The following is a 72,089-nucleotide window of genomic DNA, read 5'->3' on the forward strand; positions in this document are numbered from 1 at the left end:
ACCATCAAATGTCCTCTGATGATGAGGACGACTATGAGTCTTTGCCCACCCGCGATGATCACTCACCATCTATCAACAGAGATCACTCCCCTCCTCATCTAGAGCCATCACACCTGAGAAGATAGAGGTCTCCATCTATTCCTCCTTGTTCAACTCCATCTTCATCAGCCCCAAGAAAAGAGACTCCTCCTCCTCCTCCTCCTCCATCTTCATCAGCACCGGGAAAACATAATTCTCGTCATCATTCTCCTCCTCCACCTTAGCCCAAAACAAGATCAAGGACATCCTCGCAGTCACAGAAAAGGTCCTTGGATTTGGTCGCTAATGCTCCCAAAGTGGACCAATAGAAAAGAAAAAGGGCGTTCAGTGGCGGTGTTACCATCTTGATGAAAGAAAAATTTACAGCACACATCTCGAAGGAAGATTGTGTTAGTTTCTTCAATCTATGTGCCTCACTGCCTCCGTTTTTGTTGAAGTTCGAATTCAAAAGGCAAACACAGAATAAATACGCTACAACAAGAGACAAAGAAATACACAATAAAGATTTAAGGAACATTATGAAGTTAGTCAAAGACAACCCTGATTTAACCATGGAAGAGGCCGTGAACATCTATTATGATGTACAAGGGACGGGAACACCGGCAATGAAGTATGAAAGGGGCAATCTTTTGGTTCCCGATCATGAGTATAAAAATCTGACAACATATATACGCCAGTTACTTGAATATTACATGGCTCAAGCAACAGAGACGGACGACTTTGGTTTTGAGGTTATTATCCGTTCGCCACATGTTTTTCAATATCCTAAAGAAGAGAATTTTGATGTCAAGTGGGAGTGATTGTTCCAGCTATACCAGAAATGCTCTCTCGATGTTTAAATGTTGATGCTGTGGACTATGTAAGTACCCTACACGCACGATATTATAATTAACTACTCTCTCGAGACACAAATTGTTAACTTTTGAGCACTTCCCATGATTTTATGTAGCTGTATAGCAAAATTTTGCGTTCTAAAAAGCAAATAGGATTACATAGGCTTCTTGGACCCCATGCGAGTCAATGAGAGGACATGTTTAGGCCTCTATGGATGTGACGTGGAAGACCTAAAACAGAGATTGATTGCTGTTTTCGATGAATTCAGGATGAAGAAGAAAAGCCACATACTTCTAGCCTACAACTGCGAGTATGTGTTCTCGGCTTTTAATTTTATGCTTCTTGTTTTGTTAAGATTACTTGATAATTAGGATTCTGTGATTGCAGCAATCATTTCATCTTCATTTGTGTTAATCTTGCTAAAAATCTGCTCGAGGTGTGGGACTCGAAGAAAAAATCATTTCATCATCTCGATGCACTGGTGGCAGTGCTGAATTAGTAAGCGATCCTAATAACTATTAATTTCTAATCACACATACTGCTTTCTAATGTTTCTCCTTTTAATGTTGCTCAGTTTCCGAAGAAGACATATCGGTGGGACGCCGATCCCATTCAAGGTTGTCGAAATAGAGGGGAAGTACCTATCACAGCCAGCGGGAAACAATGAATGCGAGTTTTATGTAATGTGGGCAATGCTTCGCTACATCGGCGGGAAATCTGAAGAAGCCGATAAGTTAGTGTGTATAATCCTCATTTCATTTATGTCTGTTAATAATTCAACAAAATGATTTACTGTTCCTCTTTGGATATTATCTTTTTTGAACGACAGCGTAAGAAATATAAGCACGAAAGGCTGCTAGACATGGAGATCGTCGCACTACAATCGGAGTTGGCAAAATTCATCTTAGCCGAGGTATTGGAAAAAGATGGAGTATTTTCTATTGCACAATCTGTGAAGTACAAGGATCAGTATGGCCTAGAGCGGCTCGCCAGTTTATTGTAAGAAGTCTGAGAAGCATATGTGAAGTCCAAGAATATTTCTTTTTTTATTTTGAGGGATCGAGATGTGGATAAGAACATTTGAATTGTAATCATAACATTTGTAATGTTTAATATTGATGGACCTGTCGTCTACATAGCGTATATAAAGAGAAACCCGATTTCATAAAAATATAAATTAAAATAAATTATAAAACAATAAAATATGAACAGGCCATCACCGCCGGTTAGCAACAAACTAGCAGTGTTGTCGTAACCATCACTGCCGATTAGAAGCAAACCGACAGTGTTGTCTTGCTCAACACTGCCGGCTTGAACCATGAACCGACACTGATAGTTACAAGAACACTGCCGGTTTGATCCATGAACCGACACTGATATTTACTACAACACTGTAGGTTTGATCCATGAACCGACAGTATAGGCTTACTCAACACTACTGGCTTGAGCCAAGAACCGACACTCTTAAAGCAACCGTCACTGTCAGTTGGCACTACAAACCGGCAATGTTGTTCAACTAGACACTGTCAGGCGGAGCCAGAAACCAACAATGTTTCCTGTAGATCAGTGTCGGTTTTTAAGGACTGGTAGTGATGTCAACCCCCCATCACTACCGGTATGCCACTATCGGTTCAAAATCCGGTAGTGAAGTGGGTTTTTGAACCGACAGTGATGTCCAGATCTGGGGTAGTGCTACTCAACGTGCCAAAGAAAGGAATGAAATTTCCAAAGGTACAAATAACTCCAACTAATTCCTTGTTTTGAGCAATCTTAGTAATGAATACATAAAAAAGGTGACTGATAACCTTGATATTAGCATTGAGAATATTGATTATCAATTAGATGTCTTTAGAGATGAGGAGAGGGCGAGGGCTGCTTTAGCAGAGGCAAACTACAAGGAGTATTTAGCCTTTGTAAATAAGAAAACTGCGCCTCAAAGGGATGAGGACGTGCAGGACTATTCTTTGAGTGTGGTGGATAACTCAGCAAGGGGGATTGCTAATTTGTCCAACCCAGTGAGCTCTAAAGTTCCCTCTAAAAGGAGGGAAAGACCTAGGAAGAGTTCCAAATGAGGTTTCTTTACTGGAATGTGTGGTAGAACCGCTCGAAATAACACGTTTTTGGAGGCGCTCGTCTTCCTCTAGACACTAAGCACCCCGAAAGTTAGCTACATCGGACAGTTCCGTCGAGCACACCTAAAGGGAGAACTCAAAACAATCCACGTTTTACATCCAGAATCCAATAATGAGTACAAACTTACAATACTTAGTCTATTTCATACAACAAGAGTTCTTAGAAATTATTTATTATAATACCAGATTTCATAGTGCGATAATTAAACAGCGGAATAAAAATAAACATCTAGCGGAAATGATACAAGGATCCGTCTATGTCCACTAGAAGAATCCTCCACACAAGAGCTACTCCTCAAGCTACACCTGCAATAGGGGTAAAGTGAACCCTGAGTACACAATGTACTCGCAAGACTTACCTGACTAGTGGGATTAGTTTCCTAACACCAAGGAGTATGATGGGCAATATGGGTTTGTTGTTTTCTTTTTGTTTACGAAAAGCATTACTAATAGTTAATCATTACAGTCAAGTTTTATTAGCTGTCATGATTACTTCATTAGCTAACCATTCTAGGTAAGCACCTGTTCTACTTTCAGGCAAGGGTTGAACAATCAGAACTATTTCACCATCTTTTATCTTCTAGTTTTTACTACGGTGCTAGACCATAGCTAAGTCATATCGTCTCACAGAAACAGCGATTCATGAACCAATGTATCCCAGCCTGGTACCCTGAAACACACGCCCCATTTGTACCCCCAGGCACAAACAAGACCAACCCATTCCACTCCTATCACGGGGTCCAGATCCCCGTCCAAACTTGGACTCCAAGCCCCCACACTTGAGACCCGGTCTCAGTATGGTGCTTAGACCTCCACCTTTCCCCGTCGTCGGTCTAGAAAGAGCCAGAACCCATGACAAGAGCGTAACGAGCCTTCCCGCTCCCATAAGCAAGTATGTGCTCAGGATAATAAGTCTGTGACCTAACTACCATCCACAACAATGGACGGTCCTTAATCGACATGAACAGGGAAAATAGTGTAACCAAGCTAAGCCCCGTTGACCGTGGGACACAACCTGTTACACCCACAAAAACCATACCATATTCCTGCCATGTCTTCATTTTTCCTTTCATCATTTTATCATGAGAGTAATTATAATAATCATCTATTATGAGTAACGGCAGGTTACTCATGCTACCAAAAACCTAAGCATAGCAACTACTTGAACCTGTACTAGTAGGACTCATTGGACAGCTATATCTATGCATGTGGTTTTTATAAAATTCCTGTAACGTAAATGCACATCACATATATATATTCCGTGATTATAAAAAATAAGGGTTATGCACCGGGGCTTGCCTTGGGCATACGCGGTGTCAGCTGAGTCAGTCAGTGGTGGCTCCGGGACCTCCTCCTGTACAAGAATCTCCTCCTCGTACTCCTCGATGATCTCCTTAAACTCTTGATCGCCGATGGTCGTGATCTCCGCCAACTCGTTCTCTACATGCATGCGATGATGATGGTACACTTAGCATTTATGCAGCAACAACTCTTAAAATAAGAATACGCATACTAAGCTACTAAGCTAACTCTAATGACTAAGATACTAAGCTAACTATCATCTTTTCCAAGCAAAGTGTTGGGTTCAACTAACAAACACCTAGCTTTACAAACGGAGGATGTATCTTCATTTCTACTAATGATTTAATGTATATTGAAAAAAGAGCATTTAACTACCCTAATGCTTAGTCTATTCTAAAGCTATAAAAATTACAGTGAGCACATAATAATACAATGAAGCTACCATAAAAATTTCAGGACTAAAGCTATCACCAATTTACTACAAAAATTTCTACAATATTTAACCTAATAATATTAAGCACTCTGAAATGATTTAATAGCTCCTGGTATCAACATGTACATATATGAACTAAATACAGTAACTGATAGAGTATAATTTTAGGAACCTAACAAAATTTGTTTCACAATTTTTGGACACCTACATGATTTTATATGATTTACCAAAGATCAGCTCAAAAATTAAATTAGAAAACTATTTCTAATTCCTTATGAAAAAGAAAAACAAATTCTCTCGCGCGGCCCACACGCGTGACCCACGTGACACAGCGCGCGCGCAAGCGCGTGGCAGCCCACGGTGCGGCCCATGCGAGACGGCCTGCGCCGAGGAATCCCGCGCGCGTCGACGACTTTGTAAAAGAGACCTCACACTTCTCCTGAATTGCAACTAAGTCCTAATGCTATTTTCCCCTCTCTCAGAACTTCTCACTTAACCCCATGGCCTTTTCCTAATTCGCCCGCGCTCACCCCCGATGACTCAGTGCACGACGGCGTGGCGAGCGGCGGCACTGAGCACCTACGTCGGCCGCCTGGGACCTGCGTGGGCCCACCTAACGGGTCGATCACCAACTCTGACCTGAGCTACTACGCTAAGCGGCGATGAGGGGTGGCAGGACACGCTGGAGCGAGCTACAGCGATGCGCGACCATCCGCGGCGGTGGCGAAGCTGCCCCGGTGATCTAGAACACCTAAGAACCTAACTGGCTAGCGAGGGGGCATCAGTAGACTACCATGGACCTAGCCGAGGTGATAGTTGGGGTGGAGGATGATGGAGGAGGGCTAGGCACGTGCGGCCGAGCCGTGCGGCGGCATGGTCGCGTCAGCAACGACGGGGAGGCGGTAGCGGTTCTGCTTAGGCACGTAGGGTGAAGAGGGAGTCAAGGCGATGCTAGTGGTGCAGGTGACTTGGCTCGGGAGGGACGGTGGGAGGGCTGCCCACATCCGTGGCCGAACGCGGCCTTATCAACACGGCGGCGGAAGAAACTCCAAATTGGAGCTTGGCCATGCTCGCTTCAAAGCTAGATGGGGTCGGGCAGTGAGAGGACGTGATGCTAAAGAGGTGAATGCGCTGAATTGAATGGAGGTGATCGCTCGCAGGGTAATTGATGGCGTGACTCAGCGGTGGCAGCGGAGGGAGGAAAGAGAAAGAGAGAGAGATGGGGCGCGGTAGGTAGGCTCGGCTCGTCCTCGCCTTGGCAGGATGCGGTCGGCGAGATCGTGAAGGCCCACGCGCAGGCGCGCGTACTTCCGACCAGCGTGGCCCACGTGGCCCGCATTGTCTTAAATGACAAGGCGACGGCGAGCTCGTCCACGTGTGCGCGACAGAGGCGGCAACACACTGGGCCAGCCATAGCGTAGAGATGCATCGGATAGGCACGGACGAGATGACGATGCGACGATAGCGGCAGCGTCGTGACGTGAGGCGGATCGGTAGTGCGGCGAGGCAGCAGTGGGCGGACGCGACAGCGAGGTGATAGCGCCGGTAGTGGCTTCGTCGTGGCGTGGACGGGTGGCAGCAGCTCTGCGCGGCGTGGCCAGCGGAAGCCGAGACATAGCCAGGCTAGAGGCAGCCACGGCCGGCCACGCGCGGCAGCGCGCATGCACTACCAACGCGACAACGCCGAGTGCCCGAGCGTGGTGACCGCACCCACGCAGCCAACCAGCCCGAGACCGAGTCGTGCACGGATATTAAAGCGCCCATAAAAATTAAACGGTTGCTCCAGGATCTAAACCATCTTCACCATGCTCGAGATGGCATATGAGACTACCAAATCGATCTATAACACTACACTACCTCTTAACCCAATCTCTCAAAATAATTTGCTAAACATAGCAATGTCTAGCTGTTGACCAACTTGGAAATTTTCTAAGTTTTGAGTTGAACTTGATTTCAATTTGCAATTTCTAGGCTAGTAGAAATACTAGCTAATAATATTATTTTTTGACAGCAAGTATTTCACTGTCATCTACAAAGTTTGTACTTCAAACTTTATTTAAGTATCACACACATGTTCTATAGTATTTTTTATTTAAAAAAATAGTTTTAAACCCTACTTGATATTCATGAACTATCGAATCAACTTTCGTTTAACATTTTTATTAGTCATTTTAAGTTACAAGAAATTTATCTAAACATCCTATCACATGCATTAACACATAAACATGATGCTCTTGACATATTTTAGTAAATGATTTAAGGTGTAACACCGAGGATGTTACAGAATCTTAGGGGCTTGGGTAGAGGTAGTAGGAGAAGACATGTTAGGGATTTTATCGAAGAACACAACCTAGATGTGGTAGGTCTGCAGGAGAAAATCAAAGAAACTTTCTCTGATGCTGAATTATATGATCTGTCAGGGAATAGGGATTTCTCCTGGAAATGGTCATCAGCTAGGGGTAGATCTAGTGGTATTTTGATGGGTTTCAATCAGTCTACTCTAGAATTGGAGGACTTCCATATTTTGGAGTTTTGTTTGGTGGTGTCCTCAAGGGACATGAGGTCCAATTTTAGATGGGTCATGGTGACTGTCTATGGACCTGTGAACCATGATTTGTCAGGTGTTTTTTTGGATGAGGTAGGGACTGTTTGTCAGAATGCTGTGCTTCCTTTAATCATTGGTGGTGATTTCAACTTAATCAGGGAGATTTCAGACAAGAACTCTGATAATATTGACTTTAGACTGATAGAGCAGTTTAATTCCTTCATTGGGGATCATCAGCTAAGGGAGCTGAAAAGATCTGGCCAAAAATTCACTTGGACAAATAAGCAGGATAAGCCAATCTTGGTGAACTTAGACAGGGTTTTCTTTTCCATGGGTTGGGAAGAGAAATTCTCTTTATCTATGTCTTGGTGCCTAACTAGAGTAGGTTTTGACCACTCTCCTATTCTAGTTAATAATGGGGAAAGTCTCCCTGTTAGACCTAGATATTTTTTTCTTTGATCACCAATGGTTGTTGGTTGAGGAATTTAAAGGTTTGGTGGAGGATGTATGGAAGGAAGCTGAGGCAAGGTGCCCTGAAGCTTGCTACTCTTTAGATAGTTGGCATGGATGCCTAGTGATGCTGAGGACTAAGCTAAAAGGGTGGAACATAAAGAGGATGGGTGAGCAAAAAAAGAGAAAAATTTGCTCATGGATGAGCTTGCTTTAATTGGTAATCAGGCTGAGGATAGGGATTTATCTCAGGGGGAGTGGATCCATAGGTATTAGGTGGAGAGACAGTTAGAGGATGTCTATCTTAGAGAAGAGATTTATTGGAAACAGAGGATGGGCAAAAAATGGCTGGTTGCTGAGACTCAAACACGAAGTTTTTTCATCAATTCGCAAATGGTAGAAGAAGGAAAAGCACTACTATCCAGTTGGAGACTGATCAAGGTATTATCACTGACCAGCAAGACATTATGGCTCATGCTGTGTAATTCTATAAGAATTTGTTCGGACCAGTGGAGCCTATACATATATCTCTATCTGACAATTTTTGGGAGGCTAATAGTAAAGTCAAGGAAGAAGATAAAGAACATCTGATTAGGCAATTTTCAGGAGCAGAAATTAAACGAGCTATCTTTGAAACGAGAAAGGATGCTGCTCCTGGGCCTAATGGTTTTGGGGCTGCTTTTTTCCATAACTTCTGGGAGCTTATTAAAGATAGATATATTGGGATGTTCCAGGACTTTCACAAAGGAAATTTGGATATAAAAAGATTGAACTATGGGGTCATAACTTTAGTTCCCAAGGTTCAGGAGGCTAATACAATGAAGCAATACAGGCCCATTTGCTTGCTCAATGTTGAATATAAAGGCTTTACCAAGGTGCTAACAGAGAGACTAACTCCAGTGGCTAGGGAAGTCATTGGTGAGAATCAGTCTGGGTTTATCAAGGGGAGAAATATTCTTGAAGGGGTAGTGGTACTGCATGAGGTTCTCCACTCTTTGAATAGAGATAAAGGTTGGGGAATGATTTTTAAAATTGATTTTGAAAAAGCCTATGACCGGGTTAGATGGGATTTTTTTAGAGGAAGTGATGATAGGGAAAAACTTCCCCAAAAAATGGGTTGATTGGGTTATGCAAACAGTTAAGGGAGGGCAAGTTTGCATTAACATTAATTGGACAAGGGGTCCCTATTTCAAAACTATGAGAGGTTTAAGGCAGGGAGATCCTTTATCTCCTCTGCTCTTCAATCTAGTTGCTGATGCTCTAAGTGCCATGCTGGATAAGGCTGTGGAAAAGGACCTGATAGTATGGGTGCTTGACTCAGTTATTGAGAAAGGAATCCCCCATATACAGTATGCTGATGACACAGTTCTGATGACAGATGGCTCAGATAAGTCGATCATAAATCTTAAAATCTTATTATACTGCTTTGAGTGGTTATGTGGCTTGAAGATCAACTATCATAAGAGTGAGGTTCTGCTGTTTGGATACTCCCAGTCTGACAAAGAAAGAAAGGCCGATATGCTAAACTGCAAGCTAGGGGAACTTCAGTTAAGTATTTGGGAATCCTAGTTTCCAACAAGGTGTTGGGGATAGGGGCTTTCCAGGGTTTAGTCAATAGAATGTTCAGAAGGTTGGATCCCTGGAAGGGTAAATTTATGACATCAGGGGGCAAGCTGATTCTGACAAATTCTTGTCTTAGTAACCTGCCTATGTATGTTATGGGCTTCTACATGCTTCCTAAAGGGGTTCATGGGAAGATGGACTCAATCAGATCCAAATTTTTCTAGCAGGGGGCTGGAGAGGAGTTTAAATACCACATGGCTAAGTGGATTTCATTATGTAAACCCAAAATCCATGGGGGGTTGGGTATCATTAATACTTACCTTATGAATCAATGCTTAATCACTAAATGGATCTGGAAAATTGAAAAAGGTTCTAATGAGCTCTGGTTTAGATTGGTGAAGGCTAAGTACTTAAAGAGGAGCAATTTTTTTGGTTCTCCACAACAGGTGTCTCACAATTTTGGAGGAGCCTACATAAGGTGAAGCACCTATTCCATTGGGGAGCTGAGTATAGGGTGCATAGAGGAGTCTCTGTTAGATTTTGGCATGATTCTTGGTTTGGGGGAATGCCACTGAAAATTCAATATAGGCTGGTGTTTGAGATTTGTCAGAACCCTGAGGCAAAAGTCTCTGATTTTTGGAAAGAAGGGGCGTGGGACATTCCTCTGAGAAGAAATTTACATGGTGCAGTTTTAGATGAATGGTGCGATTTACAGGAAGCTCTACAGGATGTAGAGTTAGATGGGGGTGGGGATGATGAGGTAATTTGGGTTTTAGAAAAGTCTAGGAATTACTCAACAAAATCATTATATGATTGTCTGACCCAGGGTGGGGTTAGGGACCATCTTCACAAGATTCTTTAGAAATGTAAGATACCTTTAAAAAGTGAAAGTTTTCCTGTGGCAAGTTTTTCATAAGAAATTGCAAACTGCCTTGGCTTTGACAAGAAGACGGTGGCATGGGGGGCCGCTGTGTTGTGTATGCAACAAAGTAGAAACGATTGACCACATTCTTTTTGAGTGCATGTTTGCACAGTATGTATGGTGTTGCATCAGAGAGGCTCTTGGACTGAAGGGGTTTCCAGTGTCAGTTCAGGATCTGCTCTCTCGATGGTTGCCTGGGAGGTTGGGGTTGTCAAAAAGTTTGTGCATAACTTTGTTTGCAGGAATAGCTTGGGCGATGTGGAAGAACAGAAATAAAATGGCTATTGAGAAGCAGTTCCCTAACAACCCTGATGCTGTGATTCATATGATTGCTAATTTTGTGCAGATGTGGGCCGACTTGCTCAAGGAGAATGACAGAGCCAAGATGAGGGAGATGGCTCAATCGTTGTCTGATTGGATGAAGATGAAGGCGTGCTACACGGGTCCCTACACAGACATCGAAGTTCTGTAGTCGCTGTTTCAGTCTTGATTGGGTTGCTGTTAGGTTGCTATAGTTTGCTGTTATGCTTTTCTTGCAATTTAGCAGGTTTGCGTCTTCGGTTCTCCAGGGTTGGAGCTTTCTTTTCTAGTGCTGGTACTCCCAGTCTGTAAGAATCTGTAATTGGCTTTCTTAAAAGCCGAGTTAATCTCCGTTTAAAAAAAAACAAGTAAAAGGGGGTCGAGTTGTACAGGGAAATTAAGAAAAAAGGGGTCGAGTTGTGCAGGGAAATTGAAAGAATGAAGTGTTTTGTTTTTGTGTTTTTTTTCTTGAGTTGGCACTTGGCAGCAGCAGTCATGTGTCGTCTGCATCTAGTTTCCTTAACCTGGTGACCTTTGTACAACACCGGAATACCGGATGCATGAATGGATCAACCTCACCCTCAAAGGCAAAAGCCAGCACGGACTTAATTTCCCACTCATTCTCACCAGTCACCATGAAACGTCCTCTTCATCACACAAGACTCCAAACCAAAAGCCAGCACGGGAAACGAACAATGTGAAGGCTTTTTTTTTGCAGTGTCAAATGCATGGCAACAATAATGTGAAGGCCTCGAACCATACATGGATTGATTCTTTTCTTCGTTCTTCTTCATGCCACCCTGAGAGCACGCCCTTGTTGCTTTGACAGCTTGACTTATGCCGGATCGCCGCTTATCTCGGCCTGTTAGCTTGAATTTATCAGCCGACTTATCAGCTCGAATCTACAGTATTTTTCTATCACAACAAATCAGCTTCAGCCGGCTTATCAGCCAACTTTAATACCAGCCGAACAGGCCCTGGTAATTTAATTAAATTAAAGCCGTACATGAAAATCGCCAGACTAGACTAAAGTCCACCTAATAATCTAATAATTCGTGTACTTAGTACTTTGTGCAGGTAATCGCCACTCTTTAATCTATGCTGGTACTGGAGAAAAGGTTTAATTTTCATGAGGTGGAGGGGAAAAAAAACGAGCTTGTATTGGTCGCCGTCGTGCACGCTACACTGCTTCCTGAGTGCCTGTGGGGCAAAAGGATTCTCGCACAGGCAGGCAGCTGTCCAGTGGGGGGATTTTGCATCACTCAGCCATCCATCCCTTTGCTAAAATAGAGGGGGAAGCAGCGGGCGCAGCACATTTGCAAAGCCAGCCATCCAAGAAAGGAACACCCACAAAACCAAGAACATGGACTGAATCCACGGTCGATTATCAGGATTAACATGGAATGAATCAACTACGTACCGCATGTATTGCCCCATCGCGAGACTCCTTTTACTTTTTTTTGCTATATATATGCTCTGCAGCGCAACAGAACCATCAGGTAAATAATATTATTTCCAGATTAAAACATTTGATGGATGGCAGAGTATCTAAAATATGGCATACATCGATAACCACATATTATTTCCACATTACAACATTTAGGGGAAAACAAAGGATCCACGACCATACATCGATGACTAGAACATATAGGGAAACAAGAGAGTAGACTAGAACCCGTCACAACATGTATGGCAGGTGGCAGCTGCAGCTTCCTTTGCTGCCAAGAGAGTAGCCGAGGTTCAAAGGTAGGTACTCCCTGTCCCAATATAAAGGACATTTTAGACTTTTGGGGGAGTACCAAGGCCACCACCAAATGACCTGCATGCCCCTACAATTACAATCATTACATGTGCAGACAACACAGTGCAGCCACTTGCAAGGCATCGGCTTGTACAATTTTCATTAAACAAATGAACATTTCAGCTTACCGAACACGACGATGTCATCCCTGTGCTTCCAAATAATCCAATAGGAAAGCAGGATGGCGACACCCAAAGAAGTCCACCAAGCCCATATCGTACGGCACAAACACCTGACCCTGATTGTCACCCTGGGGCAACAAGCGATCCGTAACCTTTTCCATCACCTTCTCCTTGAGGTCGAGGACAAGGACGGCGTTGCTCCCACACACCAAGAGCAACGATCCCTTGCCGAAGTGATACCACCTCGTGCCATACTGGCACTGCCATAGCGGGCGATCGTGTGGCTCTGGCAACGCCGCTGGAATTCTGATGATAGTGCGGCGCCACAACGTAGGGGTGCCGTCATCACCTTACTCTCCATCGTCTTCTTGCTGCGCCCAGACAGTCACGTGCACGATGTAGATACAAGCGACGGAGAGCTTGTTGTCCATGCTGACGCAGAGGACCCGTTGTAACACCCTGGTGGTATGAGCTTGTTTAGCACCAAGATTTAGGTCTGAGAGAAATTAGTCAAACAAGTTTTCAAGTTTTAAAAATTTATAATGCACGTGAAACGATAAATAAATTTTATGTGACTCACTTTGGTGGTTGGGAAAAATCAAAATAAATGGTGTTAACTAGTGCTCTTGGAGCTCAAAACTCAAATTTGACGTTAAGATAAGCTCTTTTCGTTAAGTCGGCAAACACTTGAACTATTGTTTAAAATACCATTTTTGACGAATTATATTGAGCAAATAGTTAAATGGTGCTTAAATATTTTGCTCCTATGTGTTAGTATAAGGTATGGACTATTGCATGAAATACTTATTGGTAGCAGTTAACAAGGTTTAGACCTATTAAAAATTGCGACAAAAGAGTTAATGGCTACTTAGCCCAACTGAAATCCTTAACTTTTCTAAGTATGGGAAAAGTAGTAAGACAATGCTATTTTGATATTTAATTTCTAACAAAAATATTTAAATAATAGCTACATGTTTTGGTATTGTTGATTGCATCAAAGTGAGTACTTGAGCATGGCATAGGTCGAAGTTGTGTTGGATGTCACGTTGTCCGCTCTAAATTTGCCCAAACCTTCTTAGAACGCGCTGTGAACCATGATTTGGTGCTCGGTTTGCGAACCAGCGTTTAGCATGACGAACTCATGTTGGCACCTCTCTATCCCCTCTCTGGTTGCTCCTTGGTCATGACGATTGCTTCGCTAGCTAGTTGATAGTGTTGACCTTAGGTTCATAGAATTGGTCGAGCCTTCGTCGAATCAGTGAGCAGTTTTTGGCCCGTTTTAAAAAGCGTGCGTGGCATCGTTCCTAGTTTCTTGACCTGAGGCCGCGGTCACCACGCGCGCGTGTGCGCTGCCGGTGACAAGCTCGGGCCATGGCCGGGTGGCTGCTGCTGGTCAGTCCGTGGGCCATTGTCGCGTGTCGCTTGGTGCCGCGCAACGCCTTCGCCTCGCCGTGGCCGAGTCCCACGGGCCAGCCCTGGTGGTTGGTCGCCTGTGCGCTAGGCCAGGCTTGGCCGCCACCGCCCCGCACCGTGTGCACGTACTGCCAAGTCACCACACAGGACTGCACTCTGTCTTCCCTATCACCTTGCCTCTTCCTGTAGTGCGCGTTCACAGCCACTTACCTCACCTACCCTACTCCTGCTCGTGCCGTCTCCTGCCGCATCGCGACGCCGCGCTGCCGCGTACACATGGCCGCACAGGCACCCCAAAGGCTCCACCTGAGCATTAACCACGCGACCCTTGCCCTCGCTCGTGAGGTTGTGTCCTCGTGCTGCCATGTCGGGTCTTGGCCGGGTCACCTCCACCGGGGCCACTCCTTGCGACGTGGCGGTGGCAGTGCGCCGCTCTCCTCTCCCCTTCTTAATCACCGACTCAAGCCCTCTCAGTCCAATTTCTTGCACTGGTGGGTAGCTTAGCAAGTTAGCTAGGTGTCGCATTCTCATCGAGCCCAGCCTTGGTTTGTCAGTGGTAAATTTTGGTTTCTCCTCACCGTCGGTCATGTGCGCCGCCATGACCAGAGGGTTGGGGGTAAAGCCCATATGGGTTGGTAGCGGTTCAATTGCTCGTATCCTCGAACTCGCCTTGACTCCCTCTATCTGGTGCTCGCACTATTTTGGCCAGGGAACTCGTCGGCGATGTGGTGACGTGTCGGTGTCCGGCTCAGGGAGTCACCGCCGTGCCCGGGTGCACGTGGATAGACCATCTCAGCTTTTCCTTGCTTCAACCATCACTATAGCGTACACCACGGTGAGCTACTGATGTTTCTCCGCCATCTCTACCTTTCTGTGAGGGCATAGGCTCACCGGACGCTCGCGCCGCCGTATGGATCCACCATCGTCGAGGCTAGGGTTGAGTAGCACACCGTTGGACTTTTTGCTGCCTCTCACAATTGTGCGTTGGCTCGTGGGTCCAAGTAGGCCTGAGGGAGGCGCCGATATGGCCCTCGGTAGGCTGGTGTGGCCATGCTGTGCTGGCTAGAGCCGCGCCATCGCACGCGGTTATTCCAGGGACCTGCCCGTGGTGAGGACAAAAACAACTGAGGGCTTGGTCGCAAAGCCACTGCCGATAGGAACAATACACATGGTAGTCGTACTATTATCTCGAAGCTCGGGGGCTTCTCTGTAAAACCGTCATCGCGAGCGGGCTCCCCGACCTTGGGCCACGTTGGGCCGTTGCGACACACACGCGCCCACGCCCGCGCTGGGCTACTAGGCCGAATTAGCCGTCACTGGTTTTTTCCCTTTTTCTTAAGCAAGTCCTAATTTAGTTTCGAAGCAAACTTATAAATTCAATATAAATTTGTGTAGTTGGCAAAAAATTGTAAAACTAATTTTGTTAGGTTCCTAAAATTATGATCTATCTGCTGGTATATTTTATTCACATAGTTTTATAATATTTTCAGGAATTATCTAATTAATTTGAGATGCTTAATATTGTAAGATATAAACTTGTAGGAATTGTTGTGATAAATTGGTGATAGTGTTGGCTCTAAAACTTTCACAGTAAATTACTAACATTATTAGGTATTCACTGTAATGTTTGTAGCTCCATAATAATTAGTTTGTTAAGGTAGCTAAATGAGCCCTAGCTCGAAAATATATATTTAATCAATAAAATGCCGAAACACCTTGGGATTTTAAAACTAGAACATTTTTTTAGGAAACAATGCCTTATTCGATAACATGCATACGTAGCCTAGCACGTTAGTTATTAGAGCTATCTCGTTAGCTTGCGAGGCGTAATCGTATTTCTAAGAGTTTCAGTTGCCGTTGATTATTTACATCTCTGAGCTGCATCCACGTATATCATAATAGGAACAACGATGGATCGTGGAGATAATCAGAGTAGCGGAAAGGATCGTGCCTTGATGATCGTGTCACCATGATAGAATGCTAACTTTTGGTTATATCTTACTCAGGCAACCCCCGGTGCATAACCCCTATTATTCTGTACTTTACTTTATGCTTGTGCATTAAGATTTAAGGAGTTGAATAAAACTACTTGCATTTATATATCCTTATCCTATGAGTCCTACTAGTATACCAGGATCGTGTAGATTGCTCTGCTATAGGATCTGGTAGAAGTCAAGTGATTACCTGTCACTCGCGAGAGATAGGAAAGATATTATTGTTGTTATTATATTACTATCACATGGAATATATATGGAGGATAATTGGAGACCGGACATAATGGTACTTTGGATCTGGACTTGGTTAGCCATTCGAGCGAGGCTTGGATTGCATTTGTTTTGCCTATGTCGATTGAGGACCATTCGTTGCTGTGGATGGTAGTTAGGTCACAAACTTATTATCCTAAGCATATATTTGCTTATGGGAGCGGAAAGACTCGTTACGCTCTTGTCATGGGTTCTAGCTCTTTTCGGACTGACTGATTGGAGGTGGGGAAAGGTGAAGGTCTAAGCACCATACTGCGACCAGGTCTCAAGTGTGGAGGCTTGAAGTCCAAGTTTGGACAGGGACCTGGACCCCGCGATTGGAGTTGAATGGGTTGGTCTTGTTTGTGCCTGGGGTACAAACGGGGCGTGTATTTTGGGGTACCCAGCTAGGATATATTGGTTCACGAACCACCATTTCTGTGAGACGGTTGAAAGGATCAAGATGCCCAAGAGGGGGGGGGGTGAATTGGGCTAATTCAAAATTTTCTTGTAATAATTAAATCCTACGGTTAGCCCAATTAACCCCTTGTGCCTAGAAAAGTGTTTCTATTAATCTAACACACAAAGGACTTGCAACCTATGTTCCAAACTTACACTAGCATGGCAATTCTATGAATGTAAAAATAAGTATTGAATTGCTCAAAGTAAATGCTCAAAGTAAATAGAGAGAGAGAGGAACGCGGCGATGTTTTGCCGAGGTATCGGAGAGTCACCACTCCCCACTAGTCCTCGTTGGAGCACCCGCGTAAGGGTGTAGCTCCCCCTTGATCCGCACAAGGATCAAGTGCTCTCTACGGGTTGATTCTTCGACACTCTGTCGCGGTGAATCACCCACAACCGCCCACAACTTGAGTTAGGTCACCCACAAGCTCTGTCGGGTGATCACCAAGCTCCCAATCACCACCAAGCCATCTAGGTGATGACAATCACCAAGAGTAACAAGCACGAACTCTCACTTGACCACGCAAAGCCTAATGAGAACGGTGGATGCACACTTTGCTACTTTTGATTCACTAATGAGGCTACTCTCTTGGATTCTCAAATCTCAATCACCTCACTAGGACCTTGCTCTTCTTGGCACTCACAAACATGTTTCTCAGCTGTTGAAATGAGCAAAAGTGACTCCACACATGAGTGGAGCTTCCATTTATAACACTGGCTGAAAATGAACCGTTATGAGCTTCTACAGGGTGACCGGACGCTCTAGTCAAGTTGACCGGATGCTCCGGTCATTTCAACCCACACACCAGTGATTAAGTGTTGATCGGACGCTGGCAGCGTCTAATCATCACTGACCGGACATGTCCGATCGCATTAAACCCTCACTGGAACCTTACTGTACTCGACCGGACGCTGAACCCCTAGGGTCCGGTCAGTACTGACCAGACATGTCCGGTCGCAGATTTTCTCTTCTGGAACCTTACTAGAGTCGACCAGATGCTAGACCTCAGTGTCCAGTCACTTGACCACTCCAGCGTCCGGTCGTGTCAGACGCAATCTCCTTGGTCAAATGAACTGACCGGACCCTGCGGCTAGCGTCCGGTCACACCGGAGCCAGTGTCCGGTCAGCATTTGACCCTCCATTCACTTCCAACTCTCGATCATATGTGAATGAAGTTTGCTCTAAAGGATCTTAGGCATATTGAGGAGCTACCTAGTGCTAGTTTTAACAAGTGTGCACCACACCTAACTCACTAGACTCACCTAGGTCAAGCTACCCATCCATACCCCCCTTAATAGTACGGCTAAAGGAAAAACAAAGTCCTAAACTACTCTAAGTGTCTCTCCAACTCCAATTAACACTTAGAACTAGTCATCCTTAACCTTGTCGTCCATCCTTTGAAAACCGAAACGATTTCCAACGTAGGGGCATGATCACCTTGATTGCTCAATTGATCTCCATTACCATGACCTAACTTAATTGCTTCTGCAAAACACACGTTAGTCATAGTAATCTTATATTGTCATTAATCATCGAAACCCAACAAGGTGCCTAGATGTTTTCAATCTCCCCCTTTTTGGTGATTGATGACAATACTACCTCGAGTATGTGAAATAGTGAGGTTTTTGACATGCTTGGTTCATATAAGCTTTTGTCAATAAGAACAAAATAGTTAGGCAAGCTTATATGACCTAAGCCAACACAATGTACTCAAAGAATATGAAATAAGCATGAGTACAAGTAATAAAGCTCATTTGCATCGGAGTATAAACGCGAAAGCAAAGGCAAATGAGCATAACACAAGTGATATGACATATAAAGGAATTCAAAGTAGAGAGTACACATGTCATATATCACAATCACGTAGATATCACTATCACATAGATATAATAGTATGCATGAAAGTAAACACACAAATGCATAATAGTAATAGTGTATCACACAAATAAAACTCCAAATATATATAATAGACTAATAGCAAACTAGGCTCCCCCTAAAAGTCGCTCCCCCTAAGTCTACATACTCGAACCCTCTCCCCCTTTGGTGTCAAACACCAAAACCTAAGGGTCGGTCGGCGGGGCTGCAGCGGATGAGCCAGGCGCTGAGGTACGAGGAGCAAGCTAGAACTGGGCGCCATCATCATCTGACCCTGAGCTCTGTACCAACTGACCCTCTGTGGCTGGAAGCATTGCTGAAGCGGTCTGGGTCTGAGCTAGGGTAGGTACAACCTATGATGCTGCTGGTACATCTGTCGTAGGATCTAAAGATGCGACAGAAGAAGGAAGCCTCTGAGTAGTCACGATGATAGGAGCTGCTGTAGAAGGGCCAGCGGCATGCATATGTGGTGGTGTAGGCATCCCTGTCAACTCGCTAAAAGATGCTCCAAGACTCCTGGAGACTGATGTATCAGGCACAAATAGCGAGGGTGACTGATCCGGTGTGAAGCCCGTCTGTAATGGTGTGAAATGCGGGGCTACCACTGGCGAGAATAACCACTAGGACACATGTACAGTCGGTGAAGCAAACAGAGCTGGAGGCTATCCCTGACTTTGAAACCCACTGGGTTGTACTGCTAGAGTCATCATAGTGGTAGTAGACTGACCAATCTAGGGCGAAAGCTGTGGCTGTGGGGCCCCAATGGCTGTCACTACATGCTGCATGAATCCCAAAAGCTGTTGCTGCATGAGTAACTGCTGCTGATGCATCTACTGCTGCTGCTGCTAGAGGACCTGCTGCTGGCGCTATAACTCGTCCTAACGAGCCTGAAACTGTGCAAAGTTGGCAGCGGTCTCTTGAGCCTGTCTAGCCTGATCCTGCTGCATCCGCTCAAGGATAACAATCAAAGCAGGGTCCATCTGTAGTGCAGGTGGAGCTGGGCTGAAACTGCCAGCCTCTACATCATGTCTGCGTGGAGGCATATGAGGAATAGGTAGGTAGTCGTCATCCGAACTGTCACTAGACTCGCTCCTCTCCTCCTGAGCCTCAAGCTGCTCCTCCTCAGTAGCTGCTATGTTCCTAATAATCTCGTCCTACTGAGCTACAGACTCTGGTATATTTGGACGATGTCGAGGCTGACTGGGTGCCTGTGACGTGCTATGCCTGATCCTCTGTGCCATGTTATAGGTAGGAAACTCGGTGGTGGCACCTCTATACTCTGCAACCATCTCTAGTGACCTAACTTGCACAGCCTTGAGAATAAGGAATGTGATCCAATGTGCATATGGAAGCTGCCTATGACCCTTGAAGTCCTCAGCTATAGTATCCTCCATCTCTGATAGAAGGAGGTCCCAAATATCAAACACTGGCTGCTGCATCAGGGCGTTGAGGAGCCAAAGCTAGAGGCGAGTCAAACCCTCTCTGTATCCCATCCTAGGAAGTAGTGTCCTCCTTATGATAGCCTCTAGCACTCTAGCTGTAGGAGTAAGGTCGTTAGGGTTCCTCCTCGACCCCTCACCAAAGGGCTCCTTGAAGCAATGGCGCACAAGATCTATAGGGGGCACCATACCACCATGAGGGCGCCTGAGAGGCTCTTGCTGTCTATAACATACCTCATGTAACCTGACAGGCTGCTCCTGTAACCTCAGTATCTCCCTAGCCCTCTGACTCATCATCCTATAGTCTCTGCCTCTGAATGCAAAGTGTATAAAGTTATGATGCGGGTCAATGTAGAGCGATGCATAGAACTGCCGAACCCAAGATGGTACATACAATCCTGTCCGGCCAATCAGATCTGTCAGCCCCAGCAGATATGCAAGGTAGGGGCAAATGTGCTCTCCTGCTACTGTGACTATAGCCTCAATGCTGCATACTCGCTGAGATCTGTAAACTGCTCCACTATTCAGATATGCATTGTACAAATCTTCCTAGAGCGGTGTGTAGAATTCCTCAGATGCTCTCTCATCCCTCCTGGGTGGAAACCATACCTCGAACTCTACAAACCTTAGCTGCTAAACTTGCTTGGCCATGGTGGCCCTCAAGTCAAGGTGGGTCACTAGAGGTGGACCCTGTGGTCTAGGCAGTGGACGTGATCCTCTCCGCTATGTCGGTGGCCTCGGTGAGACTAGAACATGGGAATGACTAAAGCGGCGTAGCTGTGGCTAGGGTGCCTACTTGGTCTCCTTGGCCTCCTTGGCCTCCTTGGCCTGCTGGCCCTCCTCACCCTCCTAAGGCTGCTATGACGGCTATCCCTCCTGTGTCCTGATCTGGCTGAGGCTCTACTGGTGGGGGCTGCTGCTGTGACTCCTGCTGTGACTCCCCTTGAGGCTGAGGATCCACGATGGGAAGACATCATCCTGCCATCATGATAGTCCTAGGTGGACTACCATGAAGATGCTCAATATGCTGAAGTCTGCCCTGCGCCTCTGGTGACAGATGATCTGCAATGACAACTCCACTGTGGGCTCCTCCTCTCTCGGCACGCTCTATGGCCTCTGCAACTGCTGCTGCTCTCGCCGTCTCTACATCAGGGTACTTGTGCTTCTTTGATGCAGTCTTATTCATCGCCTTGCCTTTAGGTCCTGCAGGCTGGCAAGGCGGGGGCCTCCGATCCTCATCTCCTAGACCACCACCAACATTCTTGGTGCGAGCCATCTGATCTGACTAGAACCACTGCCGCTGATAAGATCAACTGTCCACTAACACTTTTGAGGCTTGGCCTCGATCTATACTCATGAGCTTGGCTCTGAGTTGACTGACAATTGCCACACGATCTCAACGGCACCGACTCACTGCACGATGGAATAGAAAGATATACAAATAAATACGATATGTCTAATAGATGCAAAATCATAGGAAGCAAGCAATTTAGGTACGAGATTGAAACATGGGCATGCTACCTGACGAACCGATGATCCGAGGAGAAAAGAAAAGCGATCCGCAGGAAACCACCGACTCGACTCGACAAAGATTGGCGACGCAAGTGGTGAATCGACGGCTGAGAGGATGAAGGACACGAGCTCAGCGATTGGGGCAAGTGCAATGGCAATGCTGCTGTGGTGGAGCTTGGCTTGGTGGAGGGCGGCGCTAGTGAGGCTTGTGGAGGCTAGGGTATGGCACGACATTGGGAGGCACTATCGACGCGGGAGCAGGCGGCGGCGTGCGCGTGGGCTGGCGGCGGCGTGCGCGCGGGCTGGCGGTTAGGGTAGGGGCGAGCATGACGGCGTTCGGCTTGGGGCACGGGCGTACGGTGATGACGGCGGATATGTTAGGTCAAGAGCACGCGACAATATATAGTGGCCCCCAGCGGATCAGAAAAAGGAATCGAAGAAAGAGTTCTAAAACCGCACAAGATCTACTGACTGGACGCTCTGGTGGTAGCGATCGGACACTACCACCCAGTGTCCGGTCGATTCTAGAGAGGTCCAATGCCTCTGGAATCATGATCGGACGCGTCCGGTGGACACCGACCGGACGTAGCCAGAGTTCGGTCAACTTAGCCTTCGTCTTCTTCACACACGACCGGACGCTGAGACGTCTTCTGACCGGACGCTGACAGACAGAGTTTGGTCACTCCTTCGCAGCGAGTTCACCTCCTGTGAACTGACCGGACGCTGGATAGCAGGGTCCGATGCAGCGTCCGGTCACTCATTTCCAGCAAATTTTCAATGTTTCTCCACACTGCCTGTTCCCAATCAAGTCCCAACTCGAACACCAATTGGGACTGATGTGAGTGACCTCTCTTAAACCCTCATATTTTTCAAAATATTTTGCCTTAGGCTATAATTCTTTTTAAGAAAATAGGCGATAAGAGGACAAATGGAACAAAACGACAAAACAACATTCATGCATATGCGATACTTGTAAGTAAATCTAGTTGCTTGTCAGGTTTGATCCAAGGTTAAGCTTCTTCACACGCTTTTCAACGGTTATCTTAACCATGTTAGACAAGCCCTATATATAAAGCATTAAACATGTTGTATATTACAATGAATGCAAGGGACAACACAAGCTCATCTTTTAGTGAAGTTACTAAAATCAAGTACATTGAGCTCATTCCGCAATCTACCAAATGTAGCCTCATCTAGCGGTTTAGTGAAGATATCCACTAATTGATCTTCGGTTCTTACACCTTCTAGTGATATATCATTTTTAGCAACATGATCTCTTAGAAAGTGATGGCGGATATCTATGTGCTTGGTGCGAGAGTGTTGAACCGGATTGTTTGCAAGTTTTACCGCACTTTCATTGTCGCACAAAAGAGGAACCTTTTCTAGAACTACACCATAGTCTAGCAAAGTTTGTTTCATGTATAATATTTGTGCACAACAAGCACCCGCGGCAATATATTCCGCTTCGGTGGTGGACAAAGCCACACTATTTTGTTTCTTGGAGGACCAAGACACAAGTGATCTACCAAGCAAATGGCACCATCTGGATGTGCTTTTTCTATCAACTTTGCAACCGGCATAATCCGAATCGGAATAGCCAACTAATTCAAATATAGCTCCTTTGGGATACCATAGGCCAATGCTTGGTGTGTGCTTAAGATACCTAAGGATTCTTTTTACGGCAATTAAATGTGTTTCCTTAGGATTAGCTTAAAATCTAGCACATATACACACACTAAACATGATGTCGAGCCTTGATGCGGTTAAATATAACAAGCTACCAATCATGGAACGGTAGAGAGTTTGATCAACCGGGTTACCTCCCTCATCTAGGTCGAGATGTCCATTTATAGGCATTGGTGTCTTGATTGGCTTACATTCATCCATCTTGAATCTCTTGAGAAGATCTTTTGTGTATTTTTCTTGAGAGATGAAGATGCCTTCTTTTATTTGCTTGACTTGAAAACTAAGAAAGAATGTAAGCTCACCAATCATTGACATCTCAAACTCCTTTGACATCAATTCACCAAATTCTTTGCATGAGTCTTCATTTGATGATCCAAACATGATATCATCAACATATACTTGACAAATGAAGATATGTCCATCAAGCTTCTTGGTGAATAGTGTGGTGTCGACCTTCTCAATGGTGAAGCCCTTCTCAATGAGGAAGTCCCGAAGGCGCTCATACCAAGCTCTTGGGGCTTGCTTAAGCCTATATAGTGCCTTGGACAACCTATAAACATGATTAGGATATCTAGGGTCTTTAAACCCAGGAGGTTGATCAACATAGACTAGTTCATTAATAAAGCCATTTAAAAAAACACTTTTCACATCCATTTGATATAGTTTCATTTCATGATGTGATGCATATGCAAGTAGGATACGGATGGCTTCTAATCTTGCAACCGGTGCAAAGGTCTCTTCAAAATCCAAACCTTCAACTTGGGAGAACCCCTTTGCAACTAGTCTTGCCTTGTTCCTCACAACAACACCTTGATCATCTTGCTTGTTGCGGAACACCCACTTTGTTCCAATGACTCTTGCACCTTTTGGTCACTCTTTAAGAGTCCAAACTTCATTGCGAGTGAAGTTGTTCAACTCTTCATGCATGGCATTGATCCAATCCAGATCTTTAAGAGCTTCTTCTACCTTGGTAGGCTCATAGCAAGAGATAAAAGAGTGATGAGCAATAAAAGAAGTAAGTTTTTGAGATCGAGTCATTACACCCTTTGATGGACTCCCTATGATGAGATCTTGTGGATGATCTTGTAGGAGAGGTGTATTTCTTCTATTGACCACTTGAGGAGGTGGTTGTGGAGCATCAACATCTTGTGCTTGTACCACCATTTGCTCTTGGGAGATATGAGTATCTTCATTTTCTACTCTCCCATCTTTTTCACCATCTTGTGGCACACTTGATGAAGAAGGTTGATCAATGACTTGTACATCATCTTCATCATCTTTTGGCTTGATGTCTCCCACCAGAATATTATTCATAGCCTCCCTCAATGGTTCATCACCTACATCATCAAGATTCTCATGTGCTCCTTGGGAGCCGTTAGATTCATCAAATTTCACATTATATGTTTCTTCAACCAAGCCGGTGGCATGATTAAATACTCTATATGCTTTGGATTTTGATGAGTAACCAACAAGAAAACCAATATCACAACATCTTTGGAACTTTCCTAGGTGTTGTCTCTTTTTGTAGATGTAGCATTTGCAACCAAACACCCTAAAGAAGGAGACATCCGGCTTCTTTCCATTGAGCAACTCATAAGGTGTCTTGCCAAGGAACTTTTGAAGGAATAGGCGGTTGGATGCATAGCATGCGGTGTTGATTGCTTCCACCCATAGAGCTTTGGGGGTGTTGTACTCATCAAGCATTGTTCTTGCAAGAGTGATCAATGTTCAGTTCTTCCTCTCAACTACACCATTTTGTTGAGGAGTATAAGTTGCGGAGACTTCATGTTTGATTCCAACTTCATCACAATAGGCTTCAATGTTTGTGTTGTCAAATTCTTTCCCATTGTCACTTCTAATCTTTTTGAGCTTCACTTCAAATTCATTTTGAGCTCTCTTGGCAAACTTTTTGAAGCAAGATGCAACTTCGAATTTGTCATGAAGAAAGAATACCCATGTATACCTTAAGTAGTTATCAACAATCACAAGACAATAAAGATTTCCTCCCAAACTCTTGTATGTTGTTGGTCCAAATAAATCCATGTAAAGGAGTTCTAGCACTCTTGTGGTTGACATGAAAGCTTTGGTTGAATGAATATTTGCAACTTGCTTGCTGGCTTGACATGCACTACAAAGCTTATCCTTTTCAAACTTCACATCCTTCAACCCTCTCACCAAATCATTCTTCATAAGCTTCTTGAGTGAGCTCATCCCAACATGAGCAAGTCTTCTATGCCATAGCCACCCTAGTGTTGTTTTGGTGAATAGATAAGTCTTCAAATTTGCATCTTCGGAGGTGAAGTCCACTAGATATAAGTTGTTGTATCTAAATCCATTGAATATCACTTGATTATCATCTATCTTGGATACAACCTCCTTCTCGGTGAACAAGCATTGGAAGCCAAGATCATACAATTGTCCAACGGATAGCAAGTTGAAGCTCAATGAAGCAACATATAGCACATTGGAGATGGAATGATCATTTGATATTGCCACTTTGCCCAATCCTTTAACCTTGCCCTTTGAGTTATCTCCAAATGTTATTCTCTCTTGTCCATCTACCTCTTCATCTAGTGAGGTGAACATACGAGGATCACCGGTCATATGTTGAGTGCAACCACTCTCAATAACCCAATGACTTTCACCGGTCTTGTAGTTCACCTACACACAAGCGATTCAAGCTTTAGGAACCCAAACTTGTTGAGGGCGCTTCACCTTCTCAACAAGTGACTTAGCCACCCAAATCTTCTTAGGCCTATTCTTGTTAGGGGGTCCTAAGAATATGACTTTCATCTTTCCACTAGAATCTTTTCTAAGCATGTTGTGAGCATTGAAGGTAAAGGGTCTAGCATGCTTGGGCAAGGGTTGTGGTAGTGGAGTTTGGCACTCATGAGCAAAGTGGCCTTCTTGTCCATACTCAAAACATCTGTTTGGCTTTGGCTTTGGCTTTGATTATTGTTGTTGAACTTGAGCCTTCTTCTTCTCTACACTCGCCACATATTCAATGCCACTTCTATCCATCTTCATGATGGTGTTCATGAGTAGCTCACTTTGGAGATGCTTGCCTCTTGCAAACTTGCTCAATCCCATCTTGAGATGCTCTTTCTCCATCTTGAGCTTCTTGTTCTCTTCCTTGTTTGAGCTTCTTGTTCTCTTCTTTGAGCTTCTCATTTTCAAGGATCAACTCTTCATCATGATCAAGAGTTTCAAGCCCAATGGTGTTGTGGCTTTTCATCTCTTCAAGATCATTCATGAGCTTTTCATTTGCATTCTTGAGCTTGACATATTCATCATAGTCATTGCACTCAACCACTTTCTTGCCTTTGCCACTAGATCCTTGCTCAATGCTCTCATCAATTAAATCATCACATAATGTAGCTATATCAATCTTAACAACATGGTTAGTAGCATCATGTGACTCATTTGGTAAAAATTCTTAAGCAATAACAAGAGTATCATAATTGATCTTTAGAGTTGTATATTCATCTTTTAGCTTGTTGTGGCTAGTGATGAGCTTATTGTGCACCCACTCAAGTTTATCATGTTTATCTTTAAGCTCTTTCTTAGAAGATTTGAGCTCCTTGAGTTTGGATGATATAGCATCATTTGTTTCTTTAAGCTCAACATTAGCATTTTCCAATGTATCGCATTTTGCTAAAAGTGAATCATTTTTAGCATCTAGCATTTCATTTTTAGCTCTACCCTTTCTAATGATCTTAGTGTATTGTTTTAGTATTTTAACAAGATCATCATAGGAAGGTGATTCATCATCACTAGCATGTTCATCATCACTACTATCATCGTCATTTGATACCTTGCGTTCACCCTTGGCCATAAGGCATAGGTGTGTAGAGGATGATAGCGATGGTGGTGGTGAAGATGATAAGTCAATAGCAATGGCGACCACCTTCTCATTGTCACTTTCATCATCGAATGATCTACTAGATGAATCAATGTCCGTGAGCCAATCACCGATGATGTAAGCCTTTCCACTCTTCTTCTTCTTCTTGTGGAAGTCCTTCTTGCCATCTCTTTTCTTGTATGGCTTGTTCTTTTTCTTCTCATCTTCATCTTCATTGCTTGAGTCATATTTTTTGCCCTTGTTCTTGTTCTTGAACTTGTCTTTCTTGGGCTTTGTGCATTGATGAGCTAGATGGCCAAGTTCTCCACAATTGTAGCAATCCATCTCGGAGATTGGCTTTCTTCTTGAGCTTGTGAAGAACTTCTTCTTCTTGCCATCGAACTTAATGCCACTCTTGTTGAGCTTCTTTAGCATCTTGGTGGTCTTCTTCACCATGAGAGCAAGGCTTTCATCATCAACTTCATCTTCACTTGAGCTTTCATACTCAAGTCTTGCCTTGCCCTTCTCTTGGCTAGCTTTGAATGCTAAGTCTTTGCCTTTCTTCTTGGTAGAGGATGGGCCATCTTATGGCGTGATATGCATGTATATTTCATGAGCATTGATCTTTCCCAAGATTTGTGTCGGTGTAGCGGCGGAAAGATCACCTTGATGTAGCACGGTCACAATATGCCCATATTTATCAATGGGGAGGACACTCAAGATCTTTCTCACAATGTCGGATGGTGACATTTGAGTAAGTCCAAGCCCATTGACTTCCTCTATAAGAACATTCAAACATGAATACATCTCATTAGCACTTTCTTTGGGAAGCATCTCAAATGAATTTAGCTTTTTAATTACAAGATGATAGCGTTCCTCACGCTCACTCTTAGTTCCCTCATGGAGCGCACAAACGTCCGACCATAGTGTATGGGCGTCTTTGTGGTTTCTTACGCGGTTAAACACATCTTTGCAAAGGCCTCTAAAGATGGTGTTTCGAGCCTTTGCATTCCACTTTTCATAATTAACCTCATCACTTTATAAGTTAGTAGCATCCCGAGGTTTTGGGAAGCCTTGTGAGGCGGCTCTAAGTATACCAACGTCTAGAGCTTCTAAGTACGCCTCCATGCAAATTTTCCAATATGAAAAGTCATCTCCCTTAAAGATAGGAGGAGGTCCATCCCCGTGAGACATCTTGCTCAAAGCGATTAAGCTTAAAAATGTGAGCACGAGGCTCTGATACCAATTGAAAGGATCAAGATGCCCAAGAGGGGGGGGGGTGAATTGGGCTAATTCAAAATTTTCTTGCAATAATTAAATCCTACGGTTAGCCCAATTAACCCCTTGTGCCTAGAAAAGTGTTTCTATTAATCTAACACATAAAGGACTTGCAACCTATGTTCTAAACTTACTCTAGCATGGAAATTCTATAAATGTAAAAATAAGTATTGAATTGCTCAAAGTAAATGCTCAAAGTAAATAGAGAGAGAGGAACGCGGTGATGTTTTGCCGAGGTATCGGAGAGTCGCCACTCCCCACTAGTCCTCGTTGGAGCACCCGCGCAAGGGTGTAGCTCCCCCTTGATCCACGCAAGGATCAAGTGCTCTCTACGGGTTGATTCTTCGACACTCCGTCGCGGTGAATCATCCACAACCGCTCACAACTTGAGTTGGGTCACCCACAAGCTCTGCCGGGTGATCACCAAGCTCCCAATCATTACCAAGCCGTCTAGGTGATGGCGATCACCAAGAGTAACAAGCATGAACTCTCACTTGACCACGCGAAGCCTAATAAGAACGGTGGATGCACACTTTGCTACTCTTGATTCACTAATGAGGCTACTCTCTTGGATTCTCAAATCTCAATCACCTCACTAGGACATTGCTCTTCTTGGCACTCACAAACATGTTTCTCAGCTGTTGGAATGAGAAAAAGTGACTCCACACACGAGTGGAGCTTCTATTTATAACACTAGCTAAAAAACGAACCGTTATGAGCTTCTGTGGGGTGACCGGACGCTCTGGTCAAGTTGACCGGACGCTTCGGCCAGTTCAACCCGCACACCAGTGATTAAGTGTTGACCAGATGCTGGCAGCGTCCGATCATCACTGACTGGATGCGTCTGGTCACATTAAACCCTTACTGGAACCTTACTGTACTCGACCAGACGCTGAACCCCCAGGGTCCGGTCAGTACTGACCGGATGCGTCCGGTCGTAGATTTTCTCTTCTGGAACCTTACTAGAGTCGACCAGACGCTGGACCCCAGTGTCCGGTCACTTGACCACTCTAGCGTCCGATCATGCCAGACGCAATCTCCTTGGTCAAATGAACTGACCGGACCCTGCGGCCAGTGTCCGGTCGCACCAGAGCCAGCGTCCGGTCGCACCGGAGCTAGTGTCTGATCAGCATTTGACCCTCCATTCACTTCCAACTCTTGATCATATGTGAATGAAGTTTGCTCCAAAGGATCTTAGGCATATTGAGGAGCTACCTAGTGCTAGTTTTAACAAGTGTGCACCACACCTAACTCACTAGACTCACCTAGGTCAAGCTACCCATCCATACCCTCCTTAATAGTACGGCCAAAGGAAAAACAAAGTCCTAAACTACTCTAAGTGTCTCTCCAACTCCAATCGACACTTAGAACTAGTCATCCTTAACCTTGTCGTCCATCCTTTGAAAACTGAAACGATTTCCATCGTAGGGGCATGACCACCTTGATTGCCCAATTGATCTCTATTACCATGACCTAACTTAATTGCTTCTACAAAACACATGTTAGTCATAGTAATCTTGTATTGTCATTAATCACCGAAACCCAACAAGGGGCCTAGATGCTTTCAGACGGTATTACTTGGCTATGGTGTAGCACCATAGTAAGAACTGGAATATGAAAGATGGTAAAATAGTTCTGATGGCTCACCACCTGCTTGAAGATAGCATAGGAGCTTACATAGAATGGATAGTTAATAAACTAATGATGACTGCTAATAAAATTTAATATAAGGACGCATGTTTAGTAATGCTTCTGCAGATGCAATAACCCATAAGCCAAATAAGCCTTGAATATCCTTGAAGTCTTTTATTTTTCTCCTATCGGGTAAGTCTTGCTGAGTACAATCGGGTACTTAGGGTTTCATTTCCCCCTATTGTAGGTGACCAAGGAATGGTAGACGGCTTTTGTGTGTGGAAACCTCATGGTGGGCTCAGTGAGGATTTCCTTACGTTGCTGACGTAGAGTTTAATCAAAATTTTTATAAAATGTTTTTGCAAAGGAAAAGACTTACAACCTGTTATCACGATTTAGTACACTCTCTTAGGTACTTAGTGTCTAATGGAAGATAAGTACTCCTGGAAGATGTTAGATTAGACGGTTCTGCCACACCAGTAAGCCTCCAGCATGGATTAGGAGTTTTGTCAGGGAGACGCGCATGGTGCCAACCTCCACGCTGAGTTTGTACAGGTCGTCGTCTTGGGCGTGACGCTTCCTAGACACGTAATCCATGCATAGCCAGTGCGCCACGCCTTGGTGAATGACGATGGATCTCTCACCCACCATGGAGACGCGATGTCTGTCCAGACATTTAGTAGGCGCGCTCCAGAAGCGTGTGCTAGCAGAGTATGAGTGGAGGTACACCGCATCACACTGGGACTGTTGGCTGACGACGAGCAGCTATGAGAACATGTTGCATCGCTGCTCTCCGTCGTTGCTGTCGGCTGCCTGATGATGGTGAACCTACTGTAGTAGACATTAATGGCACTATGGAAGTCCAGAGGCGGGAGCACGTGGTGTTCACCGGTGATAGGATTATAGAGGCCAACGAGCAATGGCCAGGTTGTGTCGTTGAAGCTGCAATGAGCACCGCAGAATGTGCGGGGGATGAGGCTCATCAGTACGATGTCGTGTCACGCTATGAGGGGCTCAACGTAGTTGAAGGTTCCATCAGCGGTAGCAAAAAAGAAGGAAGTGAGTGAGTGACCAATGGGGCCAAGCGGCGATCCCGATGTTGGGAAGAAGGTAGGCACGGAGACCGAGGTGTTCTCTCTTGTTCATAACTTGAACGTCCTCTTGCAGCCCTTGAATCTTGTCTCCTAGAAGAAGAAGCCAAGGAGGCACACGTTGTGGCCCTCAGCCTTACCCCGACAGAGCTCATGGAGGAAGGCTGGGTTGGTGAAGCGACATAGCCGCCATCGGCATGTCACGGCGAACATGAAGAGGTCTTTGGTGTTGTCCAGACGAGAGAAGATCTCAATGAGGGGATCCTTGGGTAAAGCCGCCATGGCATCCATGTTGAAAGAGTAAAAAAAAGCTCACAATAGTAATCATTCATCACGCTCATCATGCAATGCAAGAAACTCACAGCTAGGAACTGCCATTGCCCTAGCCAGTGGCTACCTCATCGTCGTGTTGCTCTCCCTTTCTCCCACTGCTAGCACTACTCCTAAAGGAGTTGCTCACCGCAAACTCCATATCCCCAACACGAAACCACTAATGAAAAAACATGAACACTAAGGAAGTGTCTGGATTCCTTGTGTGTCGATGGCGTCACCTCACTAGTCAAGGCTAACCATTTGGTAGATGCTCGCCTATATTGTTTTACCAACAAGCTCTCACCTAGGCGAGGAAATTCTTGCCCGTGTGGGCGAGATGGATTGGCTCTCCCAGATCAACATCATGCTACCACATAAACCTCCATCGTCACTGTATTGAGGTTTCTAGCATGAATCAAGCTCTACAGATGCCAGATTATGGCATGCCAACATCGAATAGACGCCCCCCCGTCATTGGATCAAAGCTCAACAACACCAAATTGATCTCTATTGCCGCCAGATCGAGACACAACGTGAGGTAAGATAAGTAATGGTAATAAAGGAAGCAAATGCCCCTTAGGAAGCTTACCTTCTTTGGCCGACAAGTTGAGGATAGCAATGGCGAAGGAAGAAACACGCTCTAAATCCAACCCTTCTTCTTCAACTCCGGCTGATGAGATCCAACCACTAGCATGCCTTAGATCTGAGATTGAGAGAGTAGAGAGAGAAGAGGGGACTGACTTACGTCCCCGCCGATGACTGCTGCAGCCGCTGGTTGAAGTTGTTGTATTGGATCTGGAATTGAGGGAGGGAGGGTGTTCACAAGGGAGATATGGTAGCGGCTAGGGTTCGCGAGAGGGTGATATATTCTTACCGTATTTATAAATGGCTCCTCTTGAGATTCCATTTTTCAAAACGGACCTATATAGAATTGCAAGGGAAAAGAACCTTGGTGCTTGCGAAAAGACTCTTCTGCCCTCTATCGGATATATGGGCCAGGGTACCTGCACCACCCGTATATACGATCACGTCCGGTTATCAGGCCAAAAGCCGTTAAGGAGGAAGCCCACGAAGGCTGAGGAGGTCGATCAATGTGGAGGCCAAGGCACGCCAAGGGCATCAAAGATAAGGCGTATATGGACGATAGCTCAGGATCAATTTGTTGCACATTCCGTGTAACAAACTAGGAAACCCATCCGTTAGCCGGTCGCCCTCATTGTAACCCTACCCCCTCTGCCTATATAAAGGAGGGTAGGGACCTCGCGATCGGGATCCAATCCATCTCATTCCAATCTAGTACGTAGCTAGGAGCAACAACCCCTATAACTAAACATACGAATACAAAGAAGAGCAGCAGCAACGACTAGACTAGGGTTTTACGTGCCATCGTGGCCTAAACCAGTATAAATTCTTGTGTCTCGTGTGCTACTATCTGATTTCTTACGTGATCACGTTGCTAGGCATTGCCAGAGCTAAATCATCCGACATCCTCTCTCCTATCCCTTCACTTAGAACACACCTGAGGTGACCTTGCACATACAAAGTGCATCAAAATAAGTCATCGCAAAGCACAACTAATATTGTTAGGCACTCGCTGTAAAGTGGAATAAGGTAGCGGATGAACAACACGGTCAAGGAATTCAAAATGATCAAAAGAAGGGGAAAAAACATGTTGTTCTACTAATCAGTTAGCTTCGACAATGACCGTGCTGCCGCTACGCGCTGGTCTTTTTTTAAAAAAAAAAAACTGTTGATAGCCAAACTCAAATCAAAGAAAAACATGAATGAAAGGATCAAATTTGAATCAAAAGGAACCAATTTAGACCAAATTAGGCAATGAAGGCTGAGAAAACTAGCCCAGGACACTTTCCAAATTGGCCCAGGTTGCTTTTAGCTGCTGCTGGGCCGAGGCTGTCAAAGCCTGTCCAGGCCGTGTTCCAAACCAGCCCAAACAATTTTTTAAACTGGCCTAGGCCGTTTTTGGCACATGAACTGAGAGGCCCAACTGTTGCTCAAAAAAAAAAAAACTGAGAGGCCCAAGTTTTTTTCTCTCACATCAAACCAGCCAGCAGTAATAATCCACGATCGTATACGATCGTTTCAGCTCCAGCCGAACAGGCTGCTGATTTTCAACTCAACCAAGCCATCAGTATTTGTCAGGTTGAACATTAGCATGTGGATCAGCTACTACATGTCCACCCCCGTGACTAGAAATAGTAAGAGGAAGCAAAGCTGGACGAAAAAGATTAATTTCTGAACGGAGCCTAGCGCCGGCATTTGTATGCATTCGAGAGAAAGGAAAGGTATTCTCATCGAACACCACGTCTCGAGAAATCTAAATTCGTCCTGAAGACACATCAACATTTGTATGAAGACTACTATGACCCCAGGAACACACGTTGTTTCGAGCGAAATTGAAGTTTTTGAGTATTATATGGATGAAGATGAGGCCTGCAAACACACCCAAAAACTCTCAACCGTGAGTAATCGGGTTTTTTATGAAACAAACGCTCTATAGGAGTAGAGTGCCTGATAGTTTTGCTAGGAAGGCGATTGATCAAACACGTAGCAGCAGCCTGAAAAGCCCCATCCAAAAATTTCAGAGGTATGGAAACATGAGACAATATAGCAAGTCCTACTTCAATAATGTGGCAATGCTTTGTTTCAGCAGATCCATTCTGTTGATGTGCATGGGGGCACGACACATGATGAACTATGCCAGCCTTAGCAAAGAAAGAATTGAATTTCTCATATTCTCCACCCCAGTTAGTCTTCATAGAAAGAATTTTTCGATCAAATAATCTTTCTACAAGCATCTAAAACTCTTGAAATTTTTGGAAAACTTCAGGCTTGTATTTCATTAGATAGATCCATGTAAATTTACTAAAATCATCAATAAAGCTGACATAGTATTTTTTTTCGTCCAACTGATCCTGATGCAGGGCTGAGAAACACTAGATGACTTGGGATAAGGTAACTGGTGACTCTTTGCTTGTTGACGAGCATCACAGACTCACTGATCAATAGACTTATCTAAGCAAGGAAGATTATTGCTACTGACAACTTGTTTAACAAGAAAAAATGATGGGTGTCCTAGGCGACTCTGCCATTGTGACATGGGAAGTATGCTTGCGCCACAAAGTTGCTTTACTGAGCGCGCTGGAGGTAGAGGATAGAGACCCTTCTAGCATCGTTTCTTAAGGAGAGTATTCTTCCTTGCCTGATCCTCGATACAAAAGAAATTAGGATGAAATTCTAGAAAGGTAGAATTATCAGCGGCAAGACGATGAACTGAAACAGATTTTTCTTGGCTCGAGGAACGTACAGAACATTTTTGAGATGAATATCACGATTAAGGGTTGGAATAGTAGTATGACCGACATGGCTAATATCCATATCTGCACTATTAGCTTTGTGGATCTGGTCACCACCGTTGTACTTGTTCTTCACCGTACTTCTCCAATTCACCTGTAATACTGCCAGCGGCACCACGGTCCCACGATCAAAGTTGTTGTAGGAGAGCTACGGTTGTTTCCCTGACGCGATGAGTTGGTGCCGTAGTTTCCGTTCCCGGCCCGCGACCAGAATGGCCACGGCCTTGGGCACCACGAGCAGTACCACCGCGACGTCGGCCCTCGACCGCGCGAAAAAGAGCCGCGAGCGCGACTCGCACTGTTTGCCGATCCGCCGGAGTGGTTCCCTCCGTGCGTAAGATCCATCCGGGGTCTCAAATTGGAGAAGCTGAGAATACAGTTCTCCCACCGAGATGGCTTCTACCCTAGCGCATAGGCCGGCAACAATTGGAGCGAAATCTTCATTGAGGCCGGTGATAATGTACTCGACCAAACCTTCCAGCGGCCTTCCTCCCGCTGCCACATGGCCTAGAGCATTCATCTTGCCGAGGTACTCTGCGACAGACGTACACCCTTTTTTGGGTATAGTTGCAAGAGCAATCCGCGTGTTCATAGATCACGCCCGCGTCCGTGACACGAACAACTCGTAGTACTCTCCGTCCCTGAATAAATAGATTCATAGAGTTATCTTAAGTCAAAAATTTTAAACTTTGGCCAAATTTCTAGAATAAAACATTAAGATTTATGGTATCAAATTAGTATCATTAGATTTACCATATAATATATTTTTCATAAGGTGCTTATTTTATGTCATAGATGTTGTTAATCTTTTCTATAAAGTTAGTCAAACTTAAAAAAAAGTTTGACTGACACGGGTTCTAGGAATCGATTTATTTAGGGATGAAGGGAGTAATTGTAAGGCATACCATTTGAGGTTGTTTAGCAGTTGATTCATCAGTAGATAAATCTACATAATCGACTGTCTTGCCCTCCATCTTATCCATGCACGCAAATAACATATTATAAGCAAAATTCAAAAGATTATTTTCATTAATTTTTCTTTCATCTTGCAACATCTTAGCATAATAATTAGCATGAGTAGGATAAGCATCTGTTACCTCTTCATTGGCCTTTACCTCTGTGAAGCTGATGTAGAGGCAATAGAATCACCAAAGTTAGGCTCTCGAAGTTGAGTGACCTTGTCACGCTGATCTTTAGTGCAGCTCTCAAGGAAATCTTTTACATTGGCATCGAGCTTGGCCTGAATCTTCTGATGAAGCTTACCGGGAAGCTCTTCAATCGATGTCGGGTGGGTGATATTCTTTAGGTTGAAGGGATCGGTGTGGTCCCCTCCATCCTTAGGCTTGTCATAACCCGACATGTTGCTAGTAGATTGGATCTTGATATTCTTCTTCTTCCTCGGTAGAGTTGTCAAAGAATGTGTTGACGTTGGATAGGATCCGGATCATACACCAGCAAGGGCGGCTAGCACGCCCGTGGTCAACGCACGACCTTGAACGCAGCGAGGCACAAAACGAATCAACAAAACCGACCGAGAGGTCAGTTAGACTGCTGTTGAGCCCGTACTTCACATGGTAGACTCCCGAACACCTTATGGAAAGACCCTCAGGGAGGAGCACGTGGAGGATGTCCTAGAGCCAGCAAGGCCACCTAGAACACCACCGGTAGGATAGATAGAGGAGAGGATAAAAGGGTGTGTAGTAGATGTGTTTTTTATGATTAAAAGTTGGGATAATCAATCAACTGTGATCCTCTCATATATACAGAGGGGGTGATCTTATCCCAGTAGAAAACAAGTCCAAAACACATTATCCAAGTTTCCTACGTAAAAAATAGAGTCAAAACCATTTTGGAAACCAAACCGGCTCAAAGGAGTCAGCTAAGCCTGTTTTCACGGGCGCCTTAGGCACTGTGGCCGGGCCGGCATAGGGACAGTCGGCTTAGCCGACTTGAGGCGTCAGCTAACCAACTCTAGGCTGAAGAACCTGCTAAGCTGCCTCGGCGAGCCGGCCGAGCTGACTTCATCAGGCCAGGCGCTGTCGTCCTTCTTCTTTGCTCGTTCGTTATTTTGTCGCACCAAATATTTTCCAACATCCAATGGATGTTAGGAACTTAATGATATAGCCCCATTTCCATGTTGGGACACTTTCTGAGTGTCAACACTCACGAATGATAGATGTTCCAAGAAGCAAGAATGGAGTTTCCCTGCTGCCGAAAATTGAGTCACAGCTGAGAGTTTTGCAATCACAGAAATGACCATGATATCAGAGGATTGCATATATATATAGCGGTCATCTCATCAGACGTCGTCTTTTATATATCCTACCACAAAGCGTACGTGCGTGCTATGGTCTGTTTTGATTATAATGATCCATATTTTTAGTATAGTTATTAGATATTTCATGAGAATCCATATTCTAGTTGGGTTTTACAAAAAAAAAACAATATTTATATTCAATCTTAAATTTTAATTTCTGACAATGTACTTCTAGATGGGTATGGATATGCATTGTTTTATTTTTTAAACTTACATATAAATAAATTTTTCTATAGGGTTTTTCTGATTCCACCCAACATGTTGTTTGCACCGAATATTTTTCCACTGTATATTGAGGAAACGACTCAGCCTTTTGTAAATAGGATAAAATAAAGAAGAATTATTTTACATACACCTTGCGTCCCATGTGTTCTTGTGATTGAATATACGTTCACCGCGAGAGACTGAAAATGGATATCCTAAAAGCCAGCGACGTCTTCTATGACGATGCCGTTCTTTGCTTTATTCTCGTTGGCTAGTGTGAGTGTGACGCGCTATCATCACTCTTGAAAGTATCTAGGCCCCTAGTTAGGTTTTGATGATTAATGACGACATGAGATTACTGTAACTAATGTGTGTTTTGCAGAGGACCCTTGAGTTAGGTTATGATAATAGTGATTGATTGGGCAATTATGGTTTTCATACCCCTGTCGATGGAAATCGTTTCGGTTTTCAAAGAATAGACGACAAGGTTAATGACGGACTAGTTGTAAGTATCGTTTGACGTTGGAGAGACACTTAGAGTAGTTAGGACTTTGTTTTCCTTTGGCCGTACTACTAAGGGAGTATGAACTAGTAGTTTGACCTAGGTGAATCTAATGGTTTAGGTGTCGTGCACTTGTCAAACATAGCACTAGGTAGCTCAAGTACAGCCCATAGATCAATTGAAGTCGATGCCGTTCACAAAGTTGGTAGAATTTGAGGTGAATGGAGACTTGGATGATGACCGAACACTAGATCGGACGCACAATTGCCACGTCCGGTCAGCGTTAGCTCGCACAGCTAGGGCTTGCTCATCGACCGGACGCTGACTCCTAGTCAGGATCGGACGGGCAGGTGTACGCAACTATAGAGCGAGCAACACTCATGAAGGACCGGACGCTGTGACCTGACACACTAGAGGCCGCGTCCGGTCAACAATAGTAAGCTTCCAGAGAAGGAAATTGCTGTCCGGACGCGTCAGATGAGTGGTGATCGGACGTTGATCAGAGTCCGGTCTCTGATGACTGTGCTAGCGTCATGTAGCCGCTGGCTACTGACCTAACGCATTCGGTCACTTTGACCTGAGCGTTCGGTCACCTCGAAATGTGCTGAGTTGGACCCCAACGAATATGTTTTGAATTAGGGAGTATAAATACTTCCCCCACTCGTTCAACTTAGCTCTCTTGCCCATTTGTTCAGCTGAGAAACACCTTTAGAGTGCAAGAGAGAGCAAGAGCCTAGTAGGGTGATTGAGATTTAATAATCTAAGATTAAGGACCTCATTAGTGCATAGGGAGTAGCAAGTGTGCATCCACCTTTCTCATTAGGCTTGTATTGGTCAAGTGTGAGTTTGTGTTTATTACTTTTGGTGATCACTATCACCCAGACGGCTCAGTGGTGATTGGAAGCTTGGTGATCATTCGGAGCTTGTGGATGACCCAAGTTATGCTGTAAGCGGTTGTGGACGATTCACCGTGACGGAGTGTTGAAGAATCAGCCTATAGAGAGCACTTGATCCTTGCGCAGATCAAGAGGGAGCTACACCCTTGCGCGGGTGCTCCAACGAGGACTAGTGGGGAGTGGCGACTCTTCGATACCTTGGAAAAACATCAAAGCGTTCATCTCCTTCTCTTTACTTTGAGCATTTATATTTGAGCAATTCAATTCATGTCTTTACATTCTTAGAATTGCCAAGCTAGAGTAGGATTGAAACCTAATGTGCAAAACTTTTGTGTGGTAGAATAATAGAAACACTTCTAGGCATAAGAGGGTGAAATGGGCTAAGTGTAGGGCTTAATTATTGCAAGAAATTTAGAATCAGCTCAATTCACCCCCCTCTTGGGCATCTTGATCCTTTCAATTGGTATCAGAGCCTCGTGCTCCTTGAATTAGGCTTAACCGCCTAGAGCAAGATGTCCCACGGGGATGGACCCCCTCCCGTCTTTGAGGGAGATTACTTTTCTTATTGGAAAATTTGCATGGAGGCGTACCTAGAGGCTCTTGATGTTGGAGTGCTTAGAGTCGTCTCACAAGGTTTCCCAACACCTAGGGATCCCGCTAACCTTCAAGGTGATGAGAGTCACTACGAGAAGTGGAATGCAAAGGCTAGAAGCACTCTTTTTAGAGCCCTTTGCAAGGATGTCTTTAACCGTGTGCGGAACCACAAAGACGCCCATCAACTATGGTCGGACATTTGTGCGCTCCATGAGGGAACCAAGAGTGAGCGTGAGGAACGCTATCACCTCATGATGAAGAAGCTTAATTCATTTGACATGCTTCCTAGTGAAAGTGCTAATGAAATATATTCATGCTTGAATGTTCTTGTAGAGGAGGTCAATGGGCTTGGACTCACTCAAATGCAACCATCCGATGTTGTGAGAAAGATCTTGAGTGTCCTCCCCATTGGTAAGTATGGGCATATTATGATGGTGCTTCATCAAGGTGATCTTTCCACCGCTACGCCAACTCAAATATTAGGGAAGATCAATGCACATGAGATGTACATGCACATCACTCCACAAGATGGCTCTTCTTCCAGCAAGAAGAAAGATTTGGCATTCAAGGCTAGCCAAGATAAGAGTGTAACAACCCGGAATTTCTCCAGAAAACCAAAAATGCGAACTATTTAAAAATTTTCCTGCAATATGTGAAGCATGTAGATGCTAGATCAAACAAAGAACAACTTATAAATAAATTGTTGCATACATATAGAATTACTTGTAGGAGTTTACCGGAGTTCTTTTGTTGGTTTAGTGTTTTGTGTTGGAGTGCACAAGTCCGTAGCAAATCTTGTTGATCCCTTCTAGAATATCTTAAGAATCCCTTTCTCCTCTCTCTCTCTCAGTTCATCTTTTGCTTTTGAACCTTATTCGAATCCCTTAACCTAACTCATAAAGCCAATCGACCTTCCTTGTAAATCGATGCCCATCGATGCCAACCCTTGACATTGGACTCCCTAAACCCTAATGACCCTTAGTGGACCCCACTAGGATGTATTCATGCTTGGCAACGCATGTATACACTCATAGAGACCCAAGGTATAGTTAGAATGGAAAAGTAGAAATAGAAAAGACTTAGAAAAGAGGGGGAAATGGAAAAGGCCATTTTGGCCAAGAGCAACCGCGCGGCCCAGCCTGATCGGCCTGCTCATCCTTGCGTGCAGCCGCAGCCTACCCCACTGCCTAGCCTAGCCCGCCAACCACCGCTGCCGGCCTGCTGCTTGCACCCACAGACTGCACGGCCTAGCCAGCAGGTCGGCCCCAGCATGCGAATGCAGTAGCGCAGCCCAGCCTAGCAAGAAGGCCCAGCCACGCGCCTGATCTAGGATGGCTTCGCCTTCATCCCACGGCCGCAGACAGCACGACCCCGCCGGTCATCCCCTTCCTCCAACCACTCCCCCCTCTCCTCTATTTTGTGCCCAAAAGCAGAGCACCGGCACATGGGAAGGATCCCAGGCCCCAGCGCCACTCCCCACCGTCCGTGCCGAGCCACCAACCCCGTACGCCCCCTTGGATGGCTGCCACGTCGCCGATCCGCGGCGCCTGGAACCCCGACCAGCCTCGCGCTCACCTGGCGTGCAACGGCCACGGCCATGGATGACGCCACCACCTGCCACCCCTGTTCCCTCCTTGTCGAGCCATGGTCTGTGAAATTCGGAGTACCAAAACACCCACGATCGCGCCGCGGCCCCCGAACCCTATCCCTGGCGCATCCGAGCCCTCCAATCGTCCCTCCATCTTCATCTGCCGTCCACTGACCTACCATGGACGCAGCCCCGCTATAAGAGCCTCGAGCCAGCACCCTAGCATTCCCTATGCCCGCGCCACCACCGGTGGCCTCCATGCACCCAAACCGCACCAAGCAAGAGTGAGGGAGAGGGAGGAAGAAAGGAGAGAGGAAGGGAGAAGAAGAGGAATTGGAGCACACCGGGACGATCCCTCGGAGCCCCTCGTCGCCGGCCGGAGCTCTGAGCTGAACCATGAGCATGCGCGTTTGGCAATGACGTGACTTCAGCGCTGCCTGCACCAGGCCCGACCTACGCCATGCGACCTCGCCGTCAAGCCTGCAACGCCGGGCGCGTCCTCGAGCCACGCGACCATAGGAACTCCATGACCTCGTAGCCACGGATCCGCGTCAAGCCCCGGCGTCGACACCACGTTGAGCCACCATCCACCTCATCTCCATCACAGCCTTCACAAGCGGACGGTGAGCCTTCCCCAAACCCCGCCCATGTCTGATGTCTTGACGCTTGCCTAACCGGCCTTCGAGCCGCTAACCTTGTCTGTCTGCACACCGCCGGCAAGCCACTGGCGATCGCCCAAACCCAACCTTTTTCCTTTCCCAGACCTGCCCGGCCATCTTGGTGGTTCACGTCGCAAGCATAGGAGCACGCGGCCGTTCATGGTCACCGCACCGCTTATGCACTCACACATGTGCACTCACATACACGGCCAGGAGCACCGCACACCACTTGCCCATGTCACTAGCACACCGCGCTGGCACCCACACTAGCCACTGCCATCGCTTGACAAGGCCCTGCCTTGCCTCGACGCCACGCCGTCGGTGAACCTCGTCGTGGCCATGACCACGCCCATGCACATACCACCTCGCCCTCAAGTCCACGGCATGGCACCGCCATCGCGGCCTCACCATGGTGAGCTCAGCCGACCCCTACACCTCCGTGACCTCAGACCCTGCCACCACACTCACGACCATGGCCACCGCTCGGACGCACGCACACACAGACCCAAAGGCTGACCTTGGCCACGCTGGCACTCATGCACCGAGTAGTGTCACGGTGAGCCAAGCGCGCACTGTGTCTGTGTCCCCAGGCTCATTGGTCAAGCACCGCTGGGCATGGTCGCGAGCTGCTCACCCAAGGCCTCGGAGAACATCACGCGTGACACCATCGCCGCGGACGCGCGCGTCGCGAGCAGCCCCAGTCCTAGACCCTGCCTTGCTGAGCGACTTGCGGGAAAGCACCAAGGCCAGCCAGCCCAATACCCAGCACCAGCTCCCTCTCTTCTCTCTTGGGCCGACTGCGGCAGCTGCAACATCGGCCTAGTGGCCCTGTGCTGGCCCCCTCTCTCTTCCTTGTAGTTGGGCCGACAAACAGGCTGGCCTGCCTTTCCTCTTCGCGTAAGCCAAGCCCGGCAGCAGCCCAGTGGCGGCCTAGTAGAAACCGTGGCCTCCCTCATCTTTTTCAGGAATGGATTTAATCTCTGAAATTCGTAGAAAATTCATACGTCGTCGAAAAATTATGAAACCAGTTTCATAATGTTTCTAAAGACGAGCACCACAATGTGGACCAACCCTTAAGTACTCTTCGATCATAATTTTTCTAAAGATGAGCACCACGATGTGGACCAACCCTTAAGTACTCTCCGACCACCTCGGCAACCTTTCTGACCACGTTGGCAACCTTTCCGACCACGTTGGCAACCTTTCCGACCATGTTGGCAACCTTCCCGACCACTTCGGCAATCTCATCGACCACGTTGATGATCACCCCCAACCACCTCCGCGATCTCACTGACCACGTCGACGAAGCTCTCCGACCACCTCGGCCAGCCTTCCGACCACCTCGGTGACATCTCCGACCACCGACGAAAGCCCCTTCCTGCTTATTCTTATACTCGTTCGTACACTTACAATACGTGAACTTGATCTATCTATATCTGTCTACACTGTGCCCTTGTGTAGGTCTACCCATCCCCATCGCTATGGAATGTGCTACTCCGCGGTCGTATCGAGTTGTTACGTCTTTCGGTTGTGTGTGGTTCTTATCGCTGGTTGTTGGTGTTGTTGCCTGTGTGCCGGGCCTTCGAGCCGGCTAAGGGATCGTACCTCGTTCGGACGCTATGATCGTGAGATCCATCTCACCATGACCATGATGCCGAGCATAACTCGACCCCTCACTTTTTAGTTGACTTCATAGTACCATGAGTGTTAGCTCCTGTCTTCAGCCCTAGAATATGGTCATGATGGATTCGATGTCGATACTAACATCGATGCGGATATCACCCACACGCCTTGAGCCCTCCATGACCAAGTCCTGTGGGAGATGACCTGGAGATAACAATCGTGGAACGATGGGTGCCAACTTGTTGGTATAGCTTGTGGCCGCGAGTTCGCCTCGCCATGACCATGGAGCTACGCCACTCTTTTACTTTTACTTGCCTCTTCGCGCTCAAACCCCCGTATGCTTGTACCATTGTATGACCATCACATTTCCTGATTCTCACGGTGACAACCGCACCGCTATGAATTAGAGAGATGTCTTAGTGCCAATGCACCTAAGTCGGGTACCCTACGAGTGGTTTGCGCACTTGTACTCTTTAGTGAGTCGCTCCTTCCAATGCCCTGTCTTCAGTCGTGGCGTGTGTGCTGGAAGGAGCAGAACTCCGTTCCTTACTGTTATTGCCCTATTAGCCACTCTGTTCGCTCCCGCCTTGTCCATGGCGATTGGATCAAAGACCGGACTATCTCTTTTAGCTAGCAAAGCTATAGTCTATGTCGTACCTCAGACCCGTGCGTGTCGACCCGATCGATCGTCTAAAACCATCTTTCCCGAAGATGTGTCTGAGAACATGACATGGATGTGCCTAGCTAACCCTCGCTTCTTTTGTTTTGCTGAGCAACTCTCTTCTCGGCTCCCGACGTTATTATGTCATAAGGATCGAGAAAACCCGTTGCTGTCCAATCTCTTTGCGCTACCGCATTCTACCATAGCGGGCGAGCCGAAGTATGTTGGAGCCAAGTCACAATAGTGTTAATCATTCTTGTATGCTACTCATGATCAATTGTGACTTGCGGGATAAGACTATAAGAGTCGAACCCCGTCGTCCTTCCTTCAATGGGCCCGTCCCCCAATTCCTGTCCTCTCCATGACGCCCAGATCGAGGGACATCAGCCATGATGTTTGCTATGAATGAGCTCTGGCTTAAACCGTTTATCGTAAAGCTATACTGGCTTGGCCATGGCATAAGCTTGTGCATAAGCAAACCATCACTTGTGTTTATTGGCCCAAGGAAATCGAACAACCACCGAGAGGGCTAAGCTATGAATCCTTTAGTGTGCCGTTGGTGTTATTGGATCTTCTTGCGTCTTGTCGTCTTTTCGAGTGTTGTGTGTTCTCTAGCCTTGCGTGTCGCTTCGTGGAGTAGCTAGTGATCGGATCAAGAGAACGGAAATGACGACAAGGACTGTGGACCGGAGTCGACTCAGGAGGAGACGACCTCACTGATTGAGCACCAACAGATGGAGAAATGTACCACTACTACCTCTACATCGTAGGTGTCATGGCAGCACCCTCTTTTAGAGAATCCTATTAGACATTGCATAATATCTAGAACTGCTAGCGCTTTATAATTATTCCTTTGATAATACTTTGATGCATGCTACTACCTGAGCCATTATTACCCTGATGCAACCCACTCTACTACGTCACCCTGCTTTGCGCATTCGCTCGCTTATATATGCTTATTGCCTGCTTGCTTGCATATTACACCACTATACTTATTATTAACTCCACTTCGCATTATATCTGGGATGTGATGCTGGTGGTGAACCCTGGGAATGGTTTGGCTATGGGTGCTGGACTTGGTGGTGTGTGAGCGTGCTGCGTGTGTCTTGGGTGCATGGAGAGTGAGGGTTGTGTCGACCGAGCTGGATTAACGATGAGCCTGGGGCGAGTCTTGCCATGTGGTGCTACCTGGGCACTTGGATATGGAATACCTATGGCGGGTAAATAGTAATTGGAGGTGTCCTTGGGTGTGAACCTCGGAGAGGTGGAGCCTGGGGTAGGGGTGCTGTGGTAGCACGTAAAATGGAAACCCTGATAAAGACATCTTAGCTTGGTCAACCCCTAAGGACTTACTAGTACTCAGACTCACCGGGAATCCTTTACATCCCACTCACCCTATATGGTGTGGGACGGTCGGACTACTTGGTAGAACGTTGCCACTACTGCTAGGCGAACGTGTGCAAGGAGGTACAGGGCACGCGGTATCCCCCACACCCTTCTGAGACTTTAGGAGGCCTTGTGGACCTGGCTCCTGACACCCAGAGGGCCCCAGCTCTGTCTATGACTCACAGTATCAGCCATCCCAGACTAGACTTGGGATGTACCAGGGCTGAGAGGTAGGGTGGCATCATTCTAGGCTAGCAAGCGGCTGGAATCTGCCTAGACGGGGCACCGTCGAGGATGGCTATCTTGTGGGTATGTAAAACCTCTACAGAGTGTTTGGTTGATCGATCGATACATATGCCGACTTGTCGGCTATGGACCTTTCTAGGGTTTCGCTTAAACTAGATAGGAGATGAGTCTTTCTTTCCTCCCTCCAGGGTTTGGAGTATTTTCCGGCCGTGAGCCAGGGGCTGCGGGCCGTTGAGACAAGTGCCGAGAGGGAGTCGGCCTGTCGACCTGAGTGTGTGAGATGAGATGTGGTGATGGTGGTGTGGTTATGGTTGGGATAGGATGGTGGATGGATATGGATGGATGTGGATGTGTGTGGCTGGGAATTTGTTAAAAAATGGATACTATTATTACATTACTACTGTTACTTGCTTCTCATGCGCTAAGGATGCAAACCACGGCCACATATTAGGATCGCTAGATCCTCTTGTTTTATCTTTTCCACTAAAGCTCATTGGTGCTGACCATGGCCTGCACACATCTGGCGGTGTGTAGATTTTCCTGCTTCTCAGAGATGCTGACGTTAGAAGGATTAGAAGGTCTCATGCCTACGCTCAAGTTTGGTTCAGAGATGGAATCTACGCTGCACTACGCCAACTCTGATGATGACCCGTGAAGGAGGAGCCTTCACTCGATAGTCTTCCGCTAGATTAACTCTGTAATAGGTGTGTTCCCCAGTGATGTAACATCTTGTATTCTTGTAATCTTACAATGTATGACTGTGATATCGACTGATATATGATAATGTGATGGAATCAACTATTGGTTTCATCATATTATAATTTATTCTGTGGATTTTCCCTTCGCGGAAAATTGAGGATGTTTCAGTTGGTATCAGAGTCATACTTGACCTTAGGATGAGACCTTAGTACCAAACATTAGTTTAGAAGCCAAACATTCTATCTGTAGTGGAGTCATAGCTACTAACACTTGATTCCCCGTCTTTACCTTGAATTCTATCACTAACTGACTGTCCCCGCTTTGACAAAGTTGACCACTAGGAAATGATTCCCTCTTTATCGCCCACGCAAGATCGATAGATGTGTGAGACTCAAAGGCTTAGGAGTCGCCTTAAGTCAACACTATGCATATAGGAGTTGTAATGCTGCCTGAGTGCCTAGATATTTTGCTTCTTATGCTTCTTATGTTTATATTGCCTGAGTGAAGACTATAAAAGTATTTTATCTACGTGTGACTCCAGGCAAAAAAAAATCAAGGCCGTAATACGATTAGACAAATGATCTTGACCACCAGTTGGACATATTAAGCCAAAACATCATATCTTTACCCATCTATTTCAAAAATTGACCTTGATTTTCAACCAGGCATGTTCAAAATGCTCTCTCTCATTTGTTGAAAACTTCTCCCGTTTGCAAAAGCAACTCCATCTTAAATGAAAACAGTTTCAAAACCCTCTAAAATTTTTAAAAAAGAAAGTGATCTTGACTCCTTTCCAAACCTATATTAACTTTCAAAAGCTTTGCGAAAGCGATTTGGAAACCAACCTTCTTTCAAAAGGAGTTGTGAACTCGTCTACGAAAGACAAAAGCTCTGTTTCACCATACTTTTGAAAAGGTTTGTAATCATTTGATCCCAGGATCGAAACCTGGCTCTGTCTTGTTTTAAAAAGTTTTGATTTCAACCGATGAGCCAACTACTTTTCAAATAAACCCTACTCTCAAAGCAAAACGCAAAATATTTATAAAAGTGTTACTTTTCAAATTGAGAAAAACAATTTAAAAATACCTCTTTTCAAAGAGCCCCTTTTGGAAAAGTTTATAAAGTGACTTGATTTCCAAAACTCTCCATTTTGAAAGGCCAAATGTTTCTAAAATCAATTTATAGGAGATTTGGAAAGCAAAAACCATTTATACAGTTTTGATTTAAGCTACTAAAACCAAAATGGGGTACAACCTGTTTTCAAGAGCACTTTTGTATTGATTTCAAACTCCTAAGGTTGTATCCTTCTTATGTGCAGAACCCGTAAAACAAAATTATTCGAAAATTGGAATTTTCAAAAGTCCTCACCACTAATTTAAAAGAACTTTTCCCAAATTCTCACAAAGGACCCTTTTCAAAACTAAAATTGTGATAAACCCCGATTTGACCTTTCAAAAGATCTCTCCCGATAAGTTTCTCCGTTTAAAAAGTTGTACGCCAACAACGTTTTCCAAAAAGCTCCTTTTTCAAAACTCCAATTGTGAAACAAATGCACTGCGCATATGACTTAACAACGAGGACCATCCTATCTACCGACACTAACTCCGAAATCTCGAGGACAAGATTCTTGTAAGGAGGGTGGACTGTAACAACCCAAAATTTCTCCGGAAAACCAAAAATGCGAACTATTTAAAATTTTTCCTGCAATATGTGAAGCATGTAGATGCTAGATCAAACAAAGAACAACTTATAAATAAATTGTTGCATACATATAGAATTACTTGTAGGAGTTTGCTGGAGTTCTTTTGTTGGTTTAGTGTTTTGTGTTGGAGTGCACAAGTCCGTAGCAAATCATGTTGATCCCTTCTAGAATATCTTAAGAATCCCTTTCTCCTCTCTCTCAGTTCATCTTTTGCTTTTGAACCTTATTCGAATCCCTTAACCTAACTCATAAAGCCAATCGACCTTCCTTGTAAATCGATGCCCATCGATGCCAACCCTTGACATTGGACTCCCTAAACCCTAATGACCCTTAGTGGACCCCACTAGGATGTATTCATGCTTGGCAACGCATGTATACACTCATAGAGACCCAAGGTATAGTTAGAATGGAAAAGTAGAAATAGAAAAGACTTAGAAAAGAGGGGGAAATGGAAAAGGCCATTTCGGCCAAGAGCAACCGCGCGGCCCAGCCTGATCGGCCTGCTCATCCTTGCGTGCAGCCGCAGCCTACCCCACTGCCTAGCCCAGCCTGCCAACCACCGCTGCTAGCCTGCTGCTTGCACCCACAGACCGCACAGCCTAGCTAGCAGGTCGGCCCAGCATGCGAATGCAGTAGCGCAGCCCAGCCCAGCAAGAAGGCCCAGCCACACGCCTGATCCAGGACGGCTTCGCCTTCATCCCACGGCCGCTGACAGCATGACCCCGCCGGTCATCCCCTTCCTCCAACCACTCCCCCCTCTCCTCTGTTTTGTGCCCAAAAGCATAGCACCGGCACATGGGAAGGATCCTAGGCCCCAGCGCCACTCCCCACCGTCCGTGCTGAGCCACCAACCCCATACGCCCCCTTGGATGGCTGCCACGTCGCAGATTCACGGCGCCTGGAACCCCGACCAGCCTCGCGCTCACCTGGCACGCAACGGCCGTGGCCATGGATGACGCCACCACCTGCCACCCCTATTCCCTCCTTATCGAGCCACGGTCTGCGAAATTCGGAGTACCAAAACGCCCACGATCGTGCTGCGGCCCCCGAACCCTATCCCTGGCGCATCCGAGCCCTCCAATCATCCCTCCATCTTCATCTGCCATCCACTGACCTACCATGGACACAGCCCTGCTATAAGAGCCTCGAGCCAGCGCCCTAGCATTCCCTATGCCCGCACCGCCACCGGTGGCCTCCACGCACCCAAACCGCACCAAGCAAGAGTGAGGGAGAGGGAGGAAGAAAGGAGAGAGGAAGGGAGAAGAAGAGGAATCAGAGCATGCCGGGACGATCCCTCGGAGCCCCTCATCACCGGCCGGAGCTCTACGCTGAACCGTGAGCACGCGCGTTCGACAACGACGCGACTTCAGCGCTGCCTGCACTAGGCTCGACCTACGCCACGTGGCCTCGCCGTCAAGCCTGCAACGCCGGGCGCGTCCTCAAGCCGCGCGACCACAGGAACTCCACGACCTCGCAGCCATGGATTCGCGTCAAGCCCCGGCGTCGACACCATATCGAGCCGCCATCCACCTCATCTCCATCACGGCCTTCACAAGCGGACGGTGAGCCTTCCCCAAACCCCGCCCTTGTCTGATGTCTTGACGCTTGCCTAACCGGCCTTCGAGCCGCTAACCTTGTCTGCCTGCACACCGCCGGCAAGCCACTAGCGATCGCCCAAACCTAGCCTTTTTCCTTTCCCAGACCTGCCCAGCCGTCTTGGTGGTTCACGTCATAAGCACAGGAGCACACGGCCATTCATGGTCACCGCACCGCTTATGCACTCACATACACGGCCAGGAGCACCGCACACCACTTGCCCATGTCACTAGCACACCGTGCTGGCACCCACACTAGCCACTGCCATCGCTTGACAAGGCCCTGCCTTGCCTCGACGCCACGCCGTCGGCGAACCACGTCGTGGCCATGACCACGCCCGCGCACATACCACCTCGCCCTCACGTCCACGGCATGGCACTGCCATTGCGGCCTCACCATGGTGAGCTCAACCGACCCCTACACCTCCGTGACCTTGGACCCTACCACCACACTCACGACCATGGCCACCGCTCGGACGCACGCACACATAGACCCAAAGGCCGACCTTGGCCACGCTGGCACTCATGCACCGAGTAGTGTCACGGTGAGCCAAGCGTGCACTGTGTCCATGTCCCCAGGCTCTTTGGTCAAGCACCGCTGGGCACGGTCGTGAGCTGCTCACCCAAGGCCTCGGAGAACGTCGCGCGCGACACCATCACCGCGGACGCGCGCGTCGTAAGCAGCCCCAGTCCCAGACCCTGCCTTACTGAACGGCTTGTGGGAAAGCACCAAGGCTAGCCAGCCCAATGCCCAGCACCAGCTCCCTCTCTTCTCTCTTGGGCCGACTGCGGTAGCTGCAACATCGGCCCAGTGGCCCTGTGTTGGCCCCCTCTCTCTTCCTTGTAGTTGGGCCGACAAACAGGCTGGCCTGCCTTTCCTCTTCGCGTAAGCCAAGCTCGGCAACAGCCCAGTGGCGGCCCAGTAGAAACCGTGGCCTCCCTCATCTTTTTCAGGAATGGATTTAATCTCTGAAATTCGTAGAAAATTCATACGTTGTCGAAAAATTATGAAACCAGTTTCATAATTTTTCTAAAGACAAGCACCACGATGTGGACCAACCCTTAAGTACTCTTCGATCATAATTTTTCTAAAGACGAGCACCACGATGTGGACCAACCCTTAAGTACTCTCCGACCACCTTGGCAACCTTTCCGACCATGTTGGCAACCTTTCCGACCACGTTGGCAACCTTTCCGACCACTTCGGCAATCTCATCGACCATGTTGATGATCACCCCGACCACCTCCGTGATCTCACCGACCATGTCGGCGAAGCTCTCCGACCACCTCGGCCAGCCTTCCGACCACGACGGAGATCTCACCGACCACCTCGGTGACATCTCCGACCACCGACGAAAGCCCCTTCCTACTTATTCTTATACTCGTTTGTACACTTACAATACGTGATCTTGATCTATCTATATCTGTCTGCACCATGCCCTTGTGTAGGTCTACCCATCCCCATCGCTATGGAATGTGCTACTCCGCGGTCGTGTCGAGTTGTTACGTCTTTCGGTTGTGTGTGGTTCTTATCGCTGGTTGTTGGTGTTGTTGCCTGTGTGCCGGGCCTTCGAGCCGGCTGAGGGATCATACCTCGTTCGGACGCTACGATCATGAGATCCGTCTCGCCATGACCGTGATGCCGAGCATAACTCGACCCCTCGCTTTTTAGTTGACTTCATAGTACCACGAGTGTTAGCTCCTGTCTTCGGCCCTAGAACATGGTCGTGATGGATTCGATGTCGATACTAACATCAATGCGGATATCACCCACATGCCTTGAGCCCTCCATGACCAAGTCCTGTGGGAGATGACCTAGAGATAACAATCGTGGAACGATGGGTGCCAACTCGTTGGTATAGCTTGTGGCCGCGAGTTCGCCTCGCCATGACCATGGAGCTACGCCACTCTTTTACTTTTACTTGCCTCTTCGCGCTCAAACCCCCGTATGCTTGTACCATTGTATGACCATCGCATTTCCTGATTCTCGCGGTGACAACCGCACCGCTATGAATTAGAGAGATGTCTTAGTGCCAATGCACCTAAGTCGGGTACCCTACGAGTGGTTTGCGCACTTGTACTCTTTAGTGAGTCGCTCCTTCCAATGCCCTGTCTTCAGTCGTGGCGTGTGTGCTGGAAGGAGCAGACCTCCGTTCCTTACTGTTATTGCCCTATTAGCCGCTCCGTTCGCTCCCGCCTTGTCCATGGCGATTGGATCAAAGACCGGACTATCTCTTTTAGCTAGCGAAGCTATAGTCTATGTCGTACCTCGGACCCGTGCGTGTCGACCCGATCGATCGTCTAAAACCATCTTTCCCAAAGATGTGTCTAAGAACATGACATGGATGTGCCTAGCTAACCCTTGCTTCTTTTGTTTTGCTGAGCAACTCTCTTCTCGGCTCCCGACGTTATTATGTCGTAAGGATCGAGAAAACCCGTTGCTGTCCAATCTCTTTGTGCTACCGCATTCTACCATAGCGGGTGAGCCGAAGTACGTTGGAGCCAAGTCACAATAGTGTTAATCATTCTTTTATGCTACTCATGATCAATTGTGACTTGCGGGATAAGACTATAAGAGTCGAACCCTGTCGTCCTTCCTTCAATGGGCCCGTCCCTCGATTCCCGTCCTCTCCATGACGCTCGGATCGAGGGACGTGAGCCGTGATGTTTGCTATGAATGAGCTCTGGCTTAAACCGTTTATCATAAAGTCGTACTGGCTTGGCCATGGCATAAGCTTGTGCATAAGCAAACCATCACTTGTGTTTATTGGCCCAAGGAAATCGGACAACCGCCGAGAGGGCTAAGCTGTGAATCCTTTAGTGTGACATTGGTGTTATTGGATCTTCTTGCGTCTTGTCGTCTTTTCGAGTGTTGTGTGTTCTCTAGCCTTGCGTGTCGCTTCGCGGAGTAGCTAGTGATCGGATCAAGAGAACGGAAACAACGACAAGGACTATGGACCAGAGTCGACTCAGGAGGAGATGACCTCGCTGATTGAGCACCAATAGATGGAGAAATGTACCACTACTACCTCTACATCGTAGGTGTCATGGCAGCACCCTCTTTTAGAGAATCCTATTAGACATTGCATAATATCTAGAACTGCTAGCGCTTTATAATTATTCCTTTGATAATACTTTGATGCATGCTACTACCTGAGCCATTATTACCCTGATGCAACCCACTCTACTACGTCACCCTGCTTTGCGCATTCGCTCGCTTATATATGCTTATTGCCTGCTTGCTTGCATATTACACCACTATACTTATTATTAACTCCACTTCGCATTATATCTGGGATGTGATGCTGATGGTGAACCCTAGGAATGGTTTGGCTATGGGTGCCGGACTTGGTGGTGTGTGAGCGTGCTGCGTGTGTCTTGGGTGCATAGAGAGTGAGGGTTGTGTCGACCGAGCTGGATTAACGACGAGCCTGGGGCGAGTCTTGCCATGTGGTGCTACCTGGGCACTTGGATATGGAATACCTGTGGCGGGTAAATGGTAATTGGAGGTGTCCTTGGGTGTGAACCTCAGAGAGGTGGAGCCCAGGGTAGGGGTGCTGTGGTAGCACGTAAAATGGAAACCCTGCTGAAGACATCCTGGCTTGGTCAACCCCTAAGGACTTACTAGTACTCAGACTCACCGGGAATCCTTTACATCCCACTCGCCCTATATGGTGCGGGACGGTCGGACTACTTGGTAGAACGTTGCCACTACTGCTAGGCGAACGTGTGCAAGGAGGTACGGGGCGCGCGGTTTCCCCCACACCCTTCCAAGACTTTAGGAGGCCTTGTGGACCTGGCTCCTGACACCCGGAGGGCCCCGGCTCTGTCTATGACTCACAGTATCAGCCATCCCAGACTAGACTTGGGATGTACCAGGGCTGAGAGGTAGGGTGGCATCATTCTAGGCTAGCAAGCGGCCGGAATTTACCTAGACGGGGCACCGTCGAGGATGGCTATCTTGTGGGTATGTAAAACCTCTACAGAGTGTTTGGTTGATCGATCGATACATATGCCGACTTGTCGGCTTTGGACCTTTCCAGGGTTTCGCTTAAACTAGATAGGAGATGAGTCTTTCTTTCCTCCCTCCAGGGTTTGGAGTATTTTCCGGCCGTGAGCCAGGGGCTGCGGGCCGTTGAGACAAGTGCCGAGAGGGAGTCGGCCTGTCGACCTGAGTGTGTGAGATGAGATGTGGTGATGGTGGTGTGGTTATGGTTGGGATGGGATGGTGGATGGATATGGATGGATGTGGATGTGTGTGGCTGGGAATGTGTTAAAAACTGGATATTATTATTACATTACTACTGTTACTTGCTTCTCATGCGCTAAGGATGCAAACCACGGCCACATATTAGGATCGCCAGATCCTCTTGTTTTATCTTTTCCACTAAAGCTCATTGGTGCTGATCATGGCCTGCACACATCTGGCGGTGTGCAGATTTTCCTGCTTCTCAGAGATGCTGATGTTAGAAGGATTAGAAGGTCTCGTGCCTACGTTCAAGTTTGGTTCGGAGATGGAATCTACGCTGCACTACGCCAACTCTGATGATGACCCGTGAAGGAGGAGCCTTCACTCGATAGTCTTCCGCTAGATTAACTCTGTAATAGGTGTTCCCCAGTGATGTAACATCTTGTATTCTTGTAATCTTACAATGTATGACTGTGATATCGACTGATATATGATAATATGATGGAATCAACTATTGGTTTCATCATATTATAATTTATTCTGTGGATTTTCCCTTCGCGGAAAATTGAGGATGTTTCAAAGAGGGGCAAAGCAAAAGTTGATCATGATAGCTCAAGTGACGATGAGATTGATGATGCAAGCCTTGCTCTCATGGTGAGAAGAACCGCCAAGATGCTCAAGAAGCTAAACAAGAATGGTGTCAAATTTGATGGCAAGAAGAAGAAATTCTTCACTAGTAGTAGAAGGAAGCCCATCTCTGAAATAGATTGCTACAATTGTGGAGATCTTGATCATCTAGCTCATCAATGCTCCAAATCTAAGAAAGACAAGTATAAGAAGAAGTACAAGGGTAAGAAAGATGACTCAAGTGATAATGATGTTGAGAAGAAGAAGAACAAGCCATACAAGAAGAATGATGTCAAGAAGAAGGAATTTCGTAAGAAGAAGAAGAATGGCAAGGCCTATATTGTTGGTGATTGGCTCACAGACATTGAATCATCAAGTGGCTCATCCGATGATGAAAGTGAAAATGAGAAGAAGAAGGTGGCCACTCTTTTGATTAGGTCTTCACTACCTTCACCGACACCGTCGTCATCATCTTCTACACACCTCTCAATGCACTGTGCCGGAGGATGAAGTCATGAACAGTACTGCAACATTCTCCATTGGATCAATGAGAAGTGGCCTGAGAGGTCGCAAAAGGCGATGCCGCTTTTGTATACTGTGAAATATTACAACAGACCTGAAGAAAGAGTGAGGCCTGACCACCTAAGGTCCTCAATCTAATTTTTCTCAGGAGGGCTCTATGGGAGGAGTTATAGGTGAAGCTCGTGAGAAGAAATTGGCTTGGATTGTGGTGTTTTGCCTTATTGCTGTGATAATGGTGATGATTGTTAGTGTCCTGGTGGCTAGGCTAGCAAGAAGTGAGCATCGGAATGAAGTAAGGATCCATGTTTTGGTCCCCATTTTGTCTCAAATGCCTTGTAAATGCATTCCTGAAATGAACCTTTTCACAATGGTGGTTGGCAACTCATGGCCGCTCCAGATGTAATAAATATTAAGCTGTGGATGATTGATGCTTGTATGAAGTTTGTTCTTTGAATAATGCCTTAACATAGATATTATACTGAATCATCAGAAAATATGATGTTTCAGTAACCAAAAGGTGTATTACCGACTTGCCAACATGCATGGATGAACTACTCGGGATCAACTAAATAGGACATATAGCACCCAATTCAGTTCCAAACCTTGAGACTTGTTTTTCTTACAAAGTTAAGTCACCAATGGAGCCAAATCCAGACGTCCAGTCATGTGCGTAGCAGCACGACCATATGCATGCAGTTGGGCGTTGGAACCTGATTGAGCAGCCCTCACTCAAGCAGGCAAAAAGGAAGAACGAATCCGAGGGCGCCGCCTAGCTAGTCGGCTTGGAAGAAATTAAGGCAGGCGTGCGCCAATAATAAGTTTGCTCCGTGTCCACATGGAGCCGTGTACACGTACCCACCAATCCTGCCTTGCCTTTGGTAACATGGTGTCATGCCATTTGTTCAACTGTTGTGTACTACTCGTGTCGACCGTCATGGTTCATTTGGTGATTTGGAAGAAAAATATCCGGTCAACGAATTGCAATGACGTCGGTAACATGGCAGTGTCTTGTGCTGGGGAAGGGGAATCGGTGACGAGACTGTCTCCAATATAAACTTAAAATGGTTATAAAATCAGCTTCCGAATATCTATACGGAAGATCTATTTTAGCCCAAATATGAGTATCTCTCTTCTAGAAACTTATTTGCAGAAAGGATTCTCTTTTGGATTTTGTCGTTGAAGAGGATGTCGAATATGTATTGACCTCTTTGACTGTAGCACTACCAAATATTGAACGGGTCAGTTGGATAGCAGCAAGATCGGTTGGAAGTTGGTGCCTAGCCGCCGCCTGCATATGCTCTCTCTGGCTTTGTGCTGTTCCATCTCAGCTGCTAGTAGCATTGCAGGGGCGCAGGGCTACGCACACGGCAGCTACATGCATGGCCACATAGGGGGGATGGTCGGACGGGTGGCCACCAAGTCCAACTGCAAAGTGCGTCAAACACCGCCCGTGACGCCAGAGGTTTAGTCCCCCGTTTCAGGTAGTAATAACCCCTCCTTAATTTATTTTGGAAGGGTTTATAAAAATTTGAAAAGTTAATTTTTCTAATAATTTTAACTAATAACCAGTCCATGGAACTATATGCTTGTTTTTTTTGGAGCAGACTATATTGACTGTTGAGTCAGTTGAGTGTGTTTTGTTGGATATAGTCATGAGCATAAGGTTATCATTGCTATGACCCCCCACTTCTTGTGGTATGTATATTTCACGTGTTATCACTTTTTGCTGAGGATCGTGCCAGTTCTAATGCCGCTCTACACCATCTGTACCTTCCTACCTACCCACCACTCTTGAGTCTCCTTAGCCTCACAAGGTTGATCCTCTACCTTTTACTTCTCCTCGGTCTCCCCTGTTTCGCCCATCTATCACTCGAACACTCGTTGTCCTCGAGTTCTGACTCCCACTTCCTTGGCCAGTCCTGGCACTCCTGATGTTGATAACTCTATTAATATTGACTAGTCATGTACTATCTCTGATGAGTCATAGGATGGACAGTGGTATAATCTACAAGATCGTGCTATTCTGTTGTGAATGAGCCATTCACATATTGACGAGTCATGTGCTATCTCAAATTCCCAAGATTAATAACACGTATGCCCTAACTGATAAGTTTTGCATCATAAGTTATCACCTTAATGGGCGGCAACAGTTTTTTCTTCTATTTGTGATCATTTTGACATCTAATGTTGGTTTTTATTGTCAAGTTGTCCGTATGCCCTAGAACATTTAGGCTGCAAAATAGTCTTGCAAAGTTTTTATATTTTGTTGTATTTTTCTTCTTTTTGTTTTTGGTACCACAACAGCTAGCAGCAACCACCTTGCAGCGAAATAGATGCCTACTGGCTAGCCCCTTTTTTGTTTTTGTTTTCCCCCTTTTATCTCCCTTATCATTTCCTTTGGAGGTTCTAATACTGAAATCTTTAACAAATCATTGTTTTTTCCCCTCATCAAGGTGCCATATCTGCCAAACTGAATATGAGGAACGGAGACCAGATAAAATGGCTGAAAGAAATGCACAGGTATCCATCCTGGTTTGTTTAGTTCAGTTATGCATTTGAATACTAGCTAGCAACGCACAGTAAGCGTTGGGGATCCCATCCTCAAAACGTTCCTGTCGTCACTACAATGCTGAATAGTGTCTATACATTTTGCGATTTGCTGGACGAGGTTTAAACGCGGCCGTAAACGTTGAACCATAAAATACGTGGTCGAAAAGGCAACAAAAACCGTACGAGATTTTTTTCCAGCTAGGTGTCGACTCACAAGCCCATCAACAGCCCACTATAGTAAATAGCCCAAGAAAAACAAGGTTCGAATCAAAGCCTCGGCTATCCAAAAAAACAAATTTGCTTGAAAGCCCTCGCCAGCAAAGGCAGGGATCTCTACGACAGGGACCAAAATCTAATTTAATTGAATTGGCAGGGGCCGCGCGGACGCGTACCCCCTCTACCACAAATTATGACGTCCACTCTCCCACTTGGGGAGATGGTAGACCAGCGCACCCACTAAGTGCAATGTGGGCCACTGATCCAGGCCATGGGCCTTCCTGACCGCCCATCGACCCCGTCCAGGTAAGTATGTTGCACGGTGGCACCAGGGCCAGATTATATAGGCAGCTTGCTCCTGTCGTCTCTCCCTGGAGCGTCGAGGTGGGACTAATCGCCGGGCGTCTCTGGAGGAGGACTGGGACTGGGAGAGGAACCGCAGCACCGCTCTACCGTTCGATCCTGCCCGGACGGCTGAGAGGCTTCGTGCGGAGCTACTTGGGTCTCCTGAGTCGCAGTTCTAGACTCGGCCGACGGAGAGAGATCGCTAGATGGGCCAAGCCTGGTTGGTGGCCTTTGTATAGTCGCCGTATCGTGTCTACTTCATTGCCGTGTTTTTTTTTTTTGTCAATTTTCTTTTCATTTTTGCGCGCAAAGAAATTAAAGTCCACGCAGGCCGTGGTGCCCTCTGACTCTGACAGTGGACGCACCACGGTTCGAGTCGGTCCTTAGTGTTGTGGCATTCGTTTGTAGATGAATCTTAAGAACCGAACACCATGCAAATCATAGGAATCAATGAGAGAACTGAAGGAGGGAAAGAAGTCAGCCAGTTGCAGGCTTTGTAAACAATCTTCTGCGACGGCAACGGAATACATTTTGTAATGTAAATAGAGTAAAATACGCCCTGGGTCTTCAAACTTTTGAAACATTCTCATCTGCGTTCTCAAACTAAAAAAGCTATGTGTTGATGTTCTATATGACTGTCATAAGACTCGACTTGTTAGATATTACGGAGGTTTAGTGAGCACCATGCTGAATTTCTCTACCATTTTCTTCCTTTTCACTTTAGCCAATATGAGTCGCGATCTCCGGTAGTCTAACTCTTCGCGGCGGCGCGGCTCGCCATCTCCGCGTGTGTAAGGTGCACGTCGCGAAGAGTTAGCCAATATGAGTCGCGATCATATTGGCTAAAGTGAAAAGGAAGAAAATGGTAGAGAAATTCAGCATGGTGCTCACTAAACCCCCAGGTCCAAAACCCGGCTCGCCATCTCCGGTAGTCTAACTCTTCGCGGCGGCGCGGCTCGCCATCTCCGCGTGTGTAAGGTGCACGTCGCGAACTCACGTTCAGAGTGTGGTGTGTGCAGCGTGACTCCTCGCCTCCTCTCTACCCGAGGGCTGTGGGGAAAGGAAACTAGAAAAAAAAATGTTGATGTTGTCTTTTTGGGCCGTCTAATCTGTTCTATGTCTCTCTTCTCATTAGTTTGCTAATGTCTAATGGACTATAGGACCTGGGGGTTTGTATACCTAGGTTTGGGCTCCTCCTCCACTTGGGCCCTCGGCCGTCGTATCTCGTGCCCTACCCCTAGGGCCGGCACTGCATAAGTAATGCGTAATATATGTTGTCTAGTCATTTTGATTTCATATACTTTCACTTATCATGTTTATGAGGCAGTGGACCTCCTCTTGCGATCGGGGGCAGCCACCATGTGGAGTTCAACGGCGTGGATGGGGAAGCCTCCTCTACTAGGAAGGCGAGCTCTACCCGGTGCTAGACAGCTAGACTCGGTGTCGTCTTCAGGTTCTTCAAGCTTGTGCAGGCGCACATTGCTGCCGCTTCAACTTCTGCTGATGAGACGGTAGAGAGGGATGCCTCAGCTAAGACTATCTCCAACAGCTTACACATATAGATACCCAAACCCAAAATAGATATTGGATAGTACTATTTCGGCCTCCAACATAGTACCTATATACGAGACACATTTTGGGTTGCAGCAGACTCACAATCCAAATATGAGTATTCTCTCTCCTGAAGACTCATTTGCAGAAAAGGTTCTCTTTTGGGTCATGTTGTTGAAGAAGAGCAAAAATAGGTATTGAACACTTTGCCTGTAGCGTTACCCAAACGTGAAATAGGTCTTGTATTTTAGGTGATGTTGTTGGAGATAGTCTAAGATACCTGAGGAGGATCTAGGCCTTCCCTTTGCTAAATTCCTCAATAAACAGGCGCTTTCTCCCAAGATAAGCGCGTATAAGGGCACTCCCAATATAGAAACCACTATAGTTTCTATAGACATTAATTGTACTATCACTTAAGTATTTTGCTAATGTGGCAAGATAGTTATTGAAGAGAGAGAGAGTAAAAATCATAGAAACCAGGTCTAAGTTAGAAACCATGTCTACACGAGAACTAAGACATGAAGGAATGTGATTTGTAGATAATAGAGAGAGAATATATGTGATTGGATAAAAAATTGATCTATAAAAACTATACATTGGAACCGTGGTTTTTACAGTGTTTATAGAAATTAATAGGTATAAAAACTACGTGACATTGGGACTGCTATGGTGTAGCTGGCGGCGAATGTTCCATATTCGCGTTGGAGAGCTGGCTAGGCATAGGCTGCTGCTTTGCCTGCTTGCTTCTACTGCCGGCGTTGGGGCAGAGCGCCTGCCATGGTTGTCGCCAGGAAATGGCTGCGCACGGAGGTAGTACGGCACCCGTTGCATGCTCGTCGTAGATGTGGCGAGGTTTGATGGGGGCGGTAGCGGCAGTGCCGCCTAGAAAGAAGGTGGTTGCGCAATGGAGATGCGAGAGAGAGAGAGAGAGAAAGGGAATTTTGAATAGGGTTGAACGAGCCGAGGTCACGAGCCAAAATTGTTGAGCCGGCTACACCAATGCATGTGGTCCACACTCTGCAAAAAGTACACATGCACGTGGAGTCCACGCTAAAAAGCAACCAACGAGAAAGCGGCAATAAGCTGGACGGGCGCTTATAGTTGTTTGAAGAAAAAGTGTCCACGGATGAAAATGACTGTACGTATCATACATGAGGAGTACACGCTAAAAAGCAACCAATGAGAACGCGGCAATAAGCTGGACGGGCACTTATAGTTGTTAGTGCGTGTTGAGTTGAACCCTAAATTCCTAAAAAAGTGCTACAGTACATCTTGTGATATGTGCATGGAGCATTAAATGTAGACAAAAAAAATTAATTGCACAGTTTGGTTGGAAATTACGAGACGAACGTTTTGAGCCTAATTAGTGTATGATTGAACACTAATTGCCAAATAAAAACGAGAGTGCTACAGTAGCCCAAATTCCCAAATTCCCCGAACTAAACACGCACTTAGAAGAAAAGTGTCGATGGATGAAAATGACCGTCTGTATTGATTGATGAACAGTGTATAGATATTTATACAAACCTAATGGGCAGTTGCCTGTTGGACAAAATGTGTCTCTCTCGGATCTAAAGGTGTCTCTATAGTGAACCATCATTAGCAGTTGCTAATTACGGGATTAACTAATTGATCACAATTTATTTAATCTTAACACTCCCCCTTGATCAATTGGTTCCCGTAGACGTCTTTGTTTGTTCATCAGTCGTCATCTTAAAGCTTTGGAAAACCCTGTGGAAAAAAAAAACCAAAGTATATTGATATACCAGGCAAAACTCCTTAAAATCCAGTGGGAGAAATAAAGAGAAACACCATGATATATATAACTCCAATGTTAATAGACCTTTTAGGTGTCCCTAAAGACATAGTCTAAAAACAATTTGATCAAAGATCAATATGTCATAAATATTATCTTTGAAAAATCTCTGTGAGGAAAAATAGATAATATGACATTTACTATGTGTGAACATTACCTCATTAAAAACTTTATATGAGAAAACTCCAGAAGAATAAAACTCATATAAAGGAAAAGAATATAATATGATGTTGAAACAGGTTATATTTTAGAGAGGTTCTCCTCCTGATTCTTGCAAATCTCTAAGTCTTCTCATACCAATGCCCTCAACATGTTTACGAAATGCGGAGTATGGTAGAGATTTTGTGAATAAATTTGCTAGATTACCACATGACTTAGTTTGCGAGATTTTAATTTCTCCATTCTTTTGGAGTTCATGGGGTAGAACAACTTGGGAATAATATGCTTAGTCATATTACTCTTAATATAACCTGATTCCATTTGTGTAACACATGCCGAATTATTCTCAAAGATAATTGTCGGTGTCTCAAGTGCACCAATACCACATGATTGTATTATGTGGTTTATCATTCTGCGAAGCCATACGCATTCGTGTGATGCTTCATATAAAGCAATTATTTCAGAATGATTGGTGAAAGTGGACACCAAAGTCTGCTTTGAAGACTTCCAAGATATTGTTGTTCCACCTTGCAAGAATACAAAGCCTGTTTATGATCTGTCATTGTGGAAATCTGATAAATAACCAGCATCTGTATATCCTAGCAAAATTGGATCTTGATTGTTACTATAGAATAATCCAAGATCTCTAGTGCCATTGAGATATCTTAAAATGGTTTTAACTCCTACCCAATGATATTTGGTAGGTTCAGCACTATGTCTTGCCAGCAAGTTTACTGCGAATGCAATATCTGATCGAGTGCTATTAACAAGATACATTAGTGCTCCAACGGCACTAAGATATGGGACATGTGGTCCCAATATCTCTTCTTCTTCCCATGGTCTAAAAGGATCCTTTTCAACATCTAAGGATCTCACTACCATCGGGGTTTTGTTGCATATGACTTGTCCATATTGAATTTCTCCAATACTTTCTGGACATAGGCAGCTTGGTATATAAATATACCAGAATGAAAGTGCTCAAGTTGTAAACCCAAGCAAAATTTGGTTTGACCTAAATCTTTCATTTCAAACTCCATCTTTAAATGATGACGTGCTTCGTTAATATCGGGTTCGTTGCCAATGATATTAAGATCATCAACATACATCGATATGATACAAAATCCTATTGATGATTTTTTAATGAAGACACACAGGCATTCATCATTATTTGTGTATCTCTTTAACTTAAGAAATTCACTTAACTGATTGTACCACATTCGGTATGACTATTTCAAGCCATATAATGACTTCTTCAACTTGACGCAATACATATTGCGATTTGCCTTAGGATTTGGTATATTGATTCCATCAAGAACTTTCATGTATATATTAGAATCCAATGATCCATACAACTATGCAGTCACTATATCCATCAACTGCATAGATAGACGATTTTATACTACCAGCGATATTAAATATTGGAATGTTATTCCGCTTATTACCGGAGAGTAAGTTTTGTTGAAATCAACGCTAGCTCTTTGCGTAAAATCTTGTGCCACAAGCCTTGCTTTATATCTCATCACTTTGTTGTTTTCGTTCCTTTTACAGATGAAAACCCATTTGTATCCCACAGGAAAGATACCAGGGGGTGTTGGCATTACAACCAAAAACACTTTCCTTTTATAAAGCGAGGCAATCTTTGTTTCAATTGCTACCTTCCACTTATCCCAATCCGAGCGCTTCTTGCACTCCGTCATAGACTTAGGATCTGAATCAGTTTGAAGGATATTTGCAATTTGTTCAGAGAAATAAATGTCGACTATTATGGACTTACGATTATAAGACTCTCCAGTTTCTATGAAATTTATAGCGATTTCATCTACCCATAAAGATTCATCATGACTTCTCAAAACGATGGATCTAGGGTCTTCCGATGTTCCAGCCTCAGTGTTTATGCGTATAACTGAGCTAGATTGTGGATCACTTATATCCACAGGACATTGTATGTCCTCTAGGTGTCTTTCAACCAAAGGTTGAGTTGCATTTCTAGTCTTCTTTTGCTTGCCAACAATCACATCTTGCCTCTTGGAAGTGCTTCTCCCCCCTTTTTTGCCAATTTGGGGGTGAATGGTTTTATTAGGTAGCTCCACTCTTTCAGGCACATTCCTTGCAGGATGGAGAGACTTTGTAACACCTTTATGATTAGAGAAAGCGTCTGGTAAATTATTTGCAATATTTTACAAATCAATAATTCTTTAAACTTGTAGTTCAGTTTTTGTAGTACGTGGATCAGAAAATGGAATGCCTTCTGCATTCCAATCAATTTCCTGGCATTCCTTTTGGTACAATTCTCCCCCTAATGTCAAGAAATGATCCTTATTAAAAATATAATCAGCGAACCGGGCTATAAATAGATCCCTTGTTAGAGGTTCTAAGTACTTAATGATTGACGGAGATGAATATCCCACATAGATCCCTAGTTTCCTATGAGGACCCATCGATGTCCGCTGAGGTGGTGAGATGGGTACGTATACTGCACACCCAAACTTACGCAAATGGGAAATACTCGGAGGATTCCCATGTACTAACTACAAAGGAGATGTTTCATAATATGCAGTTGGTCGTAGTTGGATCAGGTCACCAGCGTGCAGAACTGCATGACCTCAACACGGCGTAGGGAATTGGCAATTCATCAACAAAGGTCTTACAATGAGCTTGATTCTTTTAATCAGCGATTTAGCCAAACCATTTTGAGTATGTACATATGGAACAGAATGCTGAACATGAATTCCCAATGCCATGCAATAATCATTAAAAGCACGGGACGAGAATTCAGCAGCATTGTCCATTCGGATAGATTGAATCCGATGTTCAAGATAATGTGCCTTCAACTTAATAAGTTGGGCCATTATTTTGGTAAAAGCATGGTTGCGTGTCGATAAAAGAGACACGTGAGACCATCTAGTAGATGCGTCAATCAATACCATGAAGTACCTGAACGGCCCCGATAATGGTTGGACCAGACCATAAATATCTCCTTGAATTCTTTCAAGGAATTTGAGTGGTTCAGCTTGAATTTTAAGATACGATGGTCTTAAAATTAATTTCTCAGTTGCACAAGCAGTGCAACAAAAATCTTTATTCTGGGAGAATTTTGCGTTTTCCATATCATGACCAATAGAATTGCCGATAATTTTCTTCATCATCCCTATTCCAAGGTGCCCAAGTTGATCATGCCAGTTTCGAAATGTATCGACGTCTTGGAAAATTATCTTATAAGCAACATATTCTATGGGCTTTATGTATGTAAAGTACAATCCAGTTTGTAGTGAAGAAATCTTTTTATAGATTTGTTTGCCATATCCAATAAGTTTGGTAAAGAGAAGAAATTCCTCTTTATTGTCCATATGTGTTTCCACATGGAAACCATTCTTACGGACGTCTCTAAAACTTAGAAGGGTATGAGTCGAGTCGGGATACAACAAGGCATCCTCCATCATAATTTGTGTACCCATAGGGAGAGTAATAGTGGCTCTTTCTGAACCAACTATTAGCGCATCTCGACCAGCGATGGTCATAATATTTCCTTCTCTTTTCTTAAGAGTCTAAAAATATTTCATTTATCTAAGTATAGAGTTTGTGGTGCATGAATTCACAAGGCATAATTCTTCTTCCTTTGGATTGAGATCAACAGACATCTATATGTAAAACAAATGTAATTAAAATACTCAAATGTAACATATAGAATTATACATACAATATATTGAATATCAAGTACAAGAGTATGATATTACAATATCAATGAGTTGGTACAATTTAACAACAATATAAATAAATTTGTACAACTCTCAAGCACACTAAATAATACAACCCAAAACAACTATATGTTTGTATGACTTAAACTATTACAACATATGTATTAGATGTGATATCAGTGCTAAATCGAGATTACTCCAAATCTTCAAACATGTCTCCAGAACCAAAGTCTAGGAGCATGTTGTCTGTCAATGGAAGATTCTTTTCAATGTTAATAGAATTGTTGTTCACTTGTTCTTTTGGGGCCTGATTGGAACAACCCTCTTTTGGGACAGTTTTAGATGCAAGATTGAAGTGTGCCTCATATCTTGTGTCTCCTACTGGCTTGACCTCCTTTAAGGACTTTTCATACAATGCAACCAGATGCTTAGGTGCACGGCAATTCTTGGCAAAATGCAAAAAATCTCCACATCTATGACACTTATTGTCATTTTTGAATTTCGCATTGTCCTTCTTCCTTTTATTTGAATTAGGCCTTTGTCTCCTGTTGTGTTTGCGTTTACTAGTTTTGTTCTTTGAAAAAGATCCATTGAACTTATTCCTAATATTTTTTTGTACGTTATGAACCTCAGGCAGAGGCGCCGAACCAATAGGGCGCTTATGGTGATTCTTCAGAAGAAGTTCATCATGTTTTTCTACCTGAGTCAATGTATATCTTGTCTGCATCCGTTGGCTCTTTCTCACAAAACTTCAACTTAGAACAAATACTATGAACAACGTGATTATAGTCTGTCACAGATTTGAAATCTTAGAGACGTAAATGATTCCATTCATGATTGACCTCAGGCCAAATAACTTATTTTTGCTGCTCATATCGCTCTTTAAGAGCGACCCATATTCCTTATGAATATAAAATCATAGCAAAGCCAAAGCAGTGTAGGTATGCTTATCTTACAAAACAACCCTAATTTGGGGTTCCTGAATTGTAGCCAAAAGACTACGAGATGCAAACGTCATCATGATATCAGAAGCCCATGTAGAATAATTTCTACCATTTAATGCGAGTTCCTCGAACTCCTTAGTGGCCATGATCTTACATGGACAACCATGGATTAATTAATTTACCGTATGGTAAATTAAAATCAACATGGTAATATTGTAATACTAAATGCAATATTTTTAAAGTGTATATCTTATCATAGTTTTGAAGTGTTGTAGGTAATCACAAAATTGTGTGGACCGTACAATAAATCATCATAAATTTTTGATATACACAAGACAGATAGTCTCTAAGTCAAAGACAAAGAGTAGATTTTATGGTAGGAAAATATATTGCTGCCTAAGCACGGTCTCTGGACAGGATAATTCACAAGTGAATTAAACACAGCCATTGCTTTGGTCCCTACCATCTTGTGTAATAGCAAAATAATATGATGAAAATGGTAATCATCGCGTGGATATAGACCATTTATAACAATCCAAAACCATTATTTTGGGTAAAAACACAATGTAGGTAATCATCAAGTCTTAGAGGAAACATGATGTAGACCTCTCAGTAACGGGTGATTTAATCACTGCTATGGCACGGTCTCTAGGCAAAATAATTCACAAGGAATTAAATACAGCCAATGCCATAGACTCCATTACCTTGTGTTAATTAACCAAAATAATCATGATATATATTGCAATTTTAAACCTAAAGTAATTAAAATTTTCTAATTCTGTGGATAACTTTGTTAAATTGCATCTAAGTCACTAGCTAATTAACATGTATGTGGTGCAAAAGGGTTTAGGGGCACCAACATACCCAATTCTATTATAAAATTATAAATGCAACATATATGTTGGTGCAAAAATAGAGGGTTTGGGTGAACCAACATATTCCAATTTAATTATCAAAGTCACAAGTGTAATATATATGTGATGCAAAATGGGGTTTGGGTGCACCAACATACTTAAAAATATAATAGAATCACAGATTGCATTGTAATATAATAAAACCAAACCATATTTATATACAATGATAAGGTACAGCAGGTACAGAGCAACATCAAACAATATAGTTAAACTGATGTTCTGCAGCGAACTAACATCTAGCTAAACTCAAAGCTAAATTAATAATACTGCCGTTCATACGAAAATAACAAAGAAATTCTAAATTTCCAGGAAAACTAAAAACTTAATTAAGCAACAGGCCCAGCAACCCGGCCAAGCGTGCGGCCTAGCCAGCGGCCAGGAGCGTGGCCCAGCAACCAGCCAGGCGCACGGCTCAGCAGACGGCCAGAGGGGGGCGCGCGCGGGCGAGCTAGCCCAGCCAGGGGGGCGCGTGGCACCAGGCCACAACCTGGGCCTAGGCCACCATTCCAGCCCAGCCAGCCGCTTCCGCCACGGGCTATAAAAAGGTCGGCGGTTAGGGTAAACCCTAACCCTAACCGCCTAGCCCCTATCGTCGCCGCCGCCGTAACTACCGCCGTCGCCTGCCACTCCTACCACTGCTGCTGATGCCTCTTGCCGTCGTCTTTTGCCTTGTCTCCCTCTTCTCCCTCCTCGCATGGCGGGCTCGGGCCAAGGCCCTAACTCCGGCCATGGAGGCCGGCCGGCAGGGCAGACCCCGCTCATCCCCGGCGAGCTCTGGCCATAAGGGCCGTCACTGCGAGCCGGGAATGGCGGATCCACCCCCACCGGCCCTTCCGAGACCGCTCATAGACAGGCAACCGCCCCCTCCTCATCCGAGGAGGAGACGAAACCGGCTCCGAGGGCATTTCCTAGCGGAAGGGCATTCCAGCGCAGGCCCTGGCGGCGGTTGGCCGCCACGTCAGTGTAGGAGCACGGTCCGGACGGTGGAGGTGGTGGTGGGAGCGCGACATCGAGATCGTAGGCGAAACCAGTCGGCCACATCTCCGCGTCACGCGCTACGGTTGGGGAGCGGAGGGCCGCCCCAACGCATGGCCATGGAGCCACCGCTTCCATTCCATGGCGGCGCGAGCGGGGCCAGCGGCGTCGGTGGTGGTGGCAGCAGCAGCGTCACCGGCGACCTCGGCAGCGTCGACAACATCGGCGGCGTCTCCGGCGGCGCCCCCACGCGTCTGACGAACATGGCCGGGCCATGCGTCGGGTCGACGCCGGGGGCGAACTGCAGTGGGGACGACGGGCGCGGCGACGAATGGTGTCCACTGCTCCCTCCAGTGCAGACTCCATGGAAGCGGCGAGGAGGGATGCGGTGGTCGGAGATGTCCCGGAGGGCATGGCGGAAGGCGCCCTGGAGCATGAAGCGGCGAAAGCTTCTGGCGTGATGGCCATGGTGGATGGCGGACTCCACTGCATTGGTGATGGAGTCGACCATGGCATTCATGGAAGGTATGGGGTTTGCCATCTTCTACCTTGGGAAACAGCAACGCCGGCGAAGTCTCCGGCGAGGTTTCCGGCAAACTCTCTCCTTCCTTTTTTTGCCTCTTAGCGTCAGCGGTGAAGCGTGCTGATAACGTATTAGAAGAACAAGTGTCGATGGATGAACAGTATACATATATTTATACAAGCCCAATGGGTAGTTGCCTGTTGGCCAAAAGGTGTCTCTAGGGATCTAAATGTGTCTCTACAGTGAACCATCATTAGCAGTTGCTAATGATAGGATTAACTAATTGATCATAATTTATTTAATCTTAACAATAGTTTCGGCGGTGCATTTCACGGTCTTTATTCCCTATAGCTACTGGAATACGGGATGGATGGTAGGAATTTGCATTGGTAGCTAGCTAGTTATATAGCTTCGGTGACTCAAAACTGATGTGATCCGATCGACGGCGAACCTACACGCAAGCACACGGCAACTCTCCCGCATAGCACGCCGTCGACCACCGCTGCCTGCACCATCATACCACCCGATCGATCTGTCGCCGCATGTAAATTAAAGCGGATACGATACCATGGATGGCCGGCGCGCGCAACAGAAGCAGTATTTCCACTCACGCCTTGTTTAGTTCCACCTTAAATTTTCAAAAAGTGCTACAGTACTTATCACATCGAATGTTTACGGCCCGTGCATAGAGCATTAAATGTAGACGAAAAAAAACTAATTGCACAGTTTGGTGGGAAATTGCGAGACGAACGTTTTGAGCCTAATTAGTCCATGATTGAACACTAATTGTCAAATAAAAACGAAAGTACTACAGTAACCCCAAATTTCAACTTCCTGGAACTAAACACGCGCTCACTAACTAATGGCGCTCGACCATCGATCATCTGTGCTGTGCTCACCGTGCCGGCCGGCCGGCTGATCGAATCGAGCTCGCTGCTGCATGCCACATCCACCTGCTAAGCAGGCACGGTGTCCTGTCGCATCACTCTGCTGCTGCTGAGAGCCGACGCTCAGCGCTCGCCTATAAAAGCCACCAGCATCACCAGCTCTTCCCCCACCGCACCGAGCTTCCGTTGCCGGCCGGCCATCTCGATCGGGCAAGTAAGGGTGAGCTTCTTTGATTTGACCCCTGTTATACAACATCATCTCTCCATTGGCTTTTGCTTTCAAGGAATTGAACCTGCACGGCGGCGAGCGTGCATGAGGAGCATGACATCGGGCCCCTGTGCTGCATGTGCTCTGACTCTCGTATGCTCCGTTCTACTAGTGCTATATAAGTTTTCAAGCATTTTGATGTAAGCCTGCTACGTGCGGCGCATTAATTAATTGTATATATAGACGTACTATATATTCCAAAACATTATTTTTTTACTATCATCTTGGTTTATCGTATCCTAACTAAGCGAGGAACGTCCTCTAGCTGCTCAGCCCTCTCCTTCTCTTCATCTTCTTTGTCCCAATACCAGGCTGTGGTGCATGAAGGAGCAAAGGGGAGAATTTATCCCCCATAGGGAGAAGGATCAACTTTCCATTGGCTTAGGCAACAAGCAGGAGCATGGTGGTCGTGCCAGAGGCATCTCGTCACGGTGGGGATGGAAAGAGGCGTTCGCTGAATATGAAACCGAATATAAAAAAAAGAGATCGCTACAAGGAATCCTTAAGGAAGAAACCCAAAAGCTGTGGATAGAGAATTTCAAGAAAGTTTTTGTTGATAAAGATCCAGCTTTGTTGCAGCAGATGTGTCCACCGTGGACTTGCTGTGTGGCTGGTGCAGCAACAACCGATGGTGCAGTCCGCCTCTAGGCAATTGATGTTACGAACGCAGATGAATCTCAACATTCATAGTAGCGGTAGCAGAGTTTAGGCGAGTAGCAAGATGGAAGCAGAGGAAGGCAGCAAGCAAGAGGTCGGGTTCAGAGGAAGTTGCAGGCGGAAGCAAGGTTTACAATAATCATTCATGCCCTCTCATCTCACAACCATTCTATATATACGACACCGCGATCACGCCTTGGCCCATTCGTCGCCCGCGATGCGCCGGTTGGGAAGTCTGGGCCGACTGGACCTGCGTAGCTGCGGCCCATTCTTCCGTCGAGGTTTCAGACCATCTCGCGCTTCTGATGTCGGACCCGTCACAGTAGAAGGCCCAGGCGCAACATTCCCCCTTCCTTGCGCGCCGAGCCGGTTCCAGACGGCGGCGTGGGGAAACTGCTGCGGAAGGAACTCCAAATCTTCCCAAGTAGCAAGAGACTTTGGTAGATTAGACCATTGAACGAAACCTTGAGTGATAGAACGCGTGATTGATCTTGTCTGAAGAATCTTCTCAGGCACACTCCAACAGACGGCCTCCGATGGTGGATGACTGGTGACGGAACGATGAGCTCCCACCGATTGCTTGAGCTGCGACACATGGAATACCGGGTGCACCGAAGAAGAAACCGGCAGCTCCAATTTGTAAGCCACCGCCCCCACACGAGCCAGTATACGGAATGGTCCGAAAAATTTGAAAGCCAGCTTCTGATTGCTGCGCCGAGCCAAGGAAGACTGTACATATGTCTGGATTTTGACGAAGACCAGATCACCAATCTGAAACTGGCGCTCGGATCGATGCTCATCAGCTTGCTTCTTCATACGCTGCTTAGCGCGATTCAGATGCAGGCGGATCACCTCAGACATCAGAGCCCGGTCAGACAGCCAAGCATCCAAGTCAGGAATGTCTATACCTGAAGGAGAGGAAATGCCAAAGTGGCGTGGAGCATGACCATACAAGACCTCAAAAGGAGAACGCCCCAAAGCGGAGTGCCAATTGGTGTTATACCAGAATTCAACTTGAGCCACTGTCGCCACTGATGAGGGCAAGCATGCACAAAGCAACGGAGGAACGTCTCCAGACATTGGTTGACTCTTTCGGTTTGCCCATCCGTTTGCGGATGATAAGCAGTACTCATCCGCAGCTCAACTCCAGCTAACTGAAACAGCTGCCGCCAGAATTGACTTGTAAAGAATCTGTCTCGATCCGATACAATAGCTTGAGGCATCCCGTGCAACCTATACACTTGAGATATAAACGACTGAGCCACTGATCTTGCAGTGAAGGGATGCTTAAGAGGCAGGAAATGAGCATACTTGGAAAAAAGATCGACGATCACCATGATGCAAGTAAAACCCTGGGAGGATGGGAGTCCTTCAATAAAATCCATGGATACCACAGACCAGGCGTTGTCAGGTACAGGCAACGGCTGTAGCAAGCCAGGCAGCTTGGAATGGTCAGGTTTAGCTTGTTGGCAGACCGCACAAGATGCTACAAAAGACTGAACTGTCGACTTCATGCCGGTCCATGCAAAGATTTGCTTCAATCGGCGATAAGTGACTGAGATACCAGAATGTCCACCAACCGTAGTCGAGTGCACCGCTGCAATCAGTCGATTTTGCAATTCTGAATCAGCACCCACCCAAATACGGCATTTGTAGCGCAGCAGCCCGTCGTGAAGGGTAAAGTTGGAGACTGAATCTGGGGCCACAACCATCTTGGCCAGCAATTCTTGGGCTCGTGCATCGTGAGAGTATGAGTCCACCACGGCCTCTAACCACTGAGGCTGACAAACTGACATCGCGGCCAATTGAGTGGAAGGACAACGGGAGAGTGCATCAGCCGCTCCATTATCCGCGCCCTTGCGGTAGACAATGCGGTACTGAAGGCTGATGAGCTTGGTGAAGACCTTTTGCTGCCAGGATGTGTGAAGCCTTTGGTCAGTCAACTGCACCAAGCTACGATGGTCGGTGATGATCTGA

At 45.8% G+C, this 72,089-nt stretch overlaps 1 non-coding gene and 1 pseudogene across 1 annotated transcript; both read right to left on the bottom strand.

Annotated features, from left to right (window-relative positions):
* Nucleotides 1–12,463: 12,463 nt before the first annotated feature.
* Nucleotides 12,464–31,207, bottom strand: LOC136454401 (uncharacterized; annotated as a pseudogene).
* A 26,325-nt stretch (nucleotides 31,208–57,532) lies between these two features.
* LOC136455792 (U1 spliceosomal RNA) lies at nucleotides 57,533–57,692 on the bottom strand. The gene has a single exon (XR_010759259.1). It is a non-coding gene; the product is annotated as a U1 spliceosomal RNA (small nuclear RNA).
* Nucleotides 57,693–72,089: the final 14,397 nt, after the last annotated feature.

This window comes from Miscanthus floridulus, chromosome 5 (genome assembly GCF_019320115.1).
Source record: "Miscanthus floridulus cultivar M001 chromosome 5, ASM1932011v1, whole genome shotgun sequence".
Lineage (NCBI taxonomy): Eukaryota > Viridiplantae > Streptophyta > Magnoliopsida > Poales > Poaceae > Miscanthus > Miscanthus floridulus.